This window comes from Bos indicus x Bos taurus, chromosome 5, assembly GCF_003369695.1.
Source record: "Bos indicus x Bos taurus breed Angus x Brahman F1 hybrid chromosome 5, Bos_hybrid_MaternalHap_v2.0, whole genome shotgun sequence".
In the NCBI taxonomy this organism is placed as follows: domain Eukaryota; kingdom Metazoa; phylum Chordata; class Mammalia; order Artiodactyla; family Bovidae; genus Bos; species Bos indicus x Bos taurus.
In genome coordinates this window covers 113,706,519-113,778,607 of record NC_040080.1, presented here as the reverse complement: position 1 = coordinate 113,778,607, position 72,089 = coordinate 113,706,519, and the positions used below count along the sequence as shown (strand labels likewise).

Sequence of the window (72,089 nt, the reverse complement as noted above, 5' to 3'; positions counted from 1 at the left end):
AGCCTGAATTAGGCTGAGGTAATAAGTCCAAATCTCAGTGATGAGAACAAGCTTCACTTCTGCTCATGCTCTGTGTTCATTGCAGGTTGGATATGCTTCTGCTCCTTGCTTAAGACCATGACAGAGCAGTGCCTCTCTGGGACAGCTGGATTGTTGGCAGAGGGAAAAACAGGCATAGAAAACCACGTGCCTTCTCTTAAAACTCTGGCTTCTGGGGACATGTGTCACTTCTGTCTACATGTCTTCAGAAAAAGTAAGTTCATGGCCTCTGCTGAGTTTGACACGGTGAGGAAGTACAAACTTCCTCTAGGAAGAAATAGCGGATATTCTGACCCATAGTACAACCTCACACCCATAAAACCCCAGTTCAAGGAACCGCTGATTTATAGTCAACACACGGTAATTGTTTTCTATTATTATTAAAGTACCTGTTTTAATTTTAAAATTATAAAATATTTCCAGCATACAGAAAAGTACAGAGATTAATATAAGAAAGACATGACTACTTATATCCTAGAATTACCAGCTGTTAACATTTGCCATATTGACCTCAGATCCCTTTGTTAAAAAAGAAAGAAAACATTATAGATGCAGCTCTAGCCACTCCACTAATCCTATCTCATTTCCTTTATAAACCCCTACCTTTTGAGAAAACCCTATTATGATGCTAATGTATAATAACATTTGTTTGTGTCTATTCTTTCATGTATTTATTACAAAGTGCTTTAAAATATGTTTTTATATATATTTTATATATTTTTCTACAACGTTTTCCACTCAACCTTATGTTTTAGATGTATCTATGTTGATGCATATGGATCTGGTTATTTAAAGTATTCAATAGTAGCATGGGATACAAATAGATCACTCTTTATCCATGTTGTTGCAGCTTTGGTTCATTTATAGCTTTTTACTGTTACAAATAGTGGAATGATGAAAACACTTTTATATGTATCTTTACCTTTAAGACAAGAGTTTCTCTAAGATTTATGCCTTCTAAATGATTCAAAAGCTAATTACTTTTGCACACTAAGTTGAAGCTTTACAAATGGTAGCTCCAGAGGTTCAGACTCAACAAAAAATGACCCTGTGACCCAGCCTTAGCTGAAACTATCTTGGCAGAGCGAACCAGAGACAGCTTCACAAGACTCTCCTAAGCCCCTAAATGGTGCTCGAGGCAGATGAAAGATCATCATCCTAGGAGACTAGTGGCTTTCCTAGCGGCTGTGAGTGATGCGGTGAACGTGGGACCGAGAACCAGCAGACTTAGAGATGAGGTTAGATGAGAAAGACTCAGCAGGGAAGGCCAGTGGGTTGGACTTAGCCCCAAGGAAGGCACAGCGGATGTCAAAAGGGCAATAGGGACCAAAGACTGGAAGGGAAAATCTACACCTGGGCTGATGTCAGTTTAAACAAATAAGGACCGAGAACCCATATGTCCTTCCTGACGCCCTGGTGCCATATGACTGCAGGGAGAGGAGGTGGGGCTGTAGTGAAATTGCTGTTGCCAGCCAGCATCTATTTCCTGCTTTTCCCATTCCAGTAGAACCCAATTTGTTCAAGTGTCAACTCCTCCCCTGTAGAGCCCATAGCTTTCAGTTCCAAAGATAGGACTAAACGGAATAAAGGTAATCCTCTATCCCTCACCAGTAATTGGTCAAGAAATGGGCTTGTAATGCAACTGGAACCAATATGAATCGAAGAGAGATTTTTATGAAGAAACTCTGAGAAAGCCCTTTTTTATTCCTTTGGAAGAATTTCCAACAAGTTGTTTTTTCTCTTTCTTTTTTTTTCCTAATTTTATTTTATTTTTAAACTTTACATAATTGTATTAGTTTTGCCAAATATCAAAATGAATCCGCCACAGGTATACATGTGTTCCCCATCCTGAACCCTCCTCCCTCCTCCCTCCCCATACCATCCCTCTGGGTCGTCCCAGTGCACTAGCCCCAAGCATCCAGTATCGTGCATCGAACCTGGACTGGTAACTCATTTCTTACATGATATTTTACATGTTTCAATGCCATTCTCCCAAATCTTCCCACCCTCTCCCTCTCCCACAGAGTCCATAAGACTGTTCTATACATCAGTGTCTCTTGCTGTCTCGTACACCGGGTTATTGTTACCATCTTTCTAAATTCCATATATATGCGTTAGTATACTGTATTTATGTTTTTCCTTCTGGCTTACTTCACTCTGTATAATAGGCTCCAGTTTCATCCACCTCGTGAGAACTGATTCAAATGTATTCTTTTTAATGGCTGAGTAATACTCCATTGTGTATATGTACCACAGCTTTCTTATCCATTCATCTGCTGATGGACATCTAGGTTGCTTCCATGTCCTGGCTATTATAAACAGTGCTGCAATGAACATTGGGGTACACGTGTCTCTTTCCCTTCTGGTTTCCTCAGTGTGTATGCCCAGCAGTGGGATTGCTGGATCATAAGGCAGTTCTATTTCCAGGTTTTTAAGGAATCTCCACACTGTTCTCCATAGTGGCTGTACTAGTTTGCATTCCCACCAACAGTGTAGGAGGGTTCCCTTTTCTCCACACCCTCTCCAGCATTTATTATTTGTGGACTTTTGGATTGCAGCCATTCTGACTGGTGTGAAATGGTACCTCATAGTGGTTTTGATTTGCATTTCTCTGATAATGAGTGATGTTGAGCATCTTTTCATGTGTTTGTTAGCCATCTGTATGTCTTCTTTGGAGAAATGTCTATTTAGTTCTTTGGCCCATTTTTTGATTGGGTCGTTTATTTTTCTGGAGTTGAGCTGTAGGAGTTGCTTGTATATTTTTGAGATTAGTTGTTTGTCGGTTGCTTCATTTGCTATTATTTTCTCCCATTCTGAAGGCTGTCTTTTCACCTTGCTAATAGTTTCCTTTGATGTGCAGAAGCTTTTAAGGTTTGAATTTGTCTTGAGTGGAAATGTAATTGCTGCCACCCGTGGATTAAACTAACATATGGAGTAGGGAGTAAGGCAGAACCTAAGGAACCGAAGGGAAAATGAGCTTGGCTCATGGTCCTACCTCTGTGCTTTTAGTGATATAAGCAAATCAGGCCTTTATTGTTTAAGCCTGTTCAAATTATGTTTTTAAATACATGTCACTACAAATACTGCTTCTAGAGTGTGGCAGGAAATGTATGCTGGGGTCGGGAAGAGTGTTCTGAATCGACCGGTATTATTCTGAATTGACCGAGATTAATTTCTGCCATAGGTAGAATGAAAGATTAAAATAGAAATTAATTTTTTGTTAGAGTATAGTTGATTTACAATGTCATGTTAATCTCTGCTGTACAGCAGAATGTGATTCAGTTTATATATATATACACATATATATATGTATATACATGTGTTCTTTTGTATATTATTTTCCATTATGGTTTATCACAAGATTTGAATATAGCTCCCTGTGCCGTACAGTAGGGCTTGTTGTTTGTCCATCTTATGTATAACAGTTTGCATCTGCTAGCCCCAAACTCCCAGGCCTTCCCTCTAGGACTCCCCGCTCAACAACCCCAAGTCTGTTCTGTGAGTAAGTTTTGTAGATAGTTTCATTTGATAGTTTAGATTCCACATGTAAGTGATTGCATATGGTGTTTGTCTTTCTCGTTCTTAGTGTGATAGTCTCTAGATGCATCCATGTTGCTGCAGATGGCATTATTTCCCTTTTTTTTAACAGCGGAGTAGTATTCCATTGTATATATGCACCACATCTTCTTTATCTGTTCATCTGTTGATGGACATTTAGATCATTTCCATGTCTTGGATATTGTGAATACTGCTGCTGTGAACATAGGAGTTCATGTATTTTTTTGAATTAGTTTTGCCCAGATGTATGCCTAGGAATGCGATTGCTGGATCGTATGGTAATTCTACTTTTAGTTTTTTGAGGAACTTCCATACTGGTTCCCACAGTGGCTGCACCGACTTACATTCCTCCCACTGGTGTAGGACAGTCCCTTTTCTCCACATCCTCTCCAGCACTTGTTATTTGTAGAATTTTATAAGGACCATTTTGACTGGTGTGAGGTGGTATTCATTGCAGTTTTGAGGCGTATTTTTGGTATTTCATTGTAGATTTGCATTTCTCTGATAATTAGTGATGTTGAGTGTATTTTCATGTGCTGTTGGCCATCTGTATGTCTTCTTTGGAGAAATGTCTATTTAGATCTTCTGCGCATTTTTTGGTTGGGTTGTTTGGTTTTCTTGTTGAGTTGTACGAGCTGTTTGTATATTTTGGAAATTAAGCCTTTGTCATTTGCATCGTTTGCAAATATTTTCTCCCATTCTGTAGGTTGTCCTTTTGTTTATGATTTCCCTTGCTGTGCAAAAGTTTGTAAGTTTGATTCAGCCCCATTTGTTTATTTTTGTTCTTATTTTTATTGCCATGGGTGACTGGCCTAAGAAAAATACTGGTATAATTTATGTCAGAGAATGTTTTGCCTGTGATACCTTCTAGGAGTTTTATGGCATCATGTCATTTGTTTAAGTCTTTAAGCCATAAAACAGAAATTAATTTAAATCACAGAATATAAATACAAACAGTTCTGGTATGCAGACATGGCAGTTATCATGGTTTAGTTATATAACTCCAGTCCCCTGATAACATGGTTCAAATATCAATTACTCTGATGTGATATATTAGGTGTGAGTAATTGCATTAAAGTATCAGTTTCACTGTTATCAATTTCAGTCTACAAATCACTACATAAATAACAGATCCTACCATGACCAATGACTAATCACACCACTTCTTTCAAGCATTCATGCACAAAGTCTGCTCATGCAGACAGAAAAACATGTAGTCATGTTTCGTCTATATTTCCCAATGATGTACACACATGACATTTTAATAAAGTCAGTACTGGAAAGAAAGAATTGGCCAACAAAGATGAAAGTGAAGCAAATTAAAAAAGGAACGCAGAAATGGTGGAGATGAAATTTGAGCTGAACATAAGTACAGTTAGGAAGAAATAATTGATTGTGGGATCCTGGCCCTGCCACCATTTGAGAGACTATAGATACGCAGTTAAAAGAGCATAATGAAGGTGAATTTATCACTGTAAGTGAGGAAAGTGATTGTGATGAAAAAGATAAAGATGCCTCCAGAGAGAGTGATGCCTGCGAAAACATCTTATTAAATGACCTCACAGAGATATTTCATGAAGTTGAAAGTGCAGAGGATGAAATTTGGAAGCTGATCCAAACTTAGAAAGGAGTATAATAATCCATCAAGACATAGAAAAATGACGAGTATTCACTGTAATTTATGGGATAAGAAGTTAAGCACTGTTCAAACTATTCTTGATAAGTTTTTATTGTAAAGAAATAAAACACTTTAGCTCTCAATGTTTCTAAAGTTTTAAAGAACATACTGAATCAGTATTGGTTTTACTTTTTCATTTCCTTAAATATTTATAGTCAACAGTAAGAAAGTTTTAAATATTTTGATAACAATTTTTAAAGGTCACAGAACAATTGTAAGTATGTCTCCATGCCTTTCTGCCAGCCATTTTGCTACCTCAAATGCCCTCTTCCCACCTCTGTTTCTCTACCTGTCTATGTCAGATACATTTCTCAAAACGCAGGTCAGATGCTAAGATTGCTTTGCACAGTTTCAGCTTGTTGTATAAAGAGAGGGCTGCTTGGGGAATAAAGTCATAACTTTCTTCTCACCCAAGTTTGGTGGGTCTGTAAAGTTCATGCATCCTGAAAACTGGATAGGTTTGTATGGACTCCTTTAACACTTTGTGAAAAGATTTTGCCTTCTCTTGCTAAGTGGCATGGCAAGAACAAGGCTGCTGGACTGGGTTACTGGGTTACTGGGTGACTGGGAGCCTTGCATTCAGCTTTGTGGTTAAGTAGCGTGTAACCCAGGCTGAGTCCCTTAGGCCCCTTCTATTTCCTCTCTGTAAAGTAGAGTGAATGTGAAAACTTTCAGGGTACTTGTGAACTTGACATTTCTATAATTCTTTACCATTATTAAAGAGAGATAAGGAGAGGGAGGAGAAGGAAAAATGCCACCTCCTCCCTCCAAAGACTATTGCTGTTTGCAATAGCCACAGTAAATGCTTATGAAGTGAATAAATGATGAGCATGATTTTGGTGGGATAGGTAGAGCTATCAAATGTTGATTCTGGTGAGAAGCTGCTGTTTATTGCACTCACTATTTTCTTGTTAAACTTGCATATTAAGATATAATAACCTTGAAAAGTTAGGGTACCCTGTTATGTATCCTTCAGTTTGGTTGACTGAAGGATACATAAGGATTTATTCACATATTCATTGGGCATAGTGCTAGGCACTAGGTGGGAAAAACTCAGGTTGCAAGATGCATGGGATACAGCCTGATAGAGAAAAGAGGTTGGGAGGAGGCTATTTTAAGAAGAGACTGTGTCTGGCGCAAAGGCCTAGATGCAGAGAAGGATACGAAGAGTATGAGCCCTCAGCGTGGCGTGATTGACAAACGATGGGTGGAGGGCGATGGGAGGAGTGCCAGAGATAAGACTGCTGTGTTTTATGTGGAAATTAGAAAATACTCTAGGTATTTCTAGTAGGAAGGTTTTAAAAGAGGGAATTGAGTGCTTACAAAATTGCTAGAAGCAAAGGAAATGAAGACTGGGGTTGTTGTGAAGTGCCTAGATCATGCCACCATAGCCGCCACCCAGGGGTTGGGGGATGCTGTTTCCTCATGATGGCTGGGACAGCATGAAACCAGTGCCAACGTTATTGCTGGCACATAGTCTTTGACTTAACAGTAGAATGAATGATGGGTGGTACAAAACAGTCTGCTGCAGTCTGTTCGTGAGCTGCTCTAGTGTAAGAAGAGGAACAACCTCAGCTTCTTTTCTCTCTACCTAATCCTGCTTGTGCTTAGTCACTGTCGTGTCTGACTCTCTGTAAACCCATGGACTGTAGCCTGCCAGGCTCCTCTGTCCATGGGACTGTCCAGGCAAGAATACTGGAGTGGGTTGCCATGCCCTCCTCCAAGGGATCTTTCCAACCCAGAGACTGAATGTAGGTCTCCTGCATTGCAGGTGGATTCTTTACCAGCTGAGCTACCAGGGAAGTCCAGTCCTGCATGAGTGTATTTAATCGACAGAATCACATCTAGAACCTGATAGCTTGGGGATCTGGAAAATGTAGTTCCCAGACCCTGTGATAAAGAACACAGGAGTTCATTGAATGCTGAAGGTCAGTGAACAATAGCTAGCATAGCTTGGGAGTCAAGTTGGGACCAGGCTGTAAGGGGACTGGAAAGGGATGCTGAGAGTAAAAAAAATGTTGCATAGAATGCCACTAATAGTTAAAAGCAAGATTGTCAGTGGTCAGTGTTCTAAGCACTGATGGCACTGTAGATACCAGAAGACTGACTACACTGTGACAATCTTGCTTTTGGCATCATAGATGCCATTCTTCTCAACTGAAAAAACCCAAGCTGTAGAACACAGTGATTTATGAAATAATGATCGTGTATATAGAACCATGCAACTAAGGTTTTTCTTTTTTTTTCTTTTTTATTTTTTTTAAATTTTATTTTATTTTTAAACTTTACAATATTGTATTAGTTTTGCCAAATATCGAAATGAATCCGCCACAGGTATACCCGAGTTCCCCATCCTGAACCCTCCTCCCTCCTCCCTCCCCACCCTCCCTCTGGGTCGTCCCAGTGCACCAGCCCCAAGCATCCAGTACCGTGCATCGAACCTAAAATATGGAATGCTTCACGAATTTGCGTGTCATCCTTGCGCAGGGGCCATGCTAATGTTCTCTGTATCGTTCCAATTTTAGTATATGTGCTGCCGAAGCGAGCACAGGTTTTTCAAAAATTATGTATCATTGACTGTTAAACGACATGGTTTGAACTTATCACATATTTTTTTTTCAATAGTACTACTGCAGTGGTACTATTTCAGGTAGCATTACTACATGATATGGGGTTGGTTGAATTGGTGGATGCAGAACAAGGATACGAAAGAACCTCAAACATGGAGTCTGTGAGGAGCAGACTCTAAGTTATATGGAGGTTTTCAGCTGCATACAGGGTCAGCGTGCTTAACGCCCGTATTATTCAAGGGTCAACTGTTTTTGTGCTAACTCATCACCCAGTATTCTTCCCCCATTTTTATTAGGTGCACATTTTGTGGCAGGCATTGTGAATACAGATATAAAGCACCTATAGTCTCTGATTTTAGAAACTAATGTCCTTTTTCTATTCAGTGAAGACTAAGTTTTAGAGGGTTATTTGGTAGATTAATTCATTGTTTCTCAAAGTAACTTCCACTGAACCTAATACTTGTAAAATGCTCTAAGGAAAAAAAATGATCCTGCTATCAAACCAGGTTTAAACAATTTGCATATATATTTCCTCTTGCAAATTTTGGTCTCTAATAAATCCTGTAGTTAAAAAATTAGATATTTAATGTTTTACCAAAGTTACCCACTTTTGACTCCTAATATCTATCAGCAGTCGAGTTCTTCAGGGCACAGTTGGGGAATGACTGACTGCTTATATAAAAGAGCCAATCAAACTGAATGCTACCATTGTGTTATTTACAAACAAGGATTTAGATATGAGAGAGTTAAAAGAAAACTATTGTAGCTTCAGGTATGATTTCTTTATTTGAGTAGCGTTTTCAGGATAGAAAACATCAAACTCATCAAACTGATCATAATACTAAAAAATTAACAGCGATCAAAAATTAATTTCTTAAAGATGAGATATTAAATTCTCTAACATTTAGCTAGGAAAATGTAAATCTTGGACAATGGAAGATTATAACTGTTTTAACAGGATGTTAAATGGTGAGCTTGGATGCAGCAGCAAGTTAGAGTTGTGTTCTGTAAATCCAGTAAAGGAGGTTTTGCAAACCAGTTACACACTATGAGACCTTGGACCCACCAGATCTTGAAAGAGCCTTGAAAGTGCTGAGTGGAAATAGAAATGGATTTTGTGGAGAGTTATGCTGTGGTTCCTGGCCTCTGCCTCCCAGGAGCCACTAAGGGCAAGGGCAGGGTGCTGCTCACTTCAGCTCTTGCCTGCAGTTGAGCAGGGTGCTGGTTCATGATTCTGGCCTGGGGGATCGGTGTGGGCTTGACGCTACAGTGGGGAGGGAGAGGCCACGTGAGTTGGGTTGAGCCTTCTCGCCAAGAATCAGGCACTGGATGTGGGCTAGTGGCAGACTGGAAGATAGACTGTTCTAAATCCTGCCCAGTAGGCTCTGTGGAGTATATGTTGGAAAACCAGCGACTGAAAGAGAATAGCAGCTGGAGGAAGATAGTTTCTTCTGGCAAGTGTTCCCAAGCAGAGGCTTCTGAGCAGTTGTTCACGTAAAACAGCTCCAACACGTACCAGGCCCACCATATGAGAGGCCTGATCACCTCTGCTTACCTGCCACCTTCACCTGGGTATTCACTGGTGGGACTGATGTTGAAGCTGAAACTCCAATACTCTGGCCACCTGATGCGAAGAGCTGACTCATTGGAAAAGACCCTGATGCTGGGAAAGATTGAGGGCAGGAGGAGAAGGGAACGGCAGAGGATGAGATGGTTGGATGGCATCACCGACTTGATGGACATGGGTTTGGGTGGACTCCAGGAGTTGGTGATGGACAGGGAGGCCTGGTGTGCTGCAGTTCATGGGGCCGCAAAGAGTTGGACATGACTGAGCGACTAAACTGATAATCACCTCTCGCACCACCCCTGCTTTGATCTTCCTGGGCATAGAAATCTAGGCCAGCTCACTGGAAAAGGAGAGACACCCAGCAGAGAAGAGACAAAGGATTGTCATTGGTGACCAGGCTACAGAGAGCCCGGGCAGCGGAAATTTTAAATGCTCATTCTGCATCATGAACCGAGAATGTCTTAACTTAAAATTATAGAACTTCTACTATTTACAGGAACAGGGAGGCCTCAGCACCTGACTTTACCTTCATACAAGTGTATGTGTCTTACCCCCATTGACCAGGCCTAAAGGGACACTGGCAGACAAAATCAAGTTGCTTCCACGATCATCCCATGAGTTCTGCTTGTTCAATATACCCTTTACATTGTTAGACAGCAAGGATGGGCACATGCAAGATATTGGTGGATGCCTGCAGTACTGTTATAACATAACATGCCACTAAATAGATGCTAGTCAAATCCTAATGGGCTTCCCAGGTGTCTCAGTGGTAAAGAATCTGCCTGCCAGTACAGGAGACACGGGCTTGACCCATGGGTTGGGAAGATCCCCTGGAATAGGAAATGGCAACCCACTTTATTCTTGCCTGAAGAGTTATAAGGACTGAGGAGCCTGGCGGGCTACGGTCCATGGGTTCCCAAAGTATTGGACATGACTGAGCACTCACGCAAAATCCTAATCCTGACTGTGTGCAGAAGCAGATCTGTCCGGGTTATTTTAGATACCTCTGTAAGACGAAGGCTAAGGACTGGCACAAGTGATTTGTTGGAAGGAAGAGGTCTCAGGCACAAGCTGAATCTACCTGAAGGCTTGGAAGGGACAAGCCCTGTTGTGGCAGGTCCTGTGGTTCCTCTGTTCACCGTTTAGGGGCTTCTTCAGAGCCCTATGGAGAAGGCAATGGCACCCCACTCCAGTACTCTTGCCTGGAAAATCCCATGGATGGAGGAGCCTGGTAGGCTGCAGTCCATGGGGTCGAAAAGAGTCGGGCACGACTGAGCCACTTCACTTTCACTTTTCACTTTCATGCATTGGAGAAGGAAATGGCAACCCACTCCAGTGTTCTTGCCTGGAGAATCCCAGGGGCGGGGGAGCCTGGTGGGCTGCCGTCTATGGGGTCGCACAGAGTCGGACACGACTGAAGCGACTTCACTTTCAGAGCCCTAAGGGCTGGGTCTGAGGTTGGAGTTTCTAAGCTGTTTTTCTCAGCGCCTGACAATCTAGCAGAGGAGACCGACAGCAATGGAATCTCCAGTTGGCTCTGGAGATAATACAAGCTAAGGAAAAGTGAGAGTAAGTCTCTTGGAGGTTCATTTAAAAGCTAGGGGTAACCATGGAATCTGGCTTTGAACAATGGGTTAGCATTTGCTAGACTAAGAACCATTTAACCTAAGAGAGATCGTGAGAAGCCAGGGAGGTGATCTCACTGGTGATTCTTATATTGGTTAAGCCTCACATCATCTGGAAACTTCAAACCCACAGTGATTCTACCTCTGGTAGAAATGAAAACCTCAACAGCAGAGTCCCTCAACCTGCCCAAGCTTCCACATGATTCTGCTACTCTAAGTTTTGGCATTTGGGAACCACCAGAAGGGCTCAGGAAAAAGAGCTGACTTGGGTTTATGAAGGTCTGGTGGGCTATTTTGTAATAGTGAATGGTTTTACCATGAAATCAGTATCTACAGAAAGCTCACCAACAAATACAACCAACACCTCTTGTTAAAATGAATTAATTTTTATTGATATTTTATAAAGCTTAATACTTTGCTAAAAGAAAAAACTAAAATAAAAAATTATATAGATAATATAGCTATTAGAAGAAAGAGCAGAGCTACGTAATACAAAAAAAAAAAAAAAAGCAGTAAGCAGCAATAAAATAGCTACACAAAACTAGCAGTGCAATAAAATAAAGCAGAAAGCAGCTTTACACTGGGAAAAAAAAAAGTTATTTAAATACAGAAATAGCACCTTACAAAAAGGAATTGAGAAATGTAAACTTGGTAGGTAGATTCAAGTATAAAAGTTATACCCCTAACTCTCGTACCAGAATGAAAGGGTTTCACAAACCCTGGACAGTGTAGGGCACACACACCTCCCTCAGTGCTGACTCAAAGCTGCATTTCCTTAGCAGGATCACGGACAGTCATTTTTTTTTTTTTTTTCTTTTACGAAATTATACAATGATAGACTCAAGATTGCCACCATGGCTTCTTCACCACCCCTAATATCCAAGTCTAGCTCAGCCGCTCCACTACCGTCAGCTGCTCTGGAACAAACAGATTCATATTCTGAGAGAATGATCACTGCATTATTATTTCTACACATCATGGAGCTGCATGAAGAAGTGGGTACTGCATACAAAAGGAACCTGCCCTTGGTTTTTCTATCGCTAAGTACGGTCACAGCATCATAATCTCATTTATGGGTTTGTCTGTTAACACTCCTCAAGAACCGTAAATCTTCTGAGGTTTATAGAACAGAATTAAAAAAGGATTAAGAAGTTAAAGTGGCAGGTATCCAAGAACAGTGGGGAAAATCAGTCTGTATTTTCATCTAAATGTAGCCCTCTCTAGTGAAAATACTTTGTGGACGGTCTGAAGCATGATATATTTAAAATGTATGTATCCCGTGTGGATTTATATGCCGTGTGTCTTACAATCTACTTGAAAGAGGCATATTTTTGTTTCGATAGGAAATCTCATATTTCTTTAGGGTAATCATTACCATACAATTAGACTAGAAGAAGATGAGAACCGGACTTTTGATCTGTTTAACTCTAGAGAAGTCTGTGAAAAGGGGGGGAAAAAACCATCTTGTAAACTTTAAAAGTTTAGTGTTGATAAAAATTTTAATTAATAGCAAAGTTATTTAATCTGGCTACCTACCTCAAGTTTTCAATGCTCTCGTGGGGGCGATAAGGATAAAGCTACTCTATCAGACTCCCAGAGTCTCTTAAATTAATATTTTTATTCTTTCATATAACATTTTGGGTCCAAAAATAAAAATAAAATTCTACACCAAGATTCCAAATTTTAAAAGTTTAAAGAAGGAGAAAGGAAAAAAGAAGGAGGGAAGGAAGGAAAGGAGGGGAAAATGAAGGGGGAGAGGGAGGCAGGGTTGTGGGGTGGGGAGGAAGCCATCTGTTCTGAAGAGACCTTGAGGTAAATATCAACACATCTAGGCACGCAGAGATCTAGTTCAGCTACTTAATGAAACCCTCAAGGAACACAGTTCAACAAAGAGATGATGATTAAGTCTCTAGAATTGCATTTGTGCTAGAACAACGATCCCTTGCACTCTCTGTTCTCATTTTGCAGAACTTCTATGAAAAAATCACTCTGGTTTGAATACTTTGGGATTCTAAACATAATGTGTCTATTTTCCCTCTTACTGGTCCCATCATGAAGAAAAAAAAGTAAAAAAAAAAAAATATCACCCATTGTCCTATGTCAACCTTTACATTGTCATTCTTCAGAATTCTACTAAAACATCCCAACTAGGTCTCAATTTTCTGTAGAATTGCTTTCTACCATCCTGATGTATTCGATAAAAAGCAATAGCTAGAAGACATCCCGTACCTGATACTCTACAGTTAACATTTAAATAAAAAACCACAAGGGCATGTAGTGAAGGGAACTGAACATGGTAGGTTTTTTTGTTTTTGTTTTTTAACAAATGATCAGTAAAACCTCACTGTTCACATAGTTATCGAGCAGCACCTATCTGGCTGCTAGAGTTCATCTTAATCCTCACGCCCAGGTTGGGTTAGCACAGTTCATCATAGCGAGGTGTGTCATTCACAGTTATTTTGGTCTTGACATTCCGTCATGTATATATATTTATCCACATTATTACTAGGTTGTTAAGTAAGTGCAGGGCAAATTCTAGGAAAAAAGTACAAACATTCAAGTCGTCATACCCTGAAAAATATGTGTTTTGCTGTCGTTGTAAACTTTTTTGCACTAAATCCCACTTCACGAACAAAATAAATAATACCATAGGATTCACAACTGAAGCTGGCTTCCTGATGAAGCCGAAGGAAGCAGTAGCTTTTTTAAACTGCAGAAAGGAAGTTTCTCTCACCACAGATCTACTCGGGGTGAGTGAATACACGTCAAGAACATTCACCCCACTTAAGTGCTAGACGCGCCCCTCCCCTTTAGGAAAACCACAAGGTTCCAGGAGGCTATTCAGATTTCCTTCCAGCAATAAGGTGATTCCTAAATGAAAATGACAGAAGTCAGCTGATGCTTCTACCGTGATACCACGTAGAGTTGGACACTAACTGGTATAAAATGCACAATTAGGAACATGACTTGCAGGAATACAGATGCTTCATGAGGATGGACAGTTAACATTAGAACCAGGGGATGCAGGGGAGAGGAAGCATGCATGCTGAAGACCAGATGGTTTGCATGCTGGTTTCGGTTCAGCATTAGGACACGACAAAGAGAAATTCGGGCGCCTGGATCCTCACCTCTGCTGGGCAAAGCATCAGGCTAGTCGGTGCCCCCGCTGGAGATTTCCAGTCTCCTCTGTGCTGAGCTGGAGCTTCGTGACTGATTCCTTTCTTTTCTCCTGAGGACAGGGTCCCCGAGGCTGCCAGGCGTCTTGAAAAACGTCTCTTGGTGTGTGCACCGGATGCTCTTGGGGGTCACTGGAACTGGAGACTGAAATAGGAAAAAGAAAAGTGAATAAAAACAGAAGTGACCTTACATTGCCTCGAGTCTCTGAACCGGAAGCCCCTCCTGGCCCGTGTGGCTGTGATCCCCGCGCAGGCGCTCCATCCCCTTGGCTTTTCTGTCATTCACCCAACGTGTCTTCTTCACAACACTCGTCACAGCTGGAAATTAGCGGATTTACTTTGTGTGCAGGAAGGTGGCCTAGCGAAGCGGTCACAAGCAGCTGGAGCCAGGGTCTGGGCTCTGCCATAACTAGCTGTGTGACCTTGGGCAAATTACTTAGCTGGTCTGTCCCTCAGTTTTCTCATCCAACCAAAGACGGGGATGACCAAAGTACCAAATTAACAGGACTGTGAGACTTAACTGAGAGAATATTATTAAGGTGCTTTAGACCATCCCTCGGAGAAGGCAATGGCACCCCACTCCAGTACTCTTGCCTGGAAAATCCCATGGATGGAGGAGCCTGGTGGTCTGCAGTCCATGGGGTTGCTAAGAGTCGGGCATGACTGAGCGACTTCACTTTCACTTTCCACTTTCGTGCATTGGAGAAGGAAATGGCAACCCACTCCAGTGTTCTTGGCTGGAGAATCCCAGGGATGGGGGAGCCTGGTGGGCTGCTGTCTATGGGGTCGCACAGAGTCAGACACGACTGAAGTGACTTAGCAGCAGCAGCAGCAGACTATCCCTGGCGAGTAGTACATGTATATGTCTTTGCTCTTTTTGTTTACTTGCTAATATTTATCTTCTCATGTTAAACATTTACCCCTTTAACATGCCTGAAAAGGGCAGGAACCATTATCTTGTTTACCAGTATCTTTACTGCCTAGGTCAGTGCCTAACACATAACCGATCATCAAAATGCATATGGTATGTTATAATCACCTTGTTTAAAAACACGTTTACTTCAATGTCTAGCAAACTTTTGAGATTCGGATTAATTGTATAAAAATAGTTGTAGCCATAGCATAACCCTTTCTCTGGGAGAGAAGGTAATTATTCTGAACAATGCCTAATGCATAATAGTAATTCAACAAATGCTTATTGACTGAACTACGGATAGAGTTGGGGGAGTGAATAAAGTACTGATTAATTTATACTGATTACAGACATTTACATATGTATATCTGTGTATATTTTGTGAGTGTGTGTGTGTGTGTGTGTGTGTGTGTGTGTATATACACACACATACTCCCACACACACATCATGGTAACAATCAGATCAGATCAGTCGCTCAGTCATGTCCGACTCTTTGCGACCCCATGAATCACAACACGCCAGGCCTCCCTGTCCATCACCAACTCCCGGAGTTCACTCAGACTCACGTCCTTCGAGTCAGTGATGCCATCCAGCCATCTCATCCTCTGTCGTCCCCTTCTCCTCTTGCCCCCAATCCCTCCCAGCATCAGAGTCTTTTCCAATGAGTCAACTCTTCGCATGAGGTGGCCAAGGTACTGGAGTTTCAGCTTTAGCATCATTCCTTCCAAAGAAATCCCAGGGCTGATCTCCTTCAGAATGGACTGGTTGGATCTCCTTGCAGTCCAAGGGACTCTCAAGAGTCTTCTCCAACACCACAGTTCAAAAGCATCAGTTCTTCGGCGCTCAGCCTTCTTCACAGTCCAACTCTCACATCCATACATGACCACAGGAAAAACCATAGCCTTGACTAGACGAACATTTGTTGGCAATGTAATGTCTCTGCTTTTGAATATGCTATCTAGGTTGGTCATAACTTTCCTTCCAAGGAGTAAGCGTCTTTTAATTTCATGGCTGCAGTCACCATCTGCAGTGATTTTGAAGCCCAGAAAAATAAAGTCTGACACTGTTTCCACTGTTTCCCCATCTATTTCCCATGAAATGATGGGATCGGATGCCATGATCTTCGTTTTCTGAATGTTGAGCTTTAAGCCAACTTTTTCACTCTCCACTTTCACCTTCATCAAGAGGCTTTTTAGTTCCTCTTCACTTTCTGCCATAAGGGTGGTATCATCTGCATATCTGAGGTGATTGATATTTCTCCCGGCAATCTTGATTCCAGCTTGTGTTTCTTCCAGTCCAGCATTTCTCATGATGTACTCTGCATTTAAGTTAAATAAACAGGGTGACAATATACAGCCTTGACGTATTCCTTTTCCTATTTGGAACCAGTCTGTTGTTCCATGTCCAGTTCTAACTGTTGCTTCCTGACCTGCATACAAATTTCTCAAGAGGCAGGCAGATCAGGTGGTCTGGTATTCCCATCTCTTTCAGAATTTCCCACAGTTTATTGTGATCCACACAGTCAAAGGCTTTGGCATAGTCAATAAAGCAGAAATAGATGTTTTTCTGGAACTCTCTTGCTTTTTCCATGATCCAGTGGATGTAGGCAATTTGATCTCTGGTTCCTCTGCCTTTTCTAAAACCAGCTTGAACATCAGGAAGTTCACGGTTCACATATTGCTGAAGCCTGGCTTGGAGAATTTTGAGCATTACTTTACTAGCGTGTGAGATGAGTGCAATTGTGTGGTAGTTTGAGCATTCTTTGGCATTGCCTTTCTTTGGGATTGGAATGAAAACTGACATTTTCCAGTCCTGTGGCCACTGCTGAGTTTTTCAAATGTGCTGCCATGTTGAGTGCAGCACTTTCACAGCATCATCCTTTAGGATTTGGAATAGCTCAACTGGAATTCCATCACCTCCACTAGCTTTGTTCGTAGTGATGCTTTCTAAGGCCCACTTGACTTCACATTCCAGATGTCTGGCTCTAGGTCAGTGATCACACCGTCGTGATTATCTTGGTCGTGAAGATCTTTTTTGTTCAGTTCTTCTGTGTATTCTTGCCATCTCTTCTTAACATCTTCTGTTTCTGTTAGGTCCATACCATTTCTGTCCTTTATCGAGCCCATCTTTGCATGAAATGTTCCTTTGGTATCTCTGATTTTCTTGAAGAGATCTCTAGTCTTTCCCATGTGTTAATATATCCACTGCCTCCTAAACAATGCATTTTAAGAAATGATAGATGCTAACAATCTTTGAGCTAGTATTAAGACTTTCATTTCCCTTGACTATTTCTTTAGCTGCACAACTAAAATTCAGGATGGTCTCCTTGATTGACCTAATGAAATGAAAAATAAGCTTGGAAAAATCATCTGTATAGTCAGCATGCATCAAAAATCCCCCTGAACGATGAAGTCCCTCCTGATTCTAAAACTATTTTTGCTTTCAAAGCACAGGATCTCTTGAGTCTCACTACTTAATGAAATGAGCAGATGCCTCCGGGTCTAGAGTGGACACTAGCTAGAATCTGGTGTTGGATCCCCGTCGGAAAGTGGTTTGACTGAAGTCTGATTGTGTTTGTGCTAAGTGGCTTCAGTCGTGTCTGACTCTTTGCGACCACATGGACTGTAGCCTGGCAGGCTCCTCCGTCCATGGAATTTCCCAGGCAAGAATACTGGAGCAGGTTGCCATTTCTTCCTCCAGGGGATCTTCCCCACCCAGGGACTGAACCTGTGCCTCTCACATCTCCTGTACTGGCAGGTGGCTTCTTACCTACTAGCACCTCCTGGGAAGCCTGATTCGATGCAGGCAAACCCCATCACGGCTCGATGCGCTGTCCACGTGCCAGGCCAACGGGAACCCTTAGGACTCACCTGTTGTAGTTTTACTGTGGCGGCTGGGAGACTTCCATAAGCAGGGGATCCAGGCTGGACGCTGCCATGGGACCTTGACATCACCGGACTCAGGTGAAGTGAGCATGGACCCTGAAGCTGAGGGTCTGTGGAGGGGAGTGTGGACGACTTTGGATTAACCATGGCGGCAGGGCCGATGAGAAGATGAGCTGTTGATCCGAGGCCAGGCAAGCCAAAATTCACAGGTCCCACGTTTGGGAGAGGGCTGGGAGCAGAGGACACTGGCCCGGGCATTGTGGGGGAGCAGAGGACAGGAAAACCACTGAGAGTTGGCGAGGGCAAGACCATGTACTGAATGCTGAGTGAGGGCAGCGGGCCCACAGGCAGTCCCACAGCATGAGGGCTCTGACTGCTAGGTAGGAGCACACTGAGACCATTTAATCCTGCAACACAAGCAGAGCAAGGTGGAAGTCAGTGCAAAGCGAAGATGCCACCCAAGCACCCACGTTCAGGGCCTTTTAAAATGGGAGCCCACAGTAAATTAATTATCCACCTCCAGACCAGGCCACCCACTCTGTGCTCTTCCAGCACCCCCTCACTTCCTTGACACCTTTACTCGTGTGAAAATCTGGTGGATGCTCACGTCTCCCAGGAGAGTTTGTTAGCATGAGCTCCACTGAACCCAAACTGAGGAGAAAAGTGAACTTGGATGAGGAAAATAATATCTTTCTTTTGATCAACTTCTAACTGAAATTTATATTTCCCTCAATTAAGATCACAGGCAACAAATCACAGCCAAATGAACAGTACCTTGACACTGTCACTAGTAAAAAGCACAGGTGAATTCATATAATCTTACCTTGATGGTGGGTTTCTTGAGTCTAAAGCTCCCCACAAGTTATGAGAGGCTTGGCAGATCTTATTACTATAATTTAAAATGATTCTCCTAGCTGGATTTCGACGTAATTTGCCTCCTTTGTAATCCTATGTATTTAATTTTCTGCATTTGTAAACAACCTAAGGAGGAGTCCACAGGCTTCTGCATAGTGTCCAAGGACCCATGGCCCAGAAAAAGCTGCTGGACTGACATTTTCATTCTGAAGAAGCTAGGTCTGTTTTTTGTTTATTAAGGTATCAGTAACACTATCATGCTTACGTGAAGCTCTCACAAAATATTGGCTGAAGGAATAAAGAATGTGTTCTAGATCACGAATAATAAGGGATACCCACCTAACCTGTGACAGGAACAAGAAACTGAAGAAAATAACTTTAAGTCTCTTTGTATCAAGAGCAGCTTCATGTACACAGTGCATATTTAAAAAATTAGGTAACTGTTATATTTCAGCTTTATTTCAAAAGAGAGTATTTACTGAGTCTTCTAAGTGTCAGGCACTATTATTCTAAGTGCTCCAGATGTATTAGCTTATTAAATTTAATCTTGTTTTCATAGCACCCCCAAGAAGCAGGTGCTCTTATTATTGCTGTTTTACCAATTCAGGAGGGCTAGATACTTAAGTTCGCACAGATCAGAAGTGGTCTTAATGTCCAGCCCCCTCACTGCAGTCCTGGCACTCGACCACAAGGGCACGCCAGCACTTCGGGATATGTAAGTGGCCGGCACGTGAGCCGCACGTGGTGGCCAAGGGGTTCATACTGCGAAACTGAACCGATGCCAGACTCAGCTGAATGATAAAAACAGAAATGTCATTTGAATATTTGTGCTTTTTTTTTTTTTTTTTTTACCAAGGAAAGTTGAATGCATTAAAAATAAATTACCTGCCCTAATTACTTTCTCATTATCTGAGAGGTTGGTGAATGTGCAAGCAGGCTCCATCTTCATTTCATTGATGGAGAAAGCCAGGGGCTGGAGTGAAATGACTCAGAGACTGCTCCTCAAGACATCAGTGTGGTCACATGATGTAAAGAAAAATGCAAACGTGCAATGTATAATCCGAGCACCCAAAGGACTGGAAGGCGTGACACCTCTTACCTGCTGGAGGCTGCACATAGAGATACTGCAGTGGAGACGGCCCTTTGGTGCTTTCGTTTTCCTCCGAAGGCTTTTCTATCTCTGTATTACTACAAGGGTTTCCCCACTCGGAAGAGACGAAGCCGTTCGTGGTAGCCTTTCCCGAAACTGCTTTTGCAGCAGAAAGTTGCCCGTTCATGTGAGTGTCTTCATGGGGTGCAGATGCCCTGTTTTCTGAGGTCTTGGGAGAGGCGATGTCTGCAGAGTCTGAAGGTTTCTAAGCACAACCCAACCAGGAATAGAAAAGCAAATCAAATTCCTAGCAGTGAATCATAACAACAGTTTTCTCCAAATAGCTAACCCATAAAATGAAAAGGTCAGGCACCACTGTGTGCCCCGTGATTTGTGTATGTCTGTCATTTCTGGTGTAATTAGAGGAATGGTCTGAAGGTCAATGTCATGACATGGGCTTCTGTAGGCTTAAGATTTCTGAAGCATAGAAATGATGGGAGATTTTAATGATGAGTAAGGGAGAACGGTGTTTAGAAGGTGAAATAAATTACTGAGTTGGGATACACAAAGCGTGTTGATGCAGTAGGCTTTAGGGGCTGGATAAGAATTGCAGGGCTGACCCAAAGCCATCCTGTTTATCTGAGAAACACATATATACACATACCAGTCAGTCTTTCCCTGCTGTTCTGCAGCCACAGGCTATATACAAAACTAGGAAAATTCATTCTGGCAAGAGGAATGCATAGAGGAGGAAGGGTCTTAAATAAGGGACTGATGTCCATGAAGTGTGCTTCGCTGACTTCCTACAAATGGCTGCGATGACAGTGCTTCTGCTCTCTGAGAGTTTTACTGGTCATATCGCATTAGCCTCCAAAAGGCCACTAAGCAGGGGATGCAGACAGCTCAGAGTTTTGTTCTTTTATTCTAGAAAGATGGGCTCTCTGAGCAGTGGCATGCGCACTGATGCAGACACAGAGCCAGTGGCACCCCGTTCCTGACCTGGACCTCAGGGGCACCCTGGAGTAGAGATTATTTCATTGACATGTTAAAAAAAATAAGGCAAAACAGACTGGGAAAGGATATACAAACGTGTTAACAGTGAATGCCTCTTTTTTGTTTTTCTTTATACTTTTTAGCATTTTATGCTAAGTGTGATTTTTCTAAAAATTACTTTTATTACAGGACTACTTTATGGCCAGGGCTTCCCTGATAGCTCAGTTGGTAAAGAATCCGCCCACAATGCAGGAGACTCTGGTTTGATTTCTGGGTTGGGAAGATCTGCTGGAGAAAGGATAGGCTACCCACTCCAGTATTCTTGGATTTCCCTTGTGGCTCAGCTGGTAAAGAATCTAACTGCAAGGCGGGAGACTATTTCTGGGGGCTCCAAAATCATGCAGGTGATGACTGCACTCATGAAATTAAAAGATGCTTGCTCTTTGGATGAAAAGCTATGACCAACCTGGATGCTGCTAAGTCACGTCAGTCGTGTCCGACCCTGTGCAACCCCATAGATGGCAGCCCACCAGGCTCCTCCGTCCCTGAGATTCTCCAGGCAAGAACACTGGAGTGGGTTGCCATTTCCTTCTCCAATGCATGAAAGTGGAAAGTGAAAGGGAAGTCGCTCAGTCGTGTCCGACTCTTAGCGACCCCATGGACTGCAGCCTACCAGGCTCCTCCGTCCATGGATTTTCCAGGCAAGAGTCCTGGAGTGGGGTGCCATTGCCTTCTCTGGACCAACCTAGATAGCATATTAAAAAGCAGAGAGATTACTTTGCTGACAGAGGTTTTTCCAGTAGTCATGTATGGATGTGAGAGTTGGACTATAAAGAAAGCTGAGCACTGAAGAATTGATGCTTTTGAACTGTGGTGTTGGAGAAGACTCTTGAGAGTCCCTTGGACTGCAGGGAGATCAAACCAGTCCATCCTAAAGGAGATCAGCCCTGAATAGTCATTGGAAAGACTGATGCTGAAGCTGAAACTCCAATACCTTGGCCACCTGATGCGAAGAACTGACTCATTTGAAAAGACCCTGATGCTGGGAAAGATCGAAGGCGGGAGAAGGGGACAACAGAGGATGAGACGGTTGGATAGCATCACCAACTCAATGGATATGAACAAGCTCTGGGAGTTGGTGATGGTCAGGGAAGCCTGGGGTGCTGCAGTCCATGGGGTCACAAAGAGTCAGACACGACCGAGCAACTGAACTGAACTTTATGGAAAGGTTACTTGGAAGAGGCAGGCCTGGGCTTAATTATAAAACTGATACAGGCACCACGTCCTATTGCAGACTCAGTAGCTTGTGTCTATCTGCGCATCTCAGTTAGGAAGAAACCGGGTCAACAGGCCGTCAGTCGGCACACGCGCTGCCCACTCACCTTGGGCATGACAAGGGAGAGGGGACCGTCCTCGTGGTCCCTGCACTGTCTCTTGGTGGCTGGCTCCTCCTCCTCCTCCTCCTGCAGCCTCCTCTCCTTGCTCAGGCGCTTCTGACCTGAGGGCATGGGGGGCTGCTCTGCTGCGGTGACCTCGGAGCCTCCGCCGACGCTCCCTGATCCTGAGCCCGACCCTGGAGACAGTCCCTCCTGCAGGCCCCCGCACAGCATGAACAGAGGGGCGGGAGGCACGTATAGCAGGGGCTGGGCAGCCGCCAAGGGCTGCGGCTGGTGCTCCACATCCAGCGCCATGGAGGCCAGGGAAATGCCTCCTTGGCCGTTCAGACCGTTCTGGGCAGGCAAGGCCTTCAAGTCTGTTTGGGCCGCAGAGAGGACTTGGTGGCACAAGGGGCTAACACGGTATTCTGAGTCAACGGATGGGCTGGGGAGAGGAGCTGCAGGGTCCAGGCTGCTCGGCAGAGGCATCATGTTCTGACTGGCAAAAGCTACCGTCCTGTAACAAAAGGAACAGAGTGGGGCCATGCAGTCACCACAGTCTACTGACCTCCAGCTCTGCTTTCCTAGAGAGATGAGCCAAAGCAGGACTGAGGGAACACTGCTCACTCCTGCTACTTAAAAAATTTTTTTTATTAATTTGGCTGCATTGGATCTTAGTTGCGGTCTCTCCAGGCTGTGGTTTGCAGGTTTAGTTGCTCCCCGACATGTAAGATCTTAGTAGGATCTTACTTCCCCGAGTAGGGATTGAACCCTCGTACTCTGCAATGCAAGGCAGACTCTCAACCACTAGACCACCAGGGAAGTCCCCCACGCCCACTATTAAAGTGGGCTCCCTGAGATCATGAGCTAACCCCAGAAGCAGACAACCACGTATTATACCTGGATGGATGCTTTGCAACGGGATAGGGGCTTTCAGAGGCTCCCCTCCGCCTCTCCCACAGCCAGTACTCATTGGCTGCCCACCAAGTACCCCTTCCCAGGCACACAGATGCTATAATGACCAGCAGAATATGGTAACAATTTTACATCATCATTCTTTAACAGGAGCTACTCTTAGCCCCCTCTCCGACCATGAGGGAGGAACACTTGAGCCCAGAGGCTCATCCAACTACAGAAGGCCACCCAGTGGGGTCTGCACATGGAGTCCTTGAGAGATGCCGGGCAGATAACAGAGACGAGGCCAGATGCTGATTTAAAGGGCACATCTTGTTTACCTCACGTTCACTGTGAGATAAATGAAGTAAGCAGCGAGCGGGGATGTAAATGTATTTACAGAATTATTCTCTGTCATTCTCGTCCCATTCCACTCTGTATTACTACAGAATTTTCAAACAGCACACATTCACATTGGGCTTCCTGGTGAGCTCAGCTGCTAAAGAATCTGCCTGCAATGCAGGACATGCCATTCGATTCCTGGGTCAGCAAGCTCCCCTGGAGAAGGGACAGCCTACCCACTCAAGTGTTCTTGGGCTTCCCTGGTGGCTCAGATGGTAAGGAATCTGCAGTTCAGGAGACATGGGTTCGATCCCTGGGTTGGGAAGATCTCCTGGAGGAGGGCATGGCAACCCACTCCAGTATTCTTGCCTGGAGAATCCCCATGGACAGAGGAGTCTGATGGGCTGCAGTCCATGGGGTCACAAAGAGTCAGATATGACTGAGTGACTAAGCACAGCACAGCACACGTTCAAATTAAGTTGTGCTGACTCACTGTCTTATACTGATTTGCATTTCTTTCCATCGCCAGCTGACACGGCTTGGACTGGCACCACAGCAGAGCAGAAAGACTGGGAATGCTCTATTCTGCGATGTCCTAATCTGCAGTCCTTCTCTAATTCCAACCCTACCTGCTCAAAGCAGCCTGAATGGTCTCCAGTGAATCTACAGGAACCCTTTACTGTCCATTTGATAAATCTAAACTCTACGCCTTGGCTTTCAGAGCATTCTGCCAACTTGACCTACTCACCTCCAACACCCCAAGCTCTTCTTCTATCTTATTTGGACAAATCACTATGGCTTACTTCCCATCCACTCCCTGACTCGGGCTCAACAGTTTTTTTTCCTCCCTTGTCTGTCATTATAAACCTTTTCTGTTCTCTCTTCAGCATTTCCTCTGTTTCCTCTGATAATATGTGATTTCCTTCAAAATCAAACCCCAAATCTGATTCAGATAGTGTAGGTTCTTTCACTTATTAACTCTGTGACTTTGGGCGAGTTACTTAATCTCTCCGGATGTCAGCTGCCTCCCTGTAAATTAGGATAATAGCACCAACATCAAAAGGTTGTTGTTGTAATTAGATAAGACAATATACATAAAACTTTAAGAATAGTACCCGGTAGTTCATAAATGACATTAGTTAGGATAATGACAAAGTGATTCATGGGACTATGATATGTCATTTCTCTGTCACATTAGTAGTGACTTGTCTTTTTATTTTTCCTTGTAAGCTTTCATAGCCTAGGGGATACATTTTTCATAAAAATTTTCAATTTTGGGTCCCAGATGCCAAATCCTGCACAGTGTTGGGCACAAGGGGGAAACTTACAAAATCCTTAATAAACAAATGGCTGATTTTTGAGCAGGACTGCTACACTTTACCTTTCGATGGGTGGCATTTGAATTCAGTCACAGTTAAAACTAGGACAGAAACTACTTACTCTGAGTTGTCTTCCATTTTCTGTCTGGAGACAGCTGCCAGACTTCCAATTTCCAAGGAGTAGACTCCTAATCCGAAAAAGGAAAACAAAGTTCTACCAAATACAGCAAGGGACTTATAACAGCAGTTATATACAGCAGGGTTCATTATTCACAGCTCAAGGATTATAAGACTATCTCAAATCCATCCTGGTTTTGATTCAGAGAGAGACATGTCCAGAAGCTAGCTCTAAGTGGTGAATGTAGGTCTCATTAAAAATTAGTAAGAAAACAAAACAAAGCTAGTATTGCTTTATAAATCTGGTGAATTGCTGAGATGCATCAAACAGGTCAACCATGGCAAACCAAGTAATCTTCAATCTTCAAGGCCAACGAGAATCAATTTCAGGCTGAGGGCCATGTGTATACCCTGTGAACTCACCATCTCATGCAGAGCCTACAGTCAGCTCACTAAAACGTCACTGCACGGGCAGGGCTACCATTACATGGTGACTGATAGACGCTGTGGGTAAGTAAAGGCAGATACCTTGTTTTTGTCTGTAAGGGCTGCTGGGTTCTGAGTTCACTTTCCTCTGTGTCCTCTCGGAAGCCTGCTCTGAGTTAAAAGAGCTGTGTCGAGCAAGCTTCTGTTTTGCACAGAACTGAACGTGGCCATATATTTCTTTTTTCAATTCTGGTAGGACAGGTGTAGAAACATCCACGAGATCATCATCTAAATAAATAAGACAACTGGTAGTGTTGTTATACAGCTATAATTCAGGGTAATTTCAGCCTTTTTAAGATATGGCTTTGAGAACCTCTCAAAATGGAGCTACCTATAAATTAAAAATGAAAACAAAGGAATTTCATGAACCCTGTCTCAAACCCCAATTTCTTTCAGTGTACTAATCTTTTAAATAAGTTAGTGACTTTAAAGACTGAATCCATATATATTCTAAAATTATCTAAACTGCAATAAAAGTAGAGCAGGATGTTCTGTAACCCAAATTAGAATGCACCTGACATTTCAGATGCTTTCTTTGGGCAGAGATATCGAAGGAAAACCCAATCGTACTCAGCCCAACATGAATATTTAGAGATTTTAACATTAATTGAGATTGGCCTCTTATGCCACAGTCCCAGGGCAATGAGTATAAGAATCTCTATTTCCTATTATTATGCTTTATTATTTCTTTCCTATGCAGCAGGAAGCTCAGTTACTAAGTGACCAAAGGCATAAGGTCAGCAGACACCTCATGGTTGAAATGCTGCAGAACAGTGAGGGTATTAGAAGACTGGGCCTTGAGGCCAATTTTATGCTTAAATAAGCCTCTGTGAAATCAGGACAGAAATCTCTATATAGAACCAGGTCTATGTTCTATAAAGAAATACTTACCATTGTTCAGATAGTCATGCCTACCCTGCTCATCTGTGCTATCTTTTTTAAGTTCAAGGGATGCACATTTTAATTGTAAGACGGATTTAATAAACTGAAAGGCCCAGCTAGACTTCCATTTTTCTAAAATACGCAAATATTGAAAAAGAAAACCACCTACGGTTTTCTTTTTCTTGTAATAAAACCCCAACAAATTCTCTCTTTAGAAAATCAGAAGTTATAGAATCAACTAGAAGAAAGTGGGTCAAGACAGTATTATTTACCCTCCTTCCTGAAAGAAATAAAATACTGAACTAAGTATATAAAACAATGGTTCTCAAGATGCTGGACACTAGGCCACGAAGGATGGTGATCCATTAGAGACAGGGCCTGAAAAGAGGCTCTGATTAGCCCAGCTTATTGCCTGGGCAACACTTCCAGGCTAAGGGGCAGAGAAGGAGCTCTAGGCAGAGCCTGCAGGTCTGGGGATGCAGCTGGGGGACCTGGAAAGTCAAGGCAGCTAGCACTGGTGGGGCAGGGTACTGAAGAGCACAGCCAAGCAGAAGGAATGCTGGAGGTCTCAGAGGGTCCTCCTTGGTAGAGCTGCCCTTCAGCAGTCACAGGAGATCGGTTTCCAGTCCCCACATGGATAGTTGAGCATCTCACCTAAGATGCTCAAGACTCCTACATAAAATGGCATAGATTTAATCCTGTGTAGATACTGAGTAAACTTTTGTAGGCACTATATACTAAATCATCTCTAGATTACTGTAGTACCTAATACAATGTAAATGCTATCTCAGTAGCTGCCAGTGTGCAGCAAATTTTGAGTTCTGATTTCTGGAACTTTCTGTATTTTTAAAAAAATACTTTCGATCCATCATTGGTTGACTCTACAGATATGGAACCTACAGAGAGTCAAAGGGCTGACTGTATTCAGTGGAGTACTCATGCATGGGCGGAAACTCCCCAAGGCCAAGGAAAGAGCCCTCAAAAGGAGTAGACAGAACAGTGTCTGCACTCAGACAGGGCTGAGAACAGTGCTGACTGCCAATAGATGCAGTGGGAAAAAAATCTCATACTTCATGGTCTTTGGTTAGAATGCTAAAGAGGGTGTTGCCTCAGTAGTGGGGACAGTGTACTCAAGACTAATTGCTGATAGGGTGGGTTCTGCCTGCTGCTGCTGCTAAGTAGCTTCAGCTGTGTCCGACTGTGCAACCCCAGAGACGGCAGCCCACCAGGCTCCCCCGTCCTTGGGATTCTCCAGGCAAGAGTACTGGAGTGGGTTGCCATTTCCTTCTGCAATGCATGAAAGTGAAAAGTGAAAGTGAAGTCGCTCAGTTGTGTCTGACTCTTAGCGACCCCATGGACTGCAACCCACCAGGCTCCTCCATCCATGGGATTTTCCAGGCAAGAGTACTGGAGTGGGGTGCCATTCTGCCTAACAAAGGTTAAAAGCAAGAGCCGAAAGGATAACTGTTTCCAAGTAACTTTGCTGTATCAGAGAACAAAGCTCAAGAACATTTTTAGGAAGAGAGAATTATTTAGCACATAACAATTTATAATTCTCAGTGTACATATAATGGCATACAATTGGGCTTCCCAGGTGGCTTGAGGGTAACGAACCAACCTGCCAATGCAGGAGGCATAGAAGATGCATGTTCCATCCTGGGGTTGGGAAGGTCCCCTGGAGGAGGGCATGTACTCTTGCCTAGAGAATCCCATGGACAGAGGAGCCCAGTGGGTGCAGTCCACAGGGTTGCGCAGAGTTGGGACACGACTGAAGTAACTTAGCACACACGCATGGCATACAGTCAAAAATTACATTATACACAAAGAAGCAGGGAATTATAACCCACAATGAGCAGAAAAATTAGTTGAAATGGACCTCAAAGTGACATAGATGATAGAATTAGTAGACAAGCACATTAAAATAGATATTATGATTGTATTCCGTGAACTCAAGAAATTGAACATGTTAAGTGGAGACATCAAAACTACAAAGGCCCAGGATTCCCTGGTGGTCCAGTGGTTAAAATCCCACCTTGCAATGCTAGAGACACTGGTTAGAGCCCTGAAGATCCCACAGGCCACAGAGCAACTGAGCCTATGTGCCACAACTACCGAGCCTGCGTACCCTAGAGCCCACGTTCTGGAACAAGAAGCCGTTGCAGTGAGAAGCCTGTGCTCTGCAGTGAAGACCCAGCACAGCCACAAAACAGAACATTTAAAATAATTTATACAGGTCCAAGTCAAACTTCTAGCAATTAAAACTACAATGCTGAAGGTGGAAAAACACCATGGGTGGAATGCATGGCAGTTTAGAAAAAAATTCATGCATGCAGAAAAAAACTGTGAACTTAAAGAGCAATAAACACTATCCGAAGTGACAGAAAAGAGACAAAGAAATGAACAAAACATCAATGAACTGTCGGACCACTTCAAACAGCCAAACATGAGTGTAACTAGAGTTGCCAAAGGACAGAAGGGGAAAGGAGAAATAATGACCAAAAATTCACCAAACTTGATGAAAAGTTTAAATCCAGAGATCCAATGAAGCGCGACAAATCGAAGTAAGAGACACCGAGAAAACTGTAACAACCCACGCATGATCAAATTGTTTAAAACCAGTCATAAAGAAATATGAAAAGTAACCGAGAAAAAAGAAGACACATTACATGTGGAAGAACAGGATGATGGGAGAGTTCCTGTCACAAACAATGCAAGCTTGAAGACAGTGGAAGCAGTTCTTTAAAGTACCAAAAGGAAAAAAACCTCCAACCTAGAATCCTTACCCAAGGGAAATATTTTTCAAAAACACAGGTGAGATAAAGACGTTCTTAGACATACAACAACTGGAAGATTTCACCACTGGCTGACCTGCACTCTAAGAAGTGTTAAAGAAAGCCCATCAAAAGAAGACAAATGATACCAAGATGGTTGGATTGAACGGCACCGGGGGGAAACACGAAGTAAAACAAGTGATGCCTCTACACACCCATTGGAACAGCTAGAACCAAGGCTGACCTAGAGCTCTCATATACCACTGGTGGGAACGTAAAATGTTACAGCTACTTTGGAAAACAGCTTGGGAGTTTCTTAAAACCTTAAACATCCACCTATCGTGTGATGCACCTATTCTCCTAGATATGAATCAAGAGAAATGAAAGCATATTTGCATATAAAGACATGTACATGAATAGCCACTGCAGCTTTGTTTGTTGTTGTTCAGTCACTCAGTCGTGTCTGACTCTGCCACCCACGAACTGCAGCACGCCAGGCTTCCCTGTCCTTGACTGTCTCCTGGGGTTTGCTCAAACTCATGTCCACCGAGTCACTGATGTCATCCAACCATCTCCTCCTCTGTCACCCCCTTCTCCTCCTACCCGCCAGCCTTCCCAGCATCAGGGTCTTTTCCAACGAGTCAGCTGTTTGTAATAGCTCTAGATTGAAAATAATTCAAAAGTCCACTTTTAAGTGCATGAATAAAGAATAGTATATCCATTAAAAAATAAAATATAAAAAAAATAAAAAAAAAGAGAATAGTATATCCATACAGTGAATACTCCTCAGCAATAAAAAGGAATACACCATTGATACACACTACCATGCAATTAATCTCAAAATAATTATGCTGAATCAAAGAAGTCTGATAAAAAGAGTACTCACACTACAGCTGATTGTCATTATTTGTGGTAAAGCTCGATAAAGTCACCGTGAACACTGAAATTAGTCAATACTGAACCATCACTCCCAAAGGAAATACAGGGTTAGTTTTCTGCAAGTCTCTGGTCAAAACATTTTATAAACTGATTAGTACATAACCCTGTTTCATGAGTCTGTTTAAGACACATTTAGAACATCTTGTTGATCCATTAGCGCTGCACTCAGTCAAAATCACTGGAACTCATGCCGGAACCAAGTTCCTCTGCTAAGTTGCTTCAGTCGTGTCCGACTCTGTGCGACCCCATAGACGGCAGCCCACCAGGCTCCCCCGTCCCTGGGATTCTCCAGGCAAGAACACTGGAGTGGGTTGCCATTTCCTCAATGCATGAAAATGAAAAGTGCAAGTGAAGCCGCTCAGTCGTGTCCGACCCTCAGCGACCCCATGGACTGCAGCCTTCCAGGCTCCTCCGTCCATAGGATTTTCCAGGCAAGAGTACTGGAGTGGGGTGCCATTGCCTTCTCCAAAGTTCCTCTAACGCGTGTATTTTCTCTGTAAGACACAGCACAGCCTTCATGCACTTAGAAACACTAGACGGCATTTCAGTATGACACTTGTGGACAATTTCAAACAGCAAGATCACCAACACAAACCACAAAAACGTGAAAACGCAGCACTAAAAAGACCATGAAAAGGATGCTTGTTTACAGTGTGAGTCAAAAGAAACAAGTGTGGGAAACAACAAGGTTGCCTTGTCTGACCTCAGCTGGGAGCACACGCCATGGCAAATGAAAGCTTTTGCCACTCTGCAATCTGTGAATGACTCAGAAAATGCTGTGGGTATTGATTCTGGAGTTTCAAATAAATTTTCATGAGTTGGTAAATTCGCAAATACGGAATCTGCCAATAATAAGCACTGACTGTGTTTGATTCACTTATTAGACATTTCAGAAGATACACGTCTCGAGTGAAGGAAAGCAGATCACTGGTTGCTGGGAGTGGGGAAAGGGAGGGAGGTATTCAAAGGAACAGAAGGAGGCTTTGGAGGGTGATGGGTTAACTACCTTGGTTGCAGTGATTATTCACTGAGGCTTATGATGCAGAACTTATCAAACTATAACTTTAACCACTGTGCTGTTTATTGAATGTCATGATACTGCAATAAAGCTGTTAAAAGGAAGGAAAGGTCCTTATGGTGGGGAAGGAAAAGAGTAAAGAGGTGGATTGCTAATTGAGGAGTGAAGGGGAGTGAATTAAGAAATCAAAGGTAACTTGATGTTCCAAGTTTAATTGTTGGGCTCGTGACAATTGTGCTGTCAGTAATGGAAATAGGGAATATAGAAGGAGGACCAGGTTTCTGAAGGATAGAGGAAGAAAGTGCAATTTGAGGTTCCTGACCTAGTGCCAAGTCCCCTCTCCCATGACACATCAGAGCGCTCCCAGGGGCCGACCCACTGGTTACATAAATCCACAAACTCCTCGACTTCTCAACACCAGCTCACTTCTCTGGCTATCTTGTTTTCCTCAGTGACACCACCAACTTTGAATCCCTCCTCTCTTTCAATCTCTTTATCTAAAGACCCCTTGTCACTTCTGCCCACTAGTACCGATTTCTTGGCTAACTTTTGAGGCCTTCCAAAATGTGGTCCCAAATGATCACACTTTACTTCTCATTATTCCTATCCTAGGTCCTCCACTTAAGTCAGGATGCCTGAGTTCTCTGACACAAGCCAGATCTGTTCTTAGGTATCTGTTCCTTCAACTGAAAAAAAAAGCTCTCCATCCGTCCAAAACCTAACAGTCCATCAGAACTTAATCCATATCATCTCTGAATTCCTACAGAGCCAGTATTATCATATGCAGTGCTTAAGAGTTCTCTGATTTTCAAAGGTATATTAATTATACACCTTCAGTAGAAGCTCATTAACCAACTGAAGTAGATAAGGCACTGGTCTGGATGCTAGAGTTTAATTAAAGGCGAATAAAAACTGTGTCTGCCTCAAATGTGTACAGCAGGGACAATACCATGATATCATCCCCAGGTATAATGGCAAGATACTAAATTACAGTCCTTCCGATGAGATACTTCTTGCTTGGGGTGACTGGGGAAAACTTCATGCAAGAGCTGACATGTGAGCCAGACTGAAGGCTGAGTAGAATATTTTATGTTGAAACGGGGAAGAGAGCTTCACTGGTGAAAACCCAAGGATAAGCCAAAAACAGGAGTAGAAAGTGGCAAAGTTGTACATTTCATACTGGCAGGGACTCTATCATAAATGTCTCTTTGGGTTTTCCTCGGTGTTACTAAAGGCAACCCTCAGAGATATTGTGGGTTTGGTTCTAGGCCACTGCAATAAAATGAGTCACATGAACTTTTTTGTTTTCCAGTGCATATAAAAGGTAGGTTTATGCTATACTGTGTTGTGCAATAGCGTCATATCTAAATAATGTACACACCTAAGTTAAAAGACACATCATTGCTAAAAAATACTAAGCATCATCTGATAACACACAGTTGCCACAAATGTTCAATTTGTGAAAAATGCATCACCTGCTCAGTGCAATAGAATGAACTGCCTGCATAGTTCACATGCAGTAAGGACTTGCTGAGTTAATCATACTTGGTTCTAAGTGGCTTCATCTAGTTTCTAAGTGAATAATGTGTTACGAAGTGAGGTAGAGAGCTATATCTTTTATAAGCCTGGGCTAAGTGTGAGAATTTATACTACTAAGACTAAAATTGGAAGGGCAATTTAAAAATAACTTTAATGGCTTTTTTCCTGGCAGTATGGCTATACATATGTAGCTGGTACAGAAAGATCCAGTCCCCAGTTGCACAAATACTACCTGTAAAATAAGTAGAAGATAATACCCTCTTTTGCTCTAATTTAGTAAAATTATGACATTTGTGACTTTTTAAATAAATTACAGAAAAGGTGTTCATTACATCCATCCTATGTTTAAGTGTCATCTTACCACCTATGAGTTTTGTGACAGTAACTTATATAATTTTTACATTATCTGGAATTTCAAAGAAAAACAATGTTTTATTCTGCTAATGCAGAACAACCAGAGATCATAAAAAGTGTCATTTAAAAAAAAAAAAAACTTGTTAAAATGAAGCATTATTTTTAATCCTTAGGCCCAAACTTCCAGGAACTTTGGAATGAAATTAAAAAAAACCCAACGAGCTGTAATTTAATAGCTTCAGAAACTGCCAGGTTCTAAGCTCTCTGTGTGTGAGCCGCCAGCACAACCACTTGTAGGCTAAGGCTCACTGTTCCCAGACTGGCGGCACGAGTCTAATTTTGAATGTGACGTGGGTGATGGGAGATGAAGGGGAAGATTAATCTCGCAGTGTGGTAGGTGTACGCTTTGAAAAAGCAACTGGGGGTTATACATCAGATGGTCCCGAGCAACAGCGCTTACCTGTGGAGCTGAAATCCACAGGGCCGATCCACTTGAAGGCAGGTTTCCGGCCTCGATCTTCCGTGACGTGCACTTTCTTTATCAGCATCAAGCTGGTCAGCACATTGGCTATGTCATAGAGGCGTCGTACCTTTGCTTGAAGACATAAAAAACAACTGTGGTCACACCATACCTCGGTCCGGGACGTCACGACCTTTTAGTTTGTGTGATGGGTCACTTTCTCAGCCACCAAAGAAGCCTCCAGCAGAGAGCAGTGGGGGAGCATGAGAGGCCAGTGACTCCCGCGTGAAATCACTAAGGATTTCAGTGTCTGATCATCTCACTCAGCGAAGGTCAGTGTGTCCTTCTGCTTTCACAGCTTCACGCTTCGTACCAGAGGCACCTGGTGACAAGCTGGGATCACTGTGATTGCAAAAACACCGAGGGAGGCAAACGGGCTGTAATTAAAGGTGTAGGAAATGTCATTCTGATCCACGGCTTGTCAGAAGCTTGCCTGGAGTCTCTCCCTGCAAGACACGGTGGCACCTGCTCTCCCAGGCAGCTGGGCTGTGACAGTGACAGGGGTTCCCTGGAGCTTCCGGCGAGGCTGCATTGCCGGGCACACAGACTGTCCAGGGCTCGAGGTCACGAGGTATGACTGCTGAAGACAGTCAGCGCCTCGGCTCTAACCCTGGTGGACACCCAGTGGGGGAGGGCTGGGTGGGCATTCCGTGAGTCTGAGAGGTCCAGGGAGAGACATTTGAAAACACATGCACTGGAGGAGAAATTCAGAGGGGTGGGCGGTAACACATTAGGTGGGCAGGACGATGCCCACAAAGTAAGCTCTATCCAAGAAGTCAACTTACAGGGAGGAAAGCCACTTGAATTCAGGGCTAGGATAAGCCAAGGGCTCTGATTATGGGCCTGAATCATCAAGCTTTCACTCCAGATGCAATATTCTTCCCAATCCTGATAGAACTGGATTTTATCTAGCCATTTCTCCCACAGGGTGGCTATACTTCCAGCTGGAAACAAACAAAAGCTAGCAAATGCTGAATTCAGGGTTTCCAGGGCTTGAATGAGCTACCAGCAGCCAGGGCCTCTGGCTCAGGACCCAGGCTTGAAGGAAGAGGAAGATGTTCTGGGTGTGAAACTCGAAACACTCTCTTGTCCAGCATCCACGTCCCACCGCGCCCCCCTCCCCTCCCCTGCTGTTCTTCTGGTTCTTACCTGTAGACAACTTTCATGTCCACATCAGAAGAGTATGCGGGGGGTGAGGAGAAAAGGGAGAGAAAACTCAGACATTCCATCTGGGATGCAGCGATACCAAAGAGAAATTCAAAGCCTCTCACACCCTCCCTGACCTGCATGTGTGGGATGCCATTCTGCCTCCAGCAACCACTCTGCCGAGGAAAAGGCATCAGGCAGAACTTTCACAGGAATTCTAGTATGTGATCAGCTTACCTCTTACAGCACCAAGAAGCTTAAAGAAGGCAAGAAGGAGTGCACATCTCAACAAAATAATTTAAAAAAAAATTATCTCCAAGGCTGCAAACATCATGTGAAACCCCACCCTTTCTGTGCTGCTAAGTGGATTTAAGTGAAGATGCTTACTTTTAAATTTACTATGGTCTGGTATATCTTGGCTTTCCTCTATCAGTATTTTGGCAGCCACATCAAGAGTAACAATCTTGGTTTTGGAGACCAGGAACAGCATGACAAACTTCTGGCTCATAATTTTCAGAGACTTGTCTTTCCGACTGTTTGCAGATGCTACAAAGGGAATGAAACGAAAGCATCAAAACATATAATCTACCACAAGAAAGACTGTACTTGTACTTTGCCAGTCCTATCTAACTCTATCAGCAGATGGAAAGATCACTTTTGATCACCACTTGGCCACACATCACAAAAAGATGGTTCATAAAGAAATAAGATAGATTTTTTGGGGGGTCCTAAAATTATTCTATAGTTGGTATAAATTCTGCAATGCTTTACACTCACACTCCACTGAATAGAATCTATGAAGCAATTTTGGAAAAGATTAAAGTAGAAGAGTGAAAGGATAGAGTGGGGATCTGGAACTGTTTTCAGAACATCAGCTCTTCCCTCAAAGGCAAGGACTCCACTTGTATTTCTCTGAGCCCACAAGAACTAGAATACACCATCCACATAGGAGGTGCTCACCTCTTCCACTGCATTTTGGAAATAAGTAAAGAAATAAACAATAAGTAAGTAAGAGACACTGCTTAGATGTGTGTTGCCATAGATGACAGGCAAATCATCCCCGATAGATGGCTGTCTCCTCTGGTTATTCGGATAAAGACTGGTTCAGAGGGTGAAATTAAAGGCATGAGGTAGTGAATGGAATGAAAGTCAGGCCCACCCGTCCATATCTATTTCTTATATTTGCAAGTGAAACATAAGGAATATTTGCACTTTATCATCTTAGCAAGGAGGATTAGGGTGAGAATAAAGATCAAAGAGGGACAGCATACATAGGAGCTAGGAAAGGGAAGAACAATGCAATACAATATAAGTAAAAAAAAAATTCAGTATCAAACGAAAGGCTATCTGTCTTCCTAATCAGCATTTTCTGCAAATTGGGTTCTTTTCTAAGTCATCCACTCCAATATACAATTGAACAAATAGAATCTTTTGAAGACAGAAATTCTTTCCAAGTAAATTTTCCTTAAAGGCTCACAAAGAGGAAGCAGCGTGGGACTGTCAGTCTGAAACTGGAAGGCCATTCGCCACCTATGATCCAAACACACCAGATACCAAGTGAGACCGCCGCTACACAGGTTTCCCATGAGGTGGAGTGGGCAGCCCAGGTGGGAGCCATCTGTCTGCCCATCTTCATGAGGGAGACCGGGAGGCCACATGCCTCCAGGGTGGCCCATCTGGCCCTCCCCATCTTCAGAAGAGACCGGTGTGGGCCCAGGGGACTCACAGGAGGGACAGTCTGGTTCAGGGAAATCCAGTAACTGTGGATCTTGGGAATCGGGACAACCATCTCTTCTGCGTTCTCCGGATTTATGATCTATCGGGTTGAGCTCTTTCTGCTGGAGGTGTGCCATCTGCTCCTCGTATTTCTGCTTTTCTCCTAATCTCTGGAGGTTCCTTAGGGTTTTCGGCAGGCTGTGCCTACCATGCCAGCTGTACTGATTCTTGGCCACCCGGCTGACCAGATGCAGTGACTCCAGCACGTTTACAATGTCATAGATGCGTCTCCTTTCAACGCCTGTTTGAAAAATAGAAGCCGACCATTGTCATGCTGAAGAACATTTTTCTAATTTTTTTTTTTTTGGTAGCACTGCATGGCAGGCTGAACTTCCCCGATCTGGGATCAAACCTAGGCCCCCTGCAGTGGAAGGGCAGAATCTTAACCACTGGACCACCAGGGAAGCCCCGAAGAACACTTAAGAGTATAAAGTCCATGAAGGCTTGGGCCTTGTCTGTGAACTATTCTGTGTGATGCTTTGCCCAGCAAATATAATTGCTCAACAAATTCATCCTATGAGAATGCAAGCAACAGAAATTATTTTTCTTTTTTCTTCTTGGGATCCAACTCTTGATAAGATCTAGGGTGAACATCCACCTTGAGATGGATGATAGTTCCATCTGTATTACATAAATAGTAGAGCAACTTTTCTTTGAACCTGTTAGGCAAACCACATGAACATTTCAACATGTTAAAACTGGTGGGATTGAGCAATCTGCATCACAGTAATAAAGGCTTGATGAAGATTGGACGGTTGATTTTGACTTGTAGCTAGTCCTAAGTATACAGACTATAAAGCTGTGTCCAATAACTGTAACCTCATTATCGGACCATACTCTCCTTCCCGGAGTTTGAACGATGTGAAAAAATTGTCCTGTTAATTCTTGTAATGGCCAGTAGGGAAAACAGATGGTAAATATTCTTTCCTATTTTGGGCTGGAAACTTAGGAGTCAAGAGCTTGGGCACCCTTCTCAGGTTGCAGGAGGAAGCGAGGGCCAGGGCTGGAGCACACAGACCTCCGTGTGCTCGTCACAGCCACGGACAATTCTCCCTGTGCTCTCACGCACCATGTCCTGCCACACAGCCCGTCAGTAAAGCACAGGAAGTCCTGCACAGGCTGACCGTCCAGTTCATGGATTCCCTGCCCACTTATGCCACACTCCCTAAAGAGCCAGGATTATGAGCAGTCTATTGAATTTACTAAAAATATTTTCATGGGTTAAGTGTGGGGTCTTCAGGGTCAGACTGCCTGGACTGGAATCCCTGCACTATCCCTTACTAGTTGGGTGAGTCTGGGTAGTTACTTACTCTTTCTGTGCCTGGGTATTTATCTCATAAAATGAGGAGGATTCAGTGCAACAATAAACTTAAAGGGATTCTGATAGGTGTGAATTTATCTGCTCTTTGTATATGATTTTGTAAGTACTTTCTGTGTGGTGTGGGAGATACCTAAAATTCCTGCTGGCATTCAAGGTGACAGTAGAAACAGATTTTTTAAACCTCGCATCTGTGTCTCATCCTGTTATGCAATAGACACTTAGGCTTTTGGGACTCACTGGCCCTTCTTGCTCTCGCCTAAGTATCCGTAACAAATGCTGCCAGGCATCTCCAAGCAAAAGGGCCCAGCAACAAAAATGCCTTCTTCCCCTTCGCTTGCCAACAGCTGTTGTATAATCAGAGCAGACTCAGTGTATGCAGCTCTTGGCTTTCCAAAGACTTAACACGAGAAATAGACCAGATTACAAGAATACTGTGGAGCTGAGAGGAAGTGCTATCCCCGCTTGAAGAGGCATTTCACAGTCAATCAGAACATTTAGGCTCATGACCCAGAAAGGCTCTTCACTCTCCAGAAGCTCTGGCTCTGCTGCCAGATGCCTGCTGGAAGGTGCTGGCAGGAGCAGTCAGCAGCCCCTTGTCCAGATCTGCCTGGGCCCTGGTTCCAGTCTGTTTCCATATATTAACACATCTCGTTTAGAGCATAACTCGCCATAAACCTTCCCATTAGAAATGTCATGTGAATGCAACTGAGATATCCCAGGGCCAGCCATATGCCCGACTGTTTTGTTATTTTGTATTAGATAGGAGCCATTAAGTCTCCATCTAGTGGCTAGACATCCCAAGAAATAAAGGAAGAAATAAGAATTAAAAGGACGATTCGGACCACTTAAGACAATAAGATGCCGCTTGGCATGCACAATAATAGGTGTGCTGCCTGACTGCTCACTCACTTTTGCAACCTGGATTGAGTTTAACTGTCCACTGGCTGGGCACATCTAAAAGTCCCATTTCACAGGCCTCAAGTCCTGCAGGTTGCTCTGTCAGGAAGATTCTCTGACCTTCTTTTTCTTCTGTCTTCAAGGCGATCCTATTCATCCTAGTCATGGTGTTGGTTATGCCCTTGAGCATTTACTCATTGTTACCACGCTTCCCTTAGGCCCCACAGAGCTCATCAAGAGCATCTCGGCCCAGTAAATTTTCCTAGGCTGTGTAATTTTCCATTTACTAAAGTCATTCCCAGTTCTTTAACTTCTTACCTGTAATATCAGTATCAAATCTACATGAGACCAGAAACTGGGAAACAATGCAATTTGAATGCTCTGCAGATCCTTGGTTAAAATCTGGTCTTACAGCTTGTGACCTGGGATAGAGCCAGGAGTTTAGATTCAATCAAGGAGATGGTTACCCTGGACATAGCTTCTAGGAAGGGACCCCGTCTTATCTCACATGAAGAGATGGAAAGTTCATTTGGCAGGCCTGGGAAATCATGACACAGTAGGAAGTTTTTGCAAAAGCCTTGGCATTCTGCTCTAGATGGTTATACAGGAGACCTACAGCCCTGTCCTCCCTGGGACCTGTAAGGCAGCCTTCCAACATCTAATCTTTTTTCTTCTGCTTTGATATCAGCAAGATCTCTTGATAAAGGATGGGTGTATAGAGGAACCCCAATGAGAAAGACATTGTATGATCTGTTCTTTTACCCTCAGCCTCTTCGGACTAGTTTCTAGGACCCAGTGCCTCAGCTATGTCTACACCAAGCTTCTGTCCAGCTGGCTCACATCTCATTTCATTGCTACCAAAGCCAGAATACTGTATGCTATTCCTGGGTTCTAAAACAGCTTCCCTGTCAAAGCCCTCTGCTTCCTCTTCCTGGCTGTACAGGTTGACAGGACAGCTTGAGAATCATGGAAGTGGGCAAGGGGAACCTCTCATAACAGCTGAGTAGAAACAGTTCCATGGAGCAATAAGTTACTAAGCCAGGCCCTGAGCTGGGCATGTTACTGACATGATCTGTAACTTTTCTAAGCTTCTGTAAGGGAGGTGCTATGGTTTCTATGCTATGACTGAGAAAAGATTAATTAACTTTTTAAATCTCTCTCAGCCTATACATTAGAAACCTGGGCTTCAAATCCAGTTCTGTCTTACCCAAAGTCCAGCCCATGGTCTTCTAATCACAACCACTGGCTCCTCATTACTTCAATTTCCAGCAAATCTTTTTAACCATCCGTTTGAATAATTTAGATTGGCAAGGATCAACTGAGTCACATTCTTTGGGCTATGGGAAGATACAGAACTAATAAACCAACTAAAAATATAATCTATCATAAAGCCTTGCATGCGTGCATGTTAGGTTGCTTCAGTTGTGTCTGACTCTTTGTGACCTGAAGGACCTCCCAGGCTCCTCTGTCCATGGGATTCTCCAGGCAAGAATCCTGCAGTGGGTGGCCATGCCCTCCTCCAGGCTCATAAAGCCTACTGGGTTGACTTCTTTGAGACTTTTTTTCCTTTTCCTATATGTAAATTGTCCTAATTTGTTAAGGTGACACTCTGACATCTTTAAATCATTGTGATTTCTACTTATTCACTGTCAACAGTATGTTCCTTGTGAAACTAACTGCAATCCATGTCCACTAGGAGTCTCTACTCGGACCAGTTGCCTGCATATTTATAGCCCAGACGCCACTGTACATGACATACGGTCACGCCATGTGAACGGATGTATTCCTCTTTGTTACAAGGCTTAGCTGTTTGAATTATATCCAGATGTGCTTTTTCTAGTTGGGCAGACTTGCTGTGAAGGTCACAGTACAGGGCTTCAAACCTAACTCTCTTGCTTTCAAATTTGGCTTTGTAACAGAAATAACAGCAGTTCTGAACTCTTAGAAGCATTAAAAAAAAATAAACAGCAGGATATTTCTAAAAATCTTTTGAGTCTGTCTGAAATAAGATAGAATTAAGGTATTAGCTATTAATTTGTAACGTGAGTCTTTTGCAAACACAGTTTTTGAGGTTAAAGAAACCAAATATTTGTTTGACCCTCAGGCCTGGAAAGCTCCCTGGAATTCTATGCGTAATGATTATGACACAAGAAAAGCTCTACCTGCTCCTCTGTCCTCACTCTTTTGGAGGGCCTGCTCTGCACTTAGTAGAGGAGGTGATCTGAAGCCTTTGGCTCACCCGAGGAATCGATTTCCCACCGTGACTGGAGACAGGTGACCCCATGATACATACCGAGACTGACAGCAACTTCATCCAGGGAGATGGTAGTTTTCTCAGTTGACAGAGGGTAACTTGGGTAGCGAGCGAGAAACTTCTGGCACAGGAGTCCTAAGCTTTTCTGCTTTCTGCTTGGCCTTTGCTTTTCAAACTCATCCACAGCACTGTCATCCACAGCATCAAGCTACAGAGGGCAGACAGGGGAGGCGGGAGATGTCACGGCTAACGTCCTGAAGGAGAGACTGCGTGGGTGGCATGGTGAGTTGAGGGCAGCATCCTCATCCTTACCACCCCAGATTCTAGTTAGAATACTCTTCCTAACCTTTTTTCTCAGCCTTTTACCTACTGCTTTTCTGAACTGAACTCTTCCTCCTTTGTGACTTGAGGCTGAGTCTCTGTGTGTGTGTTGGTTGCTCCGTCGTGTCTGACTCTGCAACCCCATGGACTGCAGCCCACCAGGCTACTCTGTCTGTGGAATTCTCCAGGCAAGAACACTGGAGTGGGTTCCCATTCCCGTCTTCAGAGGATCTTCCCGACCCAGGGATCAAACCCAGGTCTCCTGTATTGCAGGTAGATTCTTTACCATCTGAGCCCCCAGGGAAGCCCTGAGGCTGAGTCTACTGATTAAATTAAAGAATGAACAATGCGATAATTTACAGGCTGCTACATCCTTGCTACTGGTGTGCTCATCAGGCTGTAGATCTGCATCAGCAGGAGCCTGTTAAGAGCTGTAGAGACCCCAGGCCTCCCCTCAGACCTGATGTATCAGAATCTATCTTTCCCTAAGCCCCCCGTAATCCCTGTTAACATGAAAATCGGCGACAGACTTGCCTACATTGTGTCACCAAGCTCTTATGTTTCACAATTTACCAAGAGCTGGCAGACTTGAGCTGCTAAGGACAGCTAAATCTTACTCTTCCTAACTCATTCTTATTTTAAGCATATTAAACGAGTGCCCTTGTCTTATCAACCACATTTGAAAAAGGCTCAATTTAAGTCCCAAGAAAGACTTTTTAAAAAAGTATACATATGCTGCTTGCTCAAGAGCTCTGGTTCCCACAGGACAGGTAATTTAAAGATGACTTAATGTTAAAGCACTAAACCAGTGAACTAAACATACATGGGAGAATGATAAAATTTCCCAAATCACAAATATTTAGATTATTATTAAATCAGAGTGAAAATTATAATTCATGGCAGCATTAAAAAACCCAAATTTCTTCATTAAATCAAAATTATTAAAATTTAAATAATAAATTAATGTCATTGTTATTAATAACTAAAATAATTAAAACAATAATTTTAATTATCATAAAATTAATATCATGGCTTAAAAATTATCATTAAAAAACACATACTGGTAAAGAGAGAAAAAAAAAACTGAAGAAAACAAAAACGTTCATTATGAAAAATGAGACAGAGAATGAGAGTCCCACTTCAGCTGTAAATAAATAAAAGGAGTAAGTGGAATGGTGTTTTCAACTCAATAACAACCAAAAAGTTGACAGTTCTGTGACATTTTAATAATTAAGTTAAAAATTTTCCATTCTATGAAAGCCCTTAGGAGCACAGCCTGTATACCTGCATAGAGTCTGTAAACACATCATCCTTGTTCTCAATGGGCCTGAACAGTTCTTTTTTCTTCTCTCGGTCTCTTATGTCTGGGCTGGCAGCGCTAATGAGGATCTTCAGGTTAGCGGTGGGCGTCCATGGTTCCACCTGCTGTCTGTCAACAAGCTTAACCGGAGTGATGGGATTTCTTTCTGGAGTGAAGATTTTTTGCTTCGATAAGTCAATTGGCTCATTTTTTATTGGCGTCTTTGGGGCCATCCTTGAGAGATCAACAAATATATTTTCCTAGTTAAAAAAAAAAAAAGACCTTTTAGCAAAAATGAGAAAGGGCAGGTATCAGGTAAGAGTGCAACTTGTTCCCATTATTCACTAAGACAATAAACTGCAAACAGACCATACGTTCAGGGCTGAAAAATATCAGGATAGGATAAAAGAAAATAAACAGAAGGATCTATGGGAATCAAAAGGCAGCTCCAATGAGAAACTGATTATAACTGGCTACTCCTTTTAAACTTTTTTTTTTATAGTTTATCAGTTTTTATTTATTTTTTAAAATTAATTAATTAATTTTACTTTACAACATTGTATTGGTTTTGCCATACATTGACTTGAATCCGCCACGAGTGTACATGTGTTCCTCATCCTGAACCCCCCTCCCACCTCCCGCCCCATCCCATCCCTCTGGGTCATCCCAGTGCACCAGCCCTGAGCATCCAGTATCATGCATCAAACCTGGACTGGCGATTTTTCATGGCATCTCTGTGAAAGAAGGCATGAGTGTATCTATCACTGGTGGATGTTTGTAATAGTCGGGGGTGATAATAACAGCCAATGTGGGTTGAATCCATACTGCTTCTAAGTGACATATTTTTTAAACACTATTCACAAGTTTGCACTAACTAGTGAAGAGTGATTATGTTTTTGTTCAATGTTCACCAGTGCTAACACAGCAGTTAATGGAAGGGCATCCACAGAAGGCCACATTTCAAACCACCCAGCAATGTATGGTCCCTCCCCTAGAGTGGTGCTTCTCAAACTACCCTTGCTGAAGGACCAGTGCCTTTCACTTCCAAACTCCCGCAGCCTGATAGGACCCACATGCAACTCCCATCACGTGACTCTCCCCTTGAGTTTGCCACTCAACCCAATTTATAGCTTGTCCAACAAGAAGAGACCACTGGTCACAGGCTTAGATGTTATAGGGGCAAGATCCAATTACTATAGAGGTTTCTAAATGCTAAACTCTCAAGTTCTGGTATTGATTTTTTGCAGCTTAATAGAAGTTTGTGGACTAGCACCTTCCCCCAGACCATACTTTAAATAAAATGTCTTAGCTAATTATAAGAAAAGATTAACGATGGGTCCATTAATCCATTAAGAAAAAGGACTGAGTACACAGAACTCACATTTGAAACTACAAGTTAGTTTCTGAAACAAATTTCTTTCCTGCAGAATAAGATTTGCCATTCAAAACCTTTCAGAAAAGATTCTGCTCTTCCCATAGCTGAATTCACCTCCAGGCAATTGTGCCTGACGTAATTAGCAAGGTGGGTGAGTTGCATATTTGATATTCCTGCACACAGTATCACTCTATAGCTTATTGGATGCTTGGATCTTGGCTGAGAAGTGGTTTTAAAAAAGCGTTTTCCTATAAATGAGCAACACGTGAAAAGGGAAAACAGAATTGTTTGGGAGAAACTGGAATTCGTGGTAGCAGGCCATCTCTTGTTCCTTGGATCAGTGGAAGCTGCCAGCTAGCCATGGTGAGTGAGTTCTGTCCTAGGAAGGGAGTGGAGATGGGGGTGACAATTTCTCATACCACTGCAGCAGTAAGCGTCCAGCCTGTATCTCCTCAGATCTCTTAACAAGTCCCTACTACTGTGCAATTCTGATGAATTCTCTACAGGGGAACTCTCAAGCGAAAGTACTGAGTGCATATTATGTGCTACAGACAATACCTGTTCCGTGCACGTTTTTTTTTTGGCTGCGCTGTCTCTTTGTTCTTATGCACGGGCTTTCTCTAGTTGCAGCGAGTGGGCTTCGCAGTGCAGTGGCCTCTCCTGCAGTAGAACACAGGCTCTAAGCAGGTGGCCTTGGCAGCGTGGTGCACAGGTTCATCTGCCCTGTGGCCTGTGGAATCGTCCCGGACCAGGGATCGAACCCACGTCCCTGGCATTGGCAGGTGCATTCGTAACCACTGGACCACCAGGGAAGTCCTGTTTCATGCGCTTTACACCACTAACTCCTCATCTAATCCTCTAACCTGGGTACTATTATTTTTCAAGCCGACAGATGAAGAAACTGAGGCACACAGAGGGTACCTTGCCTGAGGTCACATACAAACTCACTCAGTATAAAAGTCACGGGTAGGGCAAGAAATAGCTGATAGCATTTTCCGAATTTCTGTGTCCCAGTTTCCGAAATTCTACGTCTAGAAATAAGCTTGTCTGGAGTATGAATTGGGATGGAGTTATCTTTTTCGCAGCTCCAGGGTACCCAGCAGGCCACTGATCCCCACAAGCATCTATGGAGAGGTGGCATGGGGAGCAGTTCTGCATGCAGGCTGGTAGGGCCAGCTCATCAGCAGGGTGAGTGCAGGCAACTTCCTTCTCCTCACTGTATTTTAATTCTCTCAACTGAAAACGAAGTTCATAAAAATACTGATCTCCAGTTATGACAATAGTTCCTGGCATATACTGAGCACTCAATACAAATTAGCTATTCTCTCCCCCTACTTTCCCGTTCTTTATTACTATCCATCCTTAAGCTCAGAGCTAATAGAACAAAGCACATCGTATTGCTATTTAACTTCCTGGGCCTATGTCTTGTCTCATTAATGAGACTGTGCACCTCTGGAGGTCAGGGAGCTACTTCCACATGTCTCATTCTTCACTATTTTTGGCACAATGCCTTGCCCCTCGTAGGTGCAAAAGGAACAACGGGCTTTGATTATTGAGTTATTTCCAAAGGTCTCCCCATGGTGGAGGTGTGGCCCAGGCTTGCAGAGGTGCAGAGATTCTTCCTTCTCCACTGCCTCCGTGGTAGCTGTCTTCCGAGGAACATTGAGCTCCTCCTACTTTTCCCTACTGAGGAGCAATTCAGATCAATTATTTCCTCTAGCACTTTGATGTATTTTCACTACAGTTTAAGTAATACTTGGGGCTTCCCTGGTGGCTCAGATGGTAAAGAATCTGCCTGCAATGCTGGAGACCCAAGTTCAATCCCTGGGTAAGTACGAGGGGAGTCAGGTCACGTGGTAGGTTACGATCCTTACCATACCTCTACATCAACAGAAAATAAAACAGAAAATTGTTTTGCGGTTTCAGGTGGGCAGAAAGTCAGCTGTAACCTAATCCACCGTGTTCCATCCGTCTGTCTATCCCCAAATCCTGACACTGTGGAAGGTGGAGGAAGGGACTGGATTGAGAAACCTGGTTTTGGACTCCACTTTATTTTTTGATACTGGACAAAGTGTTGGTTTTGTCTGGACTCAAGTTTCCAGATCTATAATATAAAGGGTTCAGATCAAAGTACCTATCTCCAAGGCTTTCCAGCAAGGCTGCCCAGCCATGTGGTAGATACTGGGGTGTACCCAGCTCTCTTGAAGAATGAATGCCTCATCTCCCCAGCTGCTGGACTAATGCCAGCAGTAAGCATCTTCATGCTTTGGCTGAAGTGGACTGACTCGTCCAGGACATGCCCCTTCCTGAGAGACCAGTACTATCCTCAGGGGCTGGGATAGGCCACACTGACATGGAGAAGCCGGGTCCTCTTGCCCAGACTCAGAACCACTCCGGGGGAGGGGGGTCATCCCAGAGCTTCCCTCAGGGTGAACCCGACTTCCGCTGAGACTGATCAACTGCTCCACTTCACCCGCTGTCTCATTTTGCTGCTTTTTTGTCCCTTAAATGGGCACTGTCCCCAGGGCACTCCCTGATACACCACCTGACCGCTAATCTCCATGTCAGATCTGCTTGCCAGGAAGAAGCTGCCACATCCTGGAAATGGCCTCTTCAGTGAGAGCGGTCCTGAAGAGAGCACCCGGGAAACAGATTCTTCAGTTCTTGTGTGCAATGCAGGTGAGGCACCTTGGCTTACCTGCCATGCAGTTGCTGTGAGGATCAGGCCAGATACTGAGGGCGCAAGTGCTTTGTAATCTGTCAAGTGCTGTACAAATGTTTATCGTCATTATTATTTACTACACCAGCATTATGACTGAGCTGCCATAGAAAGGACCTGGTCATCAGGAGATCTGGGTTCTAATCTTGCTTCTCTCTCAGATGCAGCCTTGATCACGTTACTTTAAAGAGGACATCGGCAGCAGCCCGTTCAAGGCCCCTAGTGATACTGTGCCAACCTCTTTTCCAGTCCCACTTCATGCATGTCCCACATTTTGCCCAAACAGTTCCCCCGTGTTTCTTCAAACCTGCCCTGCATCTTATCACACCTGAGCCGCTGCGCACACCGTCACGCTGAAACCCACCCTACTCTTTCATCCTCATCTTTCACCCTACTCATCGCAAATATGACAGGCACATCCGCAGGTGTCTCTTAGTCATCGACACTCTCCTCCCCTTCAGAGCACACTTTCCAGAATGAGTAATCCACAGCCAGGACTTCCCCCTGCCCGTCTCCTGGGGGTTCCTCAAACCACCAGTCTGCTCTGATCTACTGCTCTCACGTAGATCACATCTTAGTTGACAAGTCAATGGCAAAACACCACATTTGAGCTCACTGCTGCGGTTAAGACTGTTGACTATCTGCTTTATAAAACTCTCAGTCTTTCTGAGCTAGCACTTTTTCTCTCTTGGTTCTCTTTCTGTTTGTGACTGTTCCTTCTCAGCCTCCTTCATAGGCTCCTCATTTTCTGCTCTTAGAAACCTCAGCTCTCCACACTTCCCTGTTTGCTCTCCGGAGCAGCTCACCCACTCATAGCTTTAAAACCAACATGCATTTGATAATTCCCAAGTTTGTATCTGGCTAGAACCTTCCATGAATTCCCAAATCAGGCAACCAACTGCCTCTTGCACATATTTATTTATTTACCTATAAGCACACGGGTATAAATAAATGCTTCGAGTCGAACTCGCCTTCTTTCTTTAACCACTCCCAAAAGACGTGAGCTTGATCCCTGGGTTGGGAAGATCCCCTAGAGGAGGGCATGGTAACCCACTGCAGTATTCTTGCCTGGAAAATCCCATGGCGAGAGAAGCCCAGTGGGCTATAGTTCATAGGGTTGCAAAGAGTTGGATACAGTTGAAGCAACTTAGCATGCAAAAGATGAATGACCTTCAAAGAAAACCCATGCCCACTAAGTCTAGGTGAGGTTCCCAAATTTACTATGTTAGCTTCCACTTCTTTATGAGTATCCTTCCTTTCCACTTGCCTAAGTCTTACCATTCATTCCTTCAAGACCTAGCTCGAGTGTTATCTCCTTCACATAGCCCTCCCGAAGCTCAATCTTTACTGTCCACTCTTTCATCCCAAATCATCCTTTTTCTACTTTTGTCATTCCTAAATGCAGTACAGACAACTGAAAAGGAGAGTCTTGTTTATAATCTCACGACTTGGGCACAGTAAACTTTACATTTTAAAGAAAAGTTTTTCCGTGAGTGGTAAGAAATATGCATGCCTAATAGAGTACTATAGACCTTGACTGATGAAGATCAGACAGTCAAGAAAGATAAGTCCTCTACATGCTGACTGACCCACAGGACACTGTTCCAGGCACCCACCAGAGGGTTTCAGGAAGTACCACTAGCTTCTGGCCACTCTGGAAATTTTGAACATTTCTTGAATGTCCACACCACAAAGACTCATATGATTCTTCTGCCTACAAAGTCCATCTTATTCCTCTTGTTCCCTTACAAGCTGAAGTCCTCAGCCCAAGTATTAGCTCCCCCGTGAAGCTTTCCAACTTTCTCTAGACTCCCCATGAATTTCTTTCTTACTCTTCTGTTCTGCTGGGGCAATTGGTTCCCACTCCTATAGCACTTAACAAATCACAGGCTAGTTGGTGAGTTAATATCTGAGCCCTCGAAACATCTCTCAGATAATTGAGGGCCAGGCCTGCATCATATTTATCTTTGGGCTGTCAGTTCAATTGAGTAAGGGTGAACAGTATGGGTTGTTGGGTTATAGACATCCTGAGGAGAGAGTCTACTTACTAATTCCAATTCATAAAATAAAAAATAGGCTTAGGGAAGCTAGGAGATTTATTAAAACACTGTATCCCCAGCAACTGGAACATAAATATTCGTCGAAAAACTGAATAAATAAATTTATTCAAGCTTACGGAGCTAACAAATGGTAGAACAGGAACTCAAATCCAGATCTGACTCCAAATCCCACATCCTCAGCATCCCCAGAAATCCTCTTTCCTTTACTTTACAGCAAGGTGAAAAGAGAGATGAAAGCCCCTTCGAGCATCTCCTGGATGCTCATCTCTTCCTTTGCCATCTCTTTGACAGGTGAAATAAGCCCTGCATTCTATTTCAAATATTTTAGTCACTTTCCTAAATCTCTGTGGAGTCATTTGGAGTTTTCTCTATACCCACTAAAATATGAAAGCTCAGCCAGGCACAGTACTTACTGGGCTAGAATAGGAGAAGCATGCTTGTTGAAAGCACTTAATAAAAAGTCATCCACTTGGGAGGAAAGAAGTGGATACCAGGTTTGCCTTTTCTTGCCCCTTGGCTCTGTCTCTATGTAAAGGTATACACACGGCTTCACTGGTGGCTCAGACGTGAAGAATCTGCCTGCAGTGCAGGCGACCCAGGTTTGTTCCCTGGGTCAGGAAGCGCTCCTGGAGAAGGGAATGGCAACCCATTCCAGTATTCTTGCCTGGAGAATCCCACAGAGGAGCCTGGCGGGCTACAGTCCATCGGGTTGCAAAGAGTCAGACACAACTGAGTGACTAACACTTACTTACTTACTTAAAGGTATACACATTCTTTCAAGGCTGTTCCATCCAAATTAGGAAGGAAAACAAAAAGTTTTGCTCTGAAACTTGCAAAACCAAAACTCTGAATATATAAAGTCTGGGCATTGCCACTCTCATATGGCAAATGGAATTTTTTTAAAGTCCTCTTTAAAAACACTAATGTTTTGGTATACTTCTTTTCCCAACAAAAATAAATCAAATCCTGGGGTGGGGGGTGGTGGTGGAAATCATACGTGAAAAAGCATATAATTTCACATGTATCCAAAATTAATGGTTGTCAAGTATTCTTCAAAGGCCCATATAACAGGTGCTTTGCAGGCAGGCAGTTTCAGGATGCACGCTAAGCCTAAAATTAAGCTCAGGGACTGAGAGAAGTTCAATGCCTGAGGATGTGGCTGTGCTCAAATTGATATTTAAAATTTCTAAACCTGGCTATGTCATATCTACTTGCCTCTGCCTAAAAATGCTTAGGTGTTCATTACTAACAAGCTCTTCCACCTTTTCAGTAGGGCACCGGCTGGCAAGGGCATTGTGATGACGCGAGTCCTATTTAGACACTGCTATGGTTGGTTACTTCGTCATGTTTCTTGAACACAGCGCCACTGATTCACAAATTACAAGGCATGCAAAACCACAAGGGAGGCCTCAGTGCAAAACCAGCAGGGGCACTGCAAAATATTCAGTCTTGGGGAACTCAGTCACTTTATCGGGAGGCACTGCTCATGCTCTTGGGAAGATGGAACAGCCTCTAGGAGCTGGCTCGTCAGTATGAAGAGCATCTCTCTATACTTTAATAATCTAGCACATAGAGTTTTCCTGGGAACTGAGACTTAACATTTCTGACCAGCATTAGCTAATTCTACTTTTTTTTTAAATTTTGTATTGGGGTATAGCTGATTAACAATGCTGTGATAGTTTTCAGATGAACAGCAAAGGGACTCAGCCATACATACACATGTATCCATTTTCCCCCAAACTCCTCTCCCAGCCAGGCTGCCACATAACATTGAGCAGAGTCCCCTGTACTACACAGTAGGTCCTTGTTGCTTATCTGTTTTATTTTTTATTTTTTATTTTTTTTTTTTTTTGCTTATCTGTTTTAAATATAACACTATGTACACGTCCATCCCAAACTCCCTAAACACTTCCTTCTCCCTACACCCCCAACCATAAGCTCCTATTGGAAGTCTGTAGGCCTGTTTTGTGAGTTCATTTGCATTAATTCTACTCTTGATAACTGTAGACACTACAATCTTTTGACTGCAGTGTCTAGCATATCTTTGATTCATATAAATTTACTTCAGCATTACATGTAACCTAGCCTCTTTCCACTACTCAATGACTGAGAAACTGAAGGATAACGGTTGGATGTCTCCTCCATTAGAAAAAAAGCATAGTTCTAAAATGTTCACCAAGATTATTATAAGACAAACACAAGTGGGATGCTGGAATCCTTAACTGAATTAGACATTACCATCCTAAATATGATAGAGTTTAAGGTATTTAAGTTCACTTACCTTTTGTGCATTTTCCCCATCTTCAATTGCAAAATCTAGTCTGGGCGGCCTGCTGATCAGGTCTTTTAGTGTTAGACAGTTTACCTCCATCTGTAACATACAGTTACATTAGAAAATGACTTTACAGTTGGATATTCTTTCCGTCAACAGAAATATCTATTACTTGCTCATGAACATGAACTTCCCCTCCCTAAACTCATCCTGGGAATTTCCGGGGTGGTGGCTACCCCAAGTCTGTAAAACGCACATGAATGAACACAAACACTCAAAGTTGTGCTTAGCAATGACTGAAATTGGTAAGAAGAAAAAAAAAAACACGATAAAAATAGTCATTTTTAATGAAAAGTAACAAGACAAAATGAAGTTTCAAGTCAAGAGGGTGTAGGGGAAATCTGTCAGAAAGTACAGGGTCTCCTAGGTCAGTTAATTTTGGCGCAAAGAACTGGGAGGAATTCGGCTTTGACGGGGGTTTGAATGGGGGGAAGGAAACCTGATCGCTAGACCAAACCCACTCAGTGCCTAGCGCAGTCCCTTCCCAGGCCTCCGAGCAGACCCCAAAGATAAACTCTTGCAACGAAACCCCCAGCTCGTGAGGTAGGGCAGGTCCTCTTTTACCGCCCGACCGGAGGGCGAGCTGGAGCCCAGACACCCCACGCTCGCCTGGTCCAGAGGCAGCGATGCCTCGATTCCCCGCCAGTCGGGGAGGGGAGGGGTGGCAGACTGGTAGCCGGAGCCGGAGGGCCCCCTTTCCCCCCAATTCCCGCCTCCCTGCCAGCGCTACTTACTCCCACTCTGCGAAGGAGCCTTCCTGCCTCTCCCGGGACCTCCGCAGCCCCACAGTGGAGCGGGATCAGCTGGGGGACTCGATCAGCAACCGGACGGCGACATCGGGCGGGCAAAGCTAGGCGAGCAGCTCCCCGCTCCGAGCACCCTTCGCTAGCGGGGACCCCGTGGCGTCCGCGGAGCGCCAGCGTCCCAGCCCGCCGAGCGCGACTCCAGCTCCGGACCGCGGTCCCGGCTAAAACACCTCCTCTGGCGCCTAGAGACCGAATTCGAGCATCCGCCAATCAGCGGCGGCCGGCGGGCCGGCCCCGGCCAATCGCGCGGCGGCACGGCCCGGGCTCGCCGCCCTCCGCGTCTTGGCGCTCCTGGGCGCGCGTTTCGGCCTCACCCGCCCAATTGTGGCCGCATCGCCCCCTCCCCTTCCGGGTACCTGGAAACCTCGGGCCCGGGAGCTGATTCCTCCCGGGCACGAGCGCCCGGGAGGCCGCGGGAAGCGAGGGCGGGGGCGGCGTGGGGAGGAGGACGAACGTTCTTTTGTTGTGCCCAAAATACCCGCCCGTCCCTCGGCTGGCCGCGCGGGCAGACCGCGGGCACAGCCCGGGGACGAGGGAGCAGATGGAGTTTGGGAAAACGATACACACACTCTGGATGCTGCTGCCGCCGCCACCCCCTCCTCCGGCAACCTGCGTGGCCGCGAAATTGTCCAGGCTTGTTGAGGCCGACTTCTAACGCGATCGCTGGAGTGACACGTGAACCATGTTACCACGCTCTGCTGCGGCGAGCAGATGGCACGCCAGTTAGCCCTGGAAACTCGACTGCCAGCAGGACCAGCTGCTTTTTCTTTCTCCTTTGCAAGTCCAGGAAAGTTTATTGGTGTTGTTCCCTTTTCAGAATATCGCCAATAATTAGCCTTATTAAAGAACTCACTAGTATTCTGGGAAACAATCGAGGAAATTTCCTCAACATTGCTGATTTGTATGAAATATTTCACTTCCTTCAACCTTAGTTTCTTACTTAAAATACGAATGTTGATAGAGCTGTGTGTGTGCGTGTGTGCGTGTGTGTGTGTGTGTGTGTGTGTGTGTGTGTGTATTAATAGGCGTGACTGTTAAGAGCAGCTTTAAATTTACAGAAACATTGAGAAGATAGTACAGGGAATTCCCATACGGGGGGCACCCGGTTTCATCTATTGGTTAACATCTTAAAATTTGTATAGCACGTTTGTTAAGTTAATGAACCAATATTGCTATATTATTCTTAACTAAAGCAATCATTCAGTTTTCCATAATTTTTATCCAGTGTCCTTTTTTTCTGTTCCAGGATACAGCGTTACATTTAGTCTTCATGTCTCCATAGGTGCCTCCTGGCTTTGCAATTTCTCATACTTTGCTCATTTTAGATGACCTTGACAGTGTTGAGGGTTACTGTCATTTTGTAGAACGTTCCACTGTTGGAAATTTGCCAGGCTTTAAACCATGTCTACAGACATTTTCCTACAAACAATATACTTTCTAGCACAGATATCATTCTCATTATTATCCTTTATGTACCAAGTATATATATGTATGTATATATATATATATATACACACACATACACACACACACACACACACACACACACACACACACACACACACACACATATATAGATATGTATGTATTGCTGTTCAGTTGCTCAGTTGTGTCCGACTCTTTGCAACCTCATCGACTGTAGCCTTCCAGGCTCCTCTGTCCATGGTTTTTTTTCCCAGGCAAGAATACTGGAGCCGGTCGCCATTTCCTACTCCAGGGGATCTTTCCAACTCTGGGATAGAACCCATCTCTCCTGCAAGTCTCCTGCACTGTGGGTGGATTCTTTACCACTGAGAACTGGAAGCCGCCTATATGTGTGTATGTGTGTATATATATATATATATATATATATACACACCTGTGTGTATATATATATATGTTTTAAACAAACTATCTGCAGAGTTCAGAATGCTCAATCAGTGCTTACCTTTGTACACCAGGGGGACATCCCTGGTGGTCCAGTGGTTAAGACTTCACCTTTCAGTGCGGAGGGTGTGAGTTGGATCCCTGGTTGGGGAGCTAAGATCCCACATGCATTGTCTTTGAAAAACCAAAACAGAAGTGTTATAGTAACAAATTCAATAAAGACTTAAATGGTCCACATTAAAAAACAAATCTTAAAAAAAAGATTGCTGGTAAATACAGAGTGAAAATCACTGCTAGATCATACATTAGAAAGACAAAAAAAATGCATGGGAAACATTAAACATAAACGAAAATAATAATGTAATAAACATTTGACACTTTTATAATAGAAATGGTATTTTAAACTGAAGTCTGTCTTGTAGGTAGAAGCATAAGGACAAATACAAAGAATAAAATTGCAGTTTATTAAATTTTGCCATTGTAGTGGAAGCAGAAAGTTAGATGAATAAATGTTGTTTTACAACTATATTAGTTTCCTGTAGCTATTGTAACTAATTACTGCACCCTGGGTGGTAAACCACAGATTTATTTTCTCACAATTCTGGAGGCCAGAATTCTGAAATCTAGTTGTTGACAGGGCCACACTCCCTCTGATACTATAGTGGAGAATCTCTTCCTCCCCTCTTCCAGTTTCTGGTGGCCATAAGCAATCCTGACTAACGTATGGCTTTCTTGCTCAGATCTCTGCCTCAGTGGTCACAGTGCCTCCTCCTTGTCCGTCTTTAATCTCTCCTATGTGCCCCTTATAAGGATACTTGTCACTGGATTTAGGTCCTATCTGTATCATCTGGAATGACTTCATCTTAAGAGCCTTACTAATGTCTGCAAAGACCTTTCCAAATAAGGCAATATTCACGGATTGCAGGGATTAGTGGTGTAGCGTTAAAAAATGCCTGCAGTGCAGGAGATGCAAGAGACATGGGTTCAATTCTTGGGTTGGGAAGATCCCCTGGAGGAGGAAATGGCACCCCACTCCAGCACTCTTGCCTGGAAAATCCCATGGGCGGAGGAGCCTGGTAGGCTGCAGTCCATGGGGTCGCTAAGAGTCAGACGCAACTGAGAGAGTTCACTTTCAGTTTTCACTTTCACGCATTGGAGAAGGAAATGGCAACCCACTCCAGTGTTCTTGCCTGGAGAATCCCGGGGATGGGGGAGCCTGGTAGGCTGCCGTTTATGGGGTCGCACAGTGTAGGACACGACTGAGGTGACTTAGCAGCAAGCATGCATGCATGCCTTTTTTGGGGGGACCCGCATTCAGCCTTCTAGATCACCATTCCAATGGTTATAGTTTATTCATTTCTCTGATATTTCAAAATAATACTGTATTGTCTCTTTGAAGTTAGGCAGCTTTATGTTGTAGACCTTCTCGTAGCATTTTCTGAATATTTTATCCACCTATTTCAATTAAAGTGAAAAGTGAAAGTGAAAGTGAAATCGCTCAGTCCTGTCCAACTCTTTGCAACCCCATGGACTGTGGCCTACTAGACTCCTCCCTCCATGGGATTCTCTAGGCAAGAGTACTGGAGTGGGTTGCCATTTCCTTCTCCAAGGGGATCTTCCCGACCCAGGGATTGAGCCCGGGTCTCCCACATTCCAGGCAGACGCTTTAACCTCTGAGCCACCAGGGATGTAATCTCTATTCAAAACATGAAAAACTCAGTATGTGGCTTCAAACACTTGTAATTTCATTAATTGCTTAAACAAGAGTGATTTAGAGGAAAACTAGAAAATGAATGTTTGATGAGCAACTTCAGAGACAGTTTTCCAACACATTTATTTATATTGATGTTTTCACTTCCCAGAATTCATAAGTAATCTGCCACTCAGTTACTCAGCTGAAGCTGATAGTGGCTGGGCCCTCAGGCAGGGCATCGAGAATATGTGACTTCTCCGTGGGGCTTGATCTTCCTCACAGCATGGTGATTCAAGCTAGCTAGACTTACATGGTGGCTTGGGGCTCCACAATGCCTCTCCCAGCTGACAAAGTGGAAACTGTGCTCTGTGCACTTTTGTGGCCACAGGCCTCGGGGTCCTGTATTGTGTTAAGCCTGTGGTTCTCAATCCTGTCTGTGCTTTAAAATCACCTGGAGAGATTTTTTTAAAAAGAACTTATACCTTTTTCCAGGCCCTCACTTTCAGTCTGTATGTGTTCCTAGGTTTGAGGTCGGTCTCTTGTCAGACTTTTGGACTCAGTGTGAGAAAGAGAAGGTGTTATGATTTGAGAGAATAGCGTTGAAACATACATACATATTACCATATGTAAAATAAGATGTCCAGTGAGAGTTTGATGCGTGAAGCAGGGCACCCAAAACTGATGCTCTGGGACAACCTAGAGGGATAGGGTGGGGAGGGAGGTGGGAGGGAATTCAGGATGGGGGGACACTGGATACCTGTGGCCGATTCATGTTGATGTATGGCAAAAACCATTACAATATTGTAGTTATCCTCCAATCAAAAAAAAAAAACAACAACAAAAAAAACCCAAAAACCTATATCTGAACCACACACTCAAGAGATTTCTAGTTTACTTGATCTGGAATTGGACCTGGGTATTACATGTTTTTTCAGTTCCTAGTGTCATGTTCTTTGTATATGCTAATTGTATGGTTATTCATTGACTCCTTTGGATGCTTCTGACTCAGTGATTTCAGAAATGGATCCTCAGGCTCCATCAGTGAAGGCAGAAAGAAGTCACATATTCTTGATGCCCTAGTTGAGTTCCCAGCCACTGTTAGCTTCAACTGAGTAACTGAGTGACTGACAGATTATTTATAAATTCTGGGACTTGAAAGCATCAGTATAAGTAAGTGTGTTGGAGTACTGTCTCTGAAGAGTATGGCTATGTCATCACTGGTTTTCAGAAGGAGTTGAGGTTGTAAATGAGAAATCTGATGGGCGGGTGGAAATTAATAGACGAATGAGCAGCAGGGGCTGTGATCGGAAGATAACACAGCAGATGACTGACATTCTTCCGTATATAAGATACTGCGTGATTTTTCAAACTTGCAGATGGTCTTTTGCCCTTTTGGGGTTCCCAATCTCAATTGGTCACACTTTGCAGGGAAAATATACTGTGGTGAGATACAATACATGTCATTTAGTATGAATTGTCCAGTTAATATGTCAGCTTCCTCTGATATTTTCCTTTCCTTCCACTACTGCAAGCACAGTCATCTTGTAACATCCGTTTGCAAACGTTCAGTCACAGAAGGGAATTAAAAACTGATTTTTCACCACATGGATAACAGAGGGACCTTGACTTCACATCCTGGCAATTCTGAGGTGTCTGAGTGGATCGGTTTAATGGTTCTTCTTAAACTGAGGGCTACCATTTAAAATGTGCTTTGTCTTTAGATATTCCTGGGTCTGGGAATGTGTTACATTTGCTTCTCTAACTGCTTGTGGTTCAGAGAAGGCAGAAAATTTACTCTTGGCTGACCATAAGCAATGTCAGAAGGAGAATCAGTTCATGATTGGTTCCTGCTCATGACCTTAGTAGCAATTTTTTTAAAAAGATCATATTAATACCAAAGGGCAATTATGGCTCCCATCTCACGACATCCAGATGTCCAGCTATCCAAAGAGAGGTGCCTAAACTGTGCTTACATGTTCCACAGGGAACAGAGGAAATTAATTCTTTATCTTTACAGAGTCCTTGTCATCCTTCGCACTATTGAGCAGTCAGTTTGCTTAAAGATTGTGTGACTTGCATCCTCATGTAATTAAAATTTAACACATTGTGTGTGTGTGTGTTTGTTTGCACTTGTGTATGTTTTAGGCAAGGATTGTGCATGGGTTGTGCTATAACAAACATTTCAGCCCACAACATATAGGATGGATTTTGAGCTGAGCTGGGTGAGTCTGGGAATACCGTGGTCCTGGAGAGTGTATAGTAGGTCACCTCTTTATGCAATGCTACTTTTATGCTCCAGGTTTGGGTGTGGTTGTTTGGGGGGAACCACAGTGTTTGCTGGGTAAGAGTGGGGATTGACCACTAGCCTGGAAACCAGATTCTGAATGAAATGGGGGTAGGTGTCCTGTTAATCTCCAGAGCCTTAGCTAGAAGGGAAAGAACACACTTTGAGTTGTGGAGGAGCATAGGTTCCAGATTAAGCTTGGCCATGAAACAAAAGATATTGCCTACCTAGCCTTAATTTTCTCTTTAAAATTGCCAGTCTGATTTGGAGGGTCTTTGAGAGTCGTCCATTCCTGTCATTCTAGGTATTTATTGGATGCTGAGGATATTCTCTTAAAACTGTTGCCACTGACACCTAATCACTTAGTGTGGATATGTAAGAATGTTTGCTGAAGTCACTTTTTAGTTTCCATATTTGGTGATAGTGGGCACATTTCTCTACTTGTTATATTACATTATGTACATATATACACTAATAATGAGAATGTTAAAAAATATCAGGCCAAGGACTGATGTTCGTTGTCATTTTTCTAAGCTTAAATTGGCTAAATGTAATGTTGTGATTCATGGGGTTGCAAAGAGTCGGACACGACTGAGCGACTGAACTGAACTGAACTTTATATACAAGTTAAAATAAGATTATTTTATATAAGTTTATTTCTATAAATATATATTTTATAATTTATATTTATAATATACTTTATAAATCATACTTATAAAATTACATAATTTAATAAATATATAATACCAGATCAGATCAGATCAGATCAGTCGCTCAGTCGTGTCCGACTCTTTGCGACCCCATGAATCGCAGCATGCCAGGCCTCCCTGTCCAACACCATCTCCTGGAGTTCACTCAGACTCACGTCCATCAAGTCAGTGATGGCATCCAGCCATCTCATCCTCGGTCGTCCCCTTCTCCTCCTGCCCCCAATCCCTCGCAGCATCAGAGTCTTTTCCAATGAGTCAATTCGAATGAGGTGGCCAAAGTACTGGAGTTTCAGCTTTAGCATCATTCCTTCCAAAGAACACTCAGGACTGATCTCCTTCAGAATGGACTGGTTGGATCTCCTTGCAGTCCAAGGGACTCTCAAGAGTCTTCTCCAGCACCACAGTTCAAAAGCATCAATTCTTTGGCGCTCAGCCTTCTTCACAGTCCAACTCTCACATCCATACATGACCACAGGCAAAACCATAGCCTTGACTAGACGAACCTTTGTTGGCAAAGTAATGTCTCTGCTTTTGAATATGGTATCTAGGTTGGTCATAACTTTCTTTCCAAGGAGTAAGCGTCTTTTAATTTCATGGCTGCAGTCACCATCTGCAGTGATTTTGGAGCCCAGAAAAATAAAGTCTGACACTGTTTCCACTGTTTCCCCATCTATTTCCCATGAAGTGATGGGACCGGATGCCATGATCTTCGTTTTCTGAATGTTGAGCTTTAAGCCAACTTTTTCACTCTCCACTTTCACTTTCATCAAGAGGCTTTTGAGTTCCTCTTCACTTTCTGCCATAAGGGTGGTGTCATCTGCATATCTGAGGTGATTGATATTTCTCCTGGCAATCTTGATTCCAGCTTGTGTTTCTTCCAGTCCAGCGTTTCTCATGATGTACTCTGCATATAAGTTAAATAAACAGGGTGACAATATACAGCCTTGACGAACTCCTTTTCCTATTTGGAACCAGTCTGTTGTTCCATGTCCAGTTCTAACTGTTGCTTCCTGACCTGCATACAAATTTCTCAAGAGGCAGATCAGGTGGTCTGGTATTCCCATCTCTTTCAGAATTTTCCACAGTTTATATAGAATATAATAAATATATTAGGCTCCCTAATAGCATAATTTTAATAGTACTTTTTCATTAATAATACTCTGTAGGACCAAATGAAAATGTTTTCATTATGAAGTAGAAAGAAGAGTTTGGGGTGAGGGGCTCAGGAACTGGAAACTTGAAATACTTAAAATATCAGCTTTCCCTAACCTAACCACCTCATCCTATGCAGGAACCTTCAGCCTTAGAACAAACTTGACGAGTAGATTATTGAGCCTAAGTGGAGGTACATTAGCCCATGAGTCCCGTTAACAACTGGGGGAAGTGTGGGTATACAAATATTAAGGTTTTGTCTACAAGAAATCCCTCTTGAAATGCAAACTGTTCCTGGAAAGAGTAATCACTTAACTAACATCACTTGTATATCATGTTAAGACATTTATCCTCAGATCATACCTGGGGGTAAAAATCATGTTAACCTTAAAGTACAAAATGTTGTTTCTCTATAATACCTTCTATAAAACACTAAACCTTCTAGCCTTGTTCTGAGACTCACTTTTGCCTCCCCATTGAATTCGGGGCACCTCGTCACACATACTCTCAAGTCCTTCCCACCTCCCTGACACCCAGGGCCTCTACTGCCATATGTTGATTTCTTTCTATCCCCACTGGGGTTGTGTGATGCCAGATATCTCCATGTAGCTTGGCTACTCTGGCTAATGAAGCTGTTGGTACCCATGAAGTCAAGGATGCTCTATGATGCCACCATGTCCTCTGTCAAAGGCGCCAGCTACTGCTGCTGCCACCAGCAAGTAAAACCAGATATGGATCTTTGCTGGTGCTGTTGCCACAGAGGATGGGAGATGGGTTTGGCCCCCTTCTCGTACCCTCTTCTCACCAACCCCCCAAGCAAAGTTCATTTCTGTGCCAAGATAGGGAGTCAGAGAACAATCTCTCCTGGTGGTTACTTTTCACTTCTTATCCTTATTCCTAAGCATTGTCTTGGGGCCTGGGCTGGGGCCCTGATCTGGGAAGTAGATCTATAAAAGCACTTTGTTATATATAGTTGCTTGCCCCCTCCAATGGCTGAGATGCTGTGACTGGGTCAAATTTTGGTCTCTTTGGTTGAATAATTTCCCAAATGCTCCTCTTTCCTCCTCTAGTCACAGATTATGAGGGTCAGTTCTTGGGTGTGTATTCATGGCCTCATTACACTCAGAGAAATTGATCAGAGTGTCTGTGTACAGTAAGACTTGTACACAGTAAGGAGGGAGAACTCAGGACAGGCATAGTTGAGAGGGACAGATATGAGTGGAATCAGGTAAGAGTGGGGACAGGAGTTGTCCCTTCCTCCAAGGAAGAAAGCTTGAATGGAGGTGACTCTACATTCCTAACGGGGTAGGAAGAGGAAGAGCCTCCTGATGAAGGGAGAAGGTTTCAGAAAGGAGTGTGAGAAAACAGAGGCTTGTATGACCAACTTCATAGAATTATTCGGGATCCCTGGATTATTATTCTTGTTGAAGATTTAAAATATATGAATAAAATCTGTAGTGGGTGAAATCTCTAGAAAGAGCATGCCTATCAAATAAACAGCTGTTTCTGTGATGGTAGAACAGACTTTTGTTTTGTTCTTATATTTGGCTGCACCCATTATAGAGAATGATACCATCTAGCACAGGAACCCAGAAGGTCCTGCAAATTAGTACATATTCTTTTGGTCTACATTTTAATGATGCCATAATTGCCTTAATTAAGTTCTCTTTCTCTCCTCTCTACATGTTGTTTGTTATAAAAGTCCCATCAAAAGCGATTGTGTTTTGAGCAAAGGAGTGCTAAATCATTGTTTCTTTTGTTTAATGTCAGTTTTTTAAAGTTGTAGGTCCTTATTTGTAAGAAAGCATAGTTTTCTTATTTTATCTTACACTTTATGTAGTTTAAGTAAAATGAGAATGTATTCTTATTCATCATGTGGTTTTTTTTTTTTTTTTTTTGAAATAATGTCTACTGTTTTGTTGCATTTATTTCTCCCCTGATGGACATGAGTTTGAGCAAACTCTGAGAGGTGGTAAAGGACAGGGAAGCTTGGTGTGCTGTAGTCCATGGAGTCACAGAGAGTCAGACACGACTTAGCGACTGAACAGTAATGGAGGCCTTACACTTGTTTAGTAAACTGGTCTCTTAATTATAATCCTGCCTATCCTTTTGACTCAAGGGAGACTCCTACCTGTTTCCAATACCCAGTTTACTGGATTTCTTACTGTTTAAATGTTCCCATGTGGCCACTTCTATTATTTTCTCAAGCTTTTGAAATTTACTATGGAATTTTTTTTTCCATTTTACCGATTTCTTGTCTCATGGTTAAACGTTTTATTGATGTTTGCAATTACAGTGACACAATATACAGTATCCTCAGGGCAATTTGTGTTTGCTCTTTCCCTAAATCTTTTCTAATCTTGTGATGTTCTTTTAAATTACAAATTTTAAGAAATTTCTGCCTTAGTGTCAACCTAAACCAGGTGAAGTTGCTAATTGAAGAACAATACAGCTATGTAAAAGGATTACCTTTTTTCCAGTGACACTTCTAAAGGAGTAAAAAATGACAAACTCAGCTGAGGCTTAACTGAGAACATATTATAGAGAGAGGAAAGCAGAGAATATTGCTAGTGAGGAAGACCACATGTATAATGATGGAAATTATATAGGTTTTAAAAGGAAAACATATGGATTAAAATGTGTACAATAGTAATAAAAATTAATTTTGCTCTCATCATTAGAAGTAAGAGAGGGTAATAACCCTCCATACAGTCCGTGAGTAAAGCTTCACTGAATTTCATGGCTATAAGACTGATGTCTTGATAGTTTTCCTGTTTCAAGTAGCTTGCCATGTTTGTTTGTCTCATAACAATCATAGCTGGCTGTTGGAAAGAACCCCAAGCAATCTTGTCTCTCAGGTTGATGACAGTTTCATAGTTTATATTAATGATGGCACTGAGGGTGAATATATTTTAATAGCATTAAATCCCAATGTAAAGTTTTTAATGAGCTGAGTAGCTCAGAAAGCATTCCTAAGAACTCCGGTTAGTTTTGTTGGTTTTTTACACATCAATTATTAATACCTGTAATGAAACAATAATGTGGTTATGCATTGGAAGAGCCCTTTTCACTACAGAGGACACCAAGTACTTGATGAGCTGCCAAGAGCCAATTTCTGCTCTCCATGCATATATAGTTGTCTGGCATGAGCCAGCCGGAAGCATAAATATCATTTATGCCTCAATTTCAGACAAGGAGCGTTTGGCATTACCTTAAACACATACTCAGAATCCAAACACTGCTTCCCACCTCCGCTACCACTTCCTGATTCCTAACCAACTTCACCTCCTCCCTCAATCATTTTAATGGATCTCTCTATTTGTTGTCCCTCTGGACTTTTTTCCTAAGCACCCACTATAGTGATCCAGGCTGAAATGTCAGGGCATGCCTTCCTCATTGACTCTGAACACGTCAGTGGCTCCCCAACGCATTCAGGGTAAAAGCCAAAGTCCTTACAATGGCCGACAAGGTCCTGAGGATCTGGCTTCTCTTTATGGCTCTGATCTTATCACCTTCCCCTTATTGCTTGTCTTTGGCCACACTTTGCTCCTGGTTGATCCCTGGACACACTTCTTCTGTTGCCCAAGGGCTGTGCATTGACTGCTCCCTCTGCCTGGAATGCTCTTTGCCCAGAGAGCTGCTTACATCTCTCCTTCACTTCTATCAGGAGCATGTTAATTAGGGTTCTGTTTGCAACTATAGCAAAGAAACCTTCAATTTACAGTGCCTTTACCAAAGCACAAGTCTACCTCCCATTCCTGAAACAGCTGAAAATGGTGCCTGGATGGCAGGTGACTTTCCTGTAAGTGGCAACTCGGGGGCGTAGGCTCCTTCCCTGTGTGACTCTACAGTGTCTTTGGTCAGGCCCCTGAGGCCTCTGTTTCTCCATAGTAGAAGGAAGATCAGACAGTGGACATGGCAAGCATCACTGGTACTCAGCTTCTCTAGGGAGAACAGTTAGTGACAGGGCCACACTGGATTCAAGGCGAGCTGTGATGATAATCACTGGCTCTGTAGCATGTCCCAGCAAGAATCTAATGCAGTGAACATGGAGTAAGGACTCCTGGGGCAGCTAGATGTTTCTGCCACAGACCGCCCTCTGGCCACCAAAGATCTGCGTAACCTCCTCTCTATTTGAGCCCCACTGGGCTCAAAAACAGACCTCCCAGGCAATGGCACCCCACTCCAGTGTTCTTGCCTGGAGAATCCCAGGGATGAGGGAGGCTGGTGGGCTGCCGTCTATGGGGTCGCACAGAGTCGGACACGACTGAAGCAACTTAGCAGCAACAGCAGCAGCAGCAGGTGGCTTACTGGATAAAGAATCTAACTGCAGCGCAGAAGACCCAGGAGTCATGGATTCAATCCCCAGGTCAGGGAGATCGCCTGGAGGAGGGCATGGCAACCCGCTCCAGTATTCTTGCCTGGAGAATCCCATGCATGGATAAAGGAGTCTGGCAGGCTGCAGTCCATAGGATTGCAAAGAGCTGGATACAACTGAGCACACACGCATGCACATGTAGGCTCAAAAATGCATTCTTGAAATGAATTTTACCCATTTATAATAGCAATAATCACATCTTGGATAAACTTGCTTGGCTATGATACTGCCACTACACAAAGCTAAAATACATATGTTGTGTAAGAAAGTGAAAGAAAGTGAAGTCACTCAGTCATGTCCGACTCTTTGTGACCCCGTGGACAGTAGCCTACCAGGATCCTCTGTCCATGGGATTCTCCAGGCAAGAATACTGGAGTGGGTTGCCATTCTCTTCTCCAGGGGATCTTCCTGAACCAGGAATCGAACTCAGGTCTCCCGCATTGCAGGCAGATGCTTTACCCTCTGAGCTACCAGGGAAAGGAATAATATGTATATTAGTGTAGCTACTAGAAAATTTAAAATAACATATATGTCTCATATTCTATTTCTCTTGGACAGCCCTGTTCTAAAGCTTTAGATTCTTGTGTATCAGTTGGCAGGGAGGGAAAGAGACAGTGGAGGAGCCACTTCAGATTCATAAAATCTCAGCTTAGAGGTAAGAGAAAGCTCATCTCCTCAAATTTCCATTGATGAGAAATAGTTACATGGCTGTGTCCGGTTGTGAGAGGACCTGGAAAATGTCATCCTGGATCAGAGGTCACCTCATACAACAGTTCTGCTCTAATACAGAGAATGCAAATGCTTGTGGACAGCCAGCCCTCTGTGACACAGGGTCGTTGCTCAGACATCGCCTCCTTGATGAAGTCTTCCCTGACCACGACAACCACCTACATGCCACCCCCAGCATTGCCTATCTTTCTTCCCTGTTTTATTTTTCTCTGGAACATTCCACATATTGACATGTCATGTATTTTGTTTCTTTTTCATTTTCTTCCTTTCTCACAGTGTGTCAGCTTCCTGAAATAATTAAAAAACTTTGATGTGGCAAAATACACACAACATAAAAATGATTATCTTAACCATTTTCAGTAAACCCATTCAGTCATTATTAAGAACATTCATATTTTTATGCTACCATTGCCACCACCTGTATCCAGAACTCTAAATCTTGCAAAACTGAAATTCTATACCCATTAAATGATAGCTTCCCATTCCCCTCTTCTTTTGTCTCTTAGCAACCACTGTTCTACTTTCTGTCTCTATGGTTTTGACTACTGTAAGTATCTCATATAAGTGGAATCATACAACATTTGTCTTTTTGTGATTGGCATATTTTATGGAGCATAATGTCCTTAAGGTTCATCCATATTGAGGCATGTGTCAGAATTTTCTATGTTTTTAAGGCTAAATAATATTCCAATACATGCATATATCACATTTTTCTTATTCAGTTATCTATGGTCTGAATGACTTTTAATTTTCAGTTTAGTTCACTTCAGTCACTCAGTCGCCTTTGACTTTTTGAGACCCCATGAATTGCAGCACGCCAAGCCTCCCTGTGCATCACCAACTCCCAGAGTTCACCCAAACTCATGTCCATCGAGTCGGTGATGCCATCCAGCCATCTCATCCTCTGTTGGCCCCTTCTCCTCCTGCCCCCAACCCCTCCTAGCATCAGAGTCTTTTCCAATGAGTCAACTCTTTGCATGAGGTGGTCACAGTATTGGAGTTTAAGCTTTTAGCATCAGTCCTTCCAAAGAACACCCAGGACTGATCTCCTTCAGAATGGACTGGTTGGATCTCCTTGCAGTCCAAGGGACTCTCAAAAGTCTTCTCCAACACCACAGCTCAAAAGCATCAATTCTTCGGCGCTCAGCTTTCTTCATAGTCCAACTCTCGTATGCATACATGACCACTGGAAAAACCATAGCCTAGACTAGACAGACCTTTGTTGGCAAAGTAATGTCTTTGTTTTTGAATATGCTATCTAGGTTGGTCAGAACTTTCTTTCCAAGGAGTAAGCGTCATTTAATTTCATGGCTACAATCACCATCTGCAGTGATTTTGGAGCCCAGAAAAATAGTCTGACACTGTTTCCAATGTTTCCCCATCTATTTCCCATGAAGTGATGGGATCAGATGCTTTTGACTAAGCATCATAAACTAAGAGGATCATAAACTAAGATGATCTTAGTTTTCTGAATGTTGAGCTTTAAGCCAACTTTTTCACTCTCCTCTTTCACTTTCATCAAGAGGCTTTTTAGTTCCTCTTCACTTTCTTCCATAAGGGTGTTGTCATCTGCATATCTGAGGTTATTGGTATTTCTCCTGGCAATCTTGATTCCCACTTGTGCTTCTTCCAGCCTAGCATTTTAATTTTAGCTATTGTGAATAATGCTTCTATGACTATTAGTATACATATATCCCCGAGGTCCTAAATAACACATGGAGATGCTGATTTCAATCCATTTAAATATGTACCCCAAAGTGGAATTGCTCTATTATATAGTTCTATTTTGAACTTTTTTTAAAATTAAAAAAATATTTTTTACATTCCTTTTTAAAAAAAAATTATTTATTTTAATTGGAGGCTACTTACTTTACAATATTGTATTGGTTTTGCCACACATCAACATGAATCTGCCACGGGTGTACATGTGTTCCCCATCCTGAACCCCTCTCCCTCCTCCCTCCCTGTACCCTCCCTCTGGGTCATCCCAGTGCACCAGCCCCAAGCATCCTGTATCCTGCATCAAACCTGGACTGGAGATTTGTTTCTTATATGATATTATACATGTTTCAATGCCATTCTCCCAAATCCTCCCACCCTCTCCCTCTCCCACAGAGTCCAAAAGACTATTCTGTATACCTGTGTCTCTTTTGCTGTCTCTCATACAGGGTTATTGTTACCATCTTTCTAAATTCCATATATATGCGTTAGTATACTGTATTGGTGTTTTTCTTTCTGGCTTACTTCACTCTGTATAATCGGCTCCAGTTTCATTCACCTCATTAGAACTGATTCAAATGTATTTTTTTAATGGCTGAGTAATACTCCATTGTGTGTATGTACCACAGATTTCTTATCCATTCATCTGCTGATGGACATCTAGGTGGCTTCCATGTCCTGGCTATTATAAACAGTGCTGTGATGAACATTGGAGTACATGTGTCTCTTTCAATTCTGGTTTCCTCAGTGTGTATGCCCAGCAGTGGGATTGCTGGGTCATAAGGCAGTTCTATTTCCAGTTTTTTTAAGCAATCTCCACACTATTCTCATAGTGGCTGTACTAGTTTGCATTCCCACCAAAAGTGTAAGAGGCTTCCCCTTTCTCCACACCCTCTCCAGCATTTATTGCTTGTAGACTTTTGGTTCACAGCCATTTTGACTGGCATGAAATGGTACCTCATTGTGGTTTTGATTTGCATTTCTCTGATAAAGAGTGATGTTGAGCATCTTTTCATGTGTTTGGTAGCCATCTGTATGTCTTCTTTGGAGAAATGTCTATTTAGTTCTTTGGCCCATTTTTTGATTGGGTCATTTATTTTTCTGGAATTGAGCTGTAGGAGTTGCTTGTATATTTTTGAGATTAGTTCTTTGTCAGTTGCTTCATTTGCTATTATTTTGTCCCATTCTGAAGGCTGTCTTTTCACCTTGCTTATAGTTTCCTTTGTTGTGCAGAAGCTTTTAAGGTTAATTAGGTCCCATTTGTTTATTTTTGCTTTTATTTCCAATATTCTGGGAGGTGGGTCATAGAGGATCCTGCTGTGATTTATGTCGGAGAGTGTTTTGCCTATGTTTTCCTCTAGGAGTTTTACAGTTTCTGGTCTTACGTTTAGATCTTTAATCCATTTTAAGTTTATTTTTGTGTATGGTGTTAGAAAGTGTTCTAGTTTCATTCTTTTACAAGTAGTTGACCAGTTTTCCCAGCACCACTTGTTAAAGAGATTGTCTTTTCTCCATTGTATATTCTTGCCTCCTTTGTCAAAGAGGAGGTGTCCATATGTGCGTGGATTTATCCTGGGCTTTCTATTTTGTTCCATTGATCTATATTTCTGTCTTTGTGCCAGTACCATACTCTCTTGATGACTGTGGCTTTGTAGTAGAGCCTGAAGTCAGGTAGGTTGATTCCTCCAGTTCCATTCTTCTTTCTCAAGATTGCTTTGGCTATTCGAGGTTTTTTGTATTTCCATACAAATTGTGAAATTATTTGTTCTAGCTCTGTGAAAAATACAATTGGTAGCTTGATAGGGGTTGCATTGAATCTACAGATGGCTTTGGGTAGCATACTCATTTTCACTATATTGATTCTGCTGATCCATGAACATGGTATATTTCTCCATCTATTAGTGTCCTCTGATTTATTTTCACCAGTGTTTTATAGTTTTCTCTGTATAGGTCTTTAGTTTCTTTAGGTAGATATATTCCTAAGTATTTTATTCTTTTCGTTGCAATGGTGGATGGAATTGTTTCCTTAATTTCTCTTTCTATTTTCTCATTATTAGTGTATAGAAATGCAAGGGATTTCTGTGTGTTGATTTTATATCCTGCAACTTTACCATATTCATTGATTAGCCCTAGTAATTATCTGGTGGAGTTTTTAGGGTTTCCTATGTAGAGGATCATGTCATCTGCAAACAGTGAGAATTTTACTTCTTCTTTTCCAATTTGGATTCCTTTTATTTCTTTTTCTGCTCTGATTGCTGTGGCCAGAACTTCCAAAACTATGTTGAATAGTAATGGTGAAAGTGGGCACCCTTGTCTTGTTCCTGACTTTAGAGGAAATGCTTTCAATTTTTCACCATTGAGGATAATGTTTGCTGTGGGTTTGTCATATATAGCTTTTATTATGTTGAGGTATGTTCCTTCTATTCCTGCTTTCTGGAGAGTTTTTATCATAAATGGTTGTTGAATTTTGTCAAAGGCTTTCTCTGCATCTATTGAGATAATCATATGGCTTTTATTTTTCAATTTGTTAATGTGGTGTATTACATTGATCTGCGGATATTGAAGAATCCTTCCATCCCTGGGATAAAGCCCACTTGGTCATGGTGTATGATCTTTTTAATGTGTTGTTGGATTCTGATTGCTAGAATTTTGTTAAGGAGTTTTGCATCTATGTTCATCAGTGATATTGTCCTGTAGTTTTCTTTTTTTGTGGCATCTTTTTCAGGTTTTGATATTAGGGTGATGGTGGCCTCATAGAATGAGTTTGGAAGTTTACCTTCCTCTGCAATTTTCTGGAAGAGTTTGAGTAGGATGGGTGTTAGCTCTTCTCTAAATTTTTGGTAGAATTCAGCTGTGAAGCCATCTGGACCTGGGCTTTTGTTTGCTGGAAGATTTCTGATTACAGTTTCAATTTCCGTGCTTGTGATAGGTCTGTTAAGATTTTCTATTTCTTCTGGTTCAGTTTTGGAAAGTTGTACTTTTCTAAGAATTTGTCCATTTCTTCCAAGTTGTCCATTTTATTGACGTATAGTTGCTGATAGTAGTCTCTTATGATCCTTTGTATTTCTGTGTTGTCTGTTGTGATCTCTCCACTTTCATTTCTAATTTTATTGATTTGATTTTTCTCCCTTTGTTTCTTGATGAGTCTGGCTAATGGTTTGTCAGTTTTATTTATCCTTTCAAAGAACCAGCTTTTGGCTTTGTTGATTTTTGCTATGGTCTCTTTTGTTTCTTTTGCATTTATTTCTGCCCTAATTTAAAAGATTTCTTTCCTTCTACTAACCCTGGGGTTCTTCATTTCTTCCTTTTCTAGTTGCGTTAGGTGTAGAGTTAGGTTATTTATTTGACTTTTTTCTTGTTTCTTGAGGTATGCCTGTATTGCTATGAACTTTCCCCTTAGCAATGCATTTACAGTGTCCCACATGTTTTGGGTTGTTGTGTTTTCATTTTCATTCGTTTCTAGGCATATTTTGATTTCCTTTTTATTTTCTTCTGTGATTTGTTGGTTATTCAGCAGCGTGTTGTTCAGCCTTCATATGTTGAAATTTTTAATAGTTTTTCTCCTGTAATTGAGATCTAATATTACTGCATTGTGGTCAGAAAAGATGCTTGGAATGATTTCAATTTTTTGAATTTACCAAGGCTAGATTTATGGCCCAGGATGTAATCTATCCTGGAGAAGGTTCTGTGTGCACTTGAGAAAAAGGTGAATTCATTGTTTTGGGATGAAATGTCCTATAGATATCAATTAGGTCTAACTTGTCTAGTGTATCATTTAAAGTTTGTGTTTCCTTGTTAATTTTCTGTTTAGTTGATCTATCCATAGGTGTGAGTGGGGTATTAAAGTCTCCCACTATTGTGTTATTGTTAATTTCCCCTTTCATACTTGTTAGCATTTGTCTTACATATTGTGGTGCTCCTATGTTGGGTGCATATATATTTATAATTGTTATATCTTCTTCTTGGATTGATCCTTTGATCATTATGTAGTGTCCTTCTTTGTCTCTTTTCACAGCCTTTATTTTAAAATCTATTTTATCTGATATGAGTATTGCTACTCCTGCTTTTTTTTGGCCTCTATTTGCGTGGAATATCGTTTTCCAGCCCTTCACTTTCAGTCTGTATGTATTCCCTGTTTTAAGGTGGGTCTCTTGTAGACAACATATATAGGGGTCTTGTTTTTGTATCCATTCAGCCAGTCTTTGTCTTTTGGTTGGGGCATTCAACTCATTTATGTTTAAGGTAATTATTGATAAGTATGATCCCGTTGCCATTTACTTTATTGTTTTGGGTTCGAGTTTATACACCCTTTTTGTGTTTCCTGTCTAGAGAATCTCCTTTAGCATTTGTTGAAGAGCTGGTTTGCTGTTGCTGATTTCTCTCAGCTTTTGCTTGTCTGTAAAGCTTTTGATTTCTCCTTCATATTGACAACCCACTCCAGTACTCTTGTCTGGAAAATCCCATGGACGGAGGAGCCTGGTAGGCCTCAGTCCATGGGGTCGCTAAGAGTCGGACACGACTGAGCGACTTTACTTTCACTTTTCACTTTCATGCATTGGAGAAGGAAATGGCAACCCACTCCTGTGTTCTTGCCTGGAGAATCCCAGGGACAGGGGAGCCTGGTGGGCTTCCATCTATGGTGTCGCACAGAGTCAGACACGACTGAAGTGACTTAGCAGTAGCAGTCATATTTGAATGAGATCCTTGTTGGGTACAGTAATCTGGGTTGTAGGTTATTTTCTTTCATCACTTTAAGTATGTCTTGCCATTCCCTCCTTGCCTGAAGAGTTTCTATTGAAAGATCAGCTGTTATCCTTATGGGAATCACCTTGTATGTTATTTGTTGTTTTTCCCTTGCTGCTTTTAATATTTGTTCTTTGTGTTTGATCTTTGTTAATTTGATTAATATGTGTCTTGGGGTGTTTTGCCTTGGGTTTATCCTGTTTGGGACTCTCTGGGTTTCTTGGACTTGGGTGATTATTTCCTTCCCCATTTTAGGAAAGTTTTCAACTATTATCTCCTCAAGTATTTTCTCATGGTCTTTCTTTTTGTCTTCTTCTTCTGGGGCTCCTATGATCCGAATGTTGGGGCATTTAATATTGTCCTGGAGGTCTCTGAGATTGTCCTCATTTCTTTTGTTTTTCTTTTTTCCTCTCTGATTCATTTATTTCTACCATTCTATCTTCTACTTCACTAATCCTATCTTCTGCCTCCGTTATTCTACTATTTGTTGTCTCCAGAGTGTTTTTGATCTCATTTATTGCATTATTCATTATATATTGACTCTTTTATTTCTTCTAAGTCCTTGTTAAACCTTTCTTGCATCTTCTCAATTCTTGTCTCCAGGCTATTTATCTGTGATTCCACTTTTATTTCAAGATTTTGGATCATTTTCACTATCATTATTCGGAATTCTTTATCAGGTAGATTCCCTATCTCTTCCTCTTTTCTTTGGTTTGGTGGGCATTTATCCTGTTCCTTTACCTGCTGGGTATTCCTCTATCTCTTCATCTTGTTTATATTGCTGAGTTTGGGGTGGTCTTTTTGTATTCTGGCAGTTTGTGGAGTTCTCTTTTTGTGGAGTTTCCTCGCTGTGGGTGGGGTTGTATGGGTGGCTTGTCAAGGTTTCCTGGTTAAGGAAGCTTGTGTCGGTGTTCTGGTGGGTGGAGCTGGATTTCTTCTCTCTGGAGGGCAATGAAGTGTCCAGTAATGAGTTATGGGATGTCAGTGGTTTTGGAGTAACT

At 42.7% G+C, this 72,089-nt stretch overlaps 1 protein-coding gene and 1 non-coding gene across 3 annotated transcripts; both read right to left on the bottom strand.

Annotated features, from left to right (window-relative positions):
- Positions 1-7,717: 7,717 nt before the first annotated feature.
- On the bottom strand, positions 7,718-7,824 carry LOC113893890. The gene has a single exon (XR_003511403.1). It is a non-coding gene; the product is annotated as a U6 spliceosomal RNA (small nuclear RNA).
- A 4,927-nt stretch (positions 7,825-12,751) lies between these two features.
- Positions 12,752-51,979, bottom strand: E2F7 (E2F transcription factor 7). Of its 2 annotated transcripts, XM_027543302.1 has the most exons (13): positions 51,743-51,979; positions 50,958-51,047; positions 42,507-42,782; positions 40,941-41,109; positions 36,380-36,670; positions 35,041-35,199; positions 33,448-33,582; positions 25,527-25,712; positions 25,003-25,069; positions 22,333-22,843; positions 19,967-20,222; positions 17,998-18,419; positions 12,752-14,358 (listed from the first exon to the last, which is right to left on the bottom strand). In XM_027543302.1, the coding sequence occupies exons 2-13, from the start codon at positions 51,045-51,047 to the stop codon at positions 14,188-14,190; spliced, it is 2,733 nt and encodes a 910-aa protein (XP_027399103.1). In that variant the 5' UTR covers positions 51,743-51,979; the 3' UTR covers positions 12,752-14,187. The 2 variants fall into 2 exon arrangements, with proteins under 2 accessions (XP_027399103.1, XP_027399104.1); XM_027543303.1 differs by lacking the exon at positions 25,527-25,712.
- Between the last annotated feature and the right edge of the window lie 20,110 nt (positions 51,980-72,089).

Excerpts from the sequence above, each read along its gene's own strand:
- E2F7 (XM_027543302.1), bottom strand. The coding sequence starts at position 51,047 with ATGGAGGTAAACTGTCTAACACTAAAAGACCTGATCAGCAGGCCGCCC. Across the intron at positions 20,223-22,332 it reads TCTCCCTTGTCATGCCCAAG|AAACCTTCAGACTCTGCAGA; the intron begins GTGAGTGGGCAG and ends GGTTGTGCTTAG. Across the intron at positions 14,359-17,997 it reads CCACAGTAAAACTACAACAG|TCTCCAGTTCCAGTGACCCC; the intron begins GTGAGTCCTAAG and ends TTCCTATTTCAG.